Source organism: Cupressus sempervirens, chromosome 6 (genome assembly GCF_028749045.1).
Source record: "Cupressus sempervirens isolate cs-2001-9-10 chromosome 6, ASM2874904v1, whole genome shotgun sequence".
In the NCBI taxonomy this organism is placed as follows: domain Eukaryota; kingdom Viridiplantae; phylum Streptophyta; class Pinopsida; order Cupressales; family Cupressaceae; genus Cupressus; species Cupressus sempervirens.
In genome coordinates this window covers 556715267-556787355 of record NC_143123.1, presented here as the reverse complement: position 1 = coordinate 556787355, position 72089 = coordinate 556715267, and the positions used below count along the sequence as shown (strand labels likewise).

Genomic DNA, 72089 nt, shown 5'->3' with positions numbered 1-72089 from the left:
ATAAAGGATATGGATTTTAATCAGGTTGTAATCATTGGATCATAGTAATATTGGACTTCTTGTTTGGTGGACATAGCCCAAGGTTTGGGTGAACCACATTAAATTTTGGAGTCTTGTGTTGTTTTCTGTGTGATCTATCATTTTTTGATAGTGTTTATATTTGCATGTAAATGTTATTTATGTTTGTGGTTTAAATTCTAACAAGTGGTACCAAAGTGAGGTTGTTTTTTAGTTTTCCTCTATAAGAAAGACTCATAGTTGAGTGGGAGTCTCACAGTTGAGTGAGAGCAATGGCAAATGAGGGTAAGTTGAGGGTTAACATGTTTAATGGGCAAAACCTTTAGTTGTGGAAGATGCAAATGGAGGACTATCTTTATTAGAAGGATTTATGGAACTCGTTGGAAGGCAAAACCAAGAATTAGGGATCTATGCAAAATGATGAATGGGATCTTTGAGAAAAAAAGGTACTTGGAAGCATTTGATTATGCTTGTCACCATCAGTGGCATTTAATATTACAAAAGTGAAGATGACAAAAAAGTTAATGGAAACCCTAGTGAAATTGTATGAAAAGTCCTCTGCTTCAAATAAGGCATTTCTCATGAAGCATTTATTTAATATGAAAATGGCAGAAGGTGGATCTATTGTAGATCATTTAAATGAGTTTAATATTGTTATTATTCATTTATCTTCTGTGGGTATTAATTTTGATGAAGAAATTTGGCCTCTCTTGATTTTGTGTTCTTTTCCTAAAAGCTGGAATGGCTTGGTAATGGTTGTAAATAATTCTATTTCTAGATTTAATACCTTAAAATATGATGATGTGATTGGTATTATTTTGAGTGAGGAAACTTGTAGGAAATCCTAAGGTGAATCTACATTAGGAAGTGCTTTGAACACACAAAGCAGAGGTAGAATGACTAAAAGAAGAAATAATTCCAAAAATCATGGGAAATCAAGAGGAAAGTCAAAGGGGAGGAGGTCTTAATCAAGAGGACCAAATGAATGTTGATACTGTGGTAAAATAGGGCATAAGAAGAAAGACTGGTGGACTCAAAAGAAAAATGAAGGAGAAAAGAAAGATGGATACAAGGAGGCAAATGTGGTAAGTAAAAAATCCAACGAGGATGCTTTGCTTCTATCTTTAGAAAGTGTTGATGATTCATGGGTTTAGATTATGGTGCTTCATTTCATGCTACACCTCATAGAGGTTATTTCATTGATTATGTCCAAGGGGATTTTGGGCTTGTTTATTTCGAGGATAATGAAACTTGCTAGATTGTTGGAAAGGGAAAAGTTAAGATTAAGTTGCAGAATGGGAACCATTGGCTACTACATGGGGTAAGACATGTTCCAAGGCTGAGTAGGAATTTAATTTCAGTAGGGAAACATGGTGATGAGGGTTGTGTAGTTACTTTTAATGATAAAAATTTGAAGGTTTCAAAAGGTTCCCTTGTAGTAGAAAAAGGTGTGAAAGTAGGCACCTTATATCTTTGTTTAGCTCATATTGTTCCTTCGACTTTAATTGTTTCAAAGAAACATGAATATTCAAGAATAGTTGCTACAATTGAGTAGGGAGAACAAATAGTTGTTGGAGATTCTGATACAATGTTGTGGCACAACAAACTTGGACACATGAGTGAGAAAGTTATGAAATTTTTTCATTCAAAGAAAGTTTTACCGAGTCTGCAATGCATTAATATGGATTTTTGTGAAAATTGTGTATATGGAAAACAAAAGAGAGTGAGTTTTGTGAAAACTAGGAAGGAAAATAAAAGGGAGAAATTAGAGCTTGTGAATACAAATGTATGGGGACCAGCTTAGGTATCTTCCCTTGGTGGCTCTCATTATTATGTTATATTTATTGATGATGCAACTAGAAAAGTATGGGTTTATTTCCATAGACAAAGATCTAATGTATTTCAAACTTTTAAGAAATGTAAATGCTTGGTTGAAAATGAGACTGGTAAGAAATTAAAATGACTTAGATCTAATAATGGTGGTGAATATTGTAGTCATGAATTTTAAGATTATTGCTCCACTAATGGTATTCATAGATAGAAAATTATTCGAAGGACTCCATAGAAAAATGGAATGGTTGAACGGATGAATAGGACTATCATGGAGCATGCAAGGAGCATGAGGTTGCATGTCAGATTTCTCTTATACATGTGGGTGGAAGCTATCAATACTACTATATATTTTATTAATAGAGGTTCCTCTACTCCTTTGGCTTGTGGTATTCTAAAGGAAGCATGGACTAGTAAGAAGGTGAGTTATTCTTTTCTCAAAACCTTCAGTTGTGAAGCATTTTCTCATATAGATTTTGAAAATAGAACCAAACTAGAAGCTAAGTCAAAGAAATGTGTATTTTTTGGATATGACATTAATGAATTTGGTTATAGGCTTTGGGATTTTGAAAATCATAAAATTGTAAGAAGCAAGGATGTCATATTCAATGAGAAAGTGTTGTGCAAAGATTTGTTGTAGCAACATGAGAAAAAAGAAGATGATCATGTAGTGTTGGATGATACTCCAAAAGATGATGTTTCAATCATTCCTCATGATGTGTAACAATCACAACAACAAATACCACACACACCAGCGAACATTAGATGGTCAACAAGGCTAATTAGACCTCTAGAAAGATTTTCTCCCTCTTTGTATTCTATTTTACTAATCGATGCTGGTGACCCTGAATGTTATGATGAAGTTGTGCAAGTGGATACTAAGATTCAATAGGAGTTTGCAATGAAAGATGAAATGGACTCTTTGCTAAAAAATAAGACTTGGGATTTATGCAAGTTGCCTGCAGGTAAAAGGGCTTTATGAAATAAATGGTGTTATAGATTGAAAGAAGAGGATGGAGGTAATAAAAAATTTAAAGCCAGGTTAGTGGTAAAAGGATTTTTTTACAAAAAAGGCATTGATTTTGATGAGATATTCTCTCCTGTTGTTAAAATGACTTCTATCTGTACTGTTTCAAGTATTGTGGCTACGGAAGATTTTCATTTGGAGTAGCTTGATGTTAGAACAACCTTCCTTCATGGTGATTTGGATGAAGACATATATATGGCTCAGCCATAAGGATTTGAGGTTAAAGGTAAGGAGAATTTAGTGTCTAGATTAAAGAAAAGTTTATATGGCTTTAATCAAGCACCTTGGTAATGTTATCTAAAATTTGACTATTTTATGCATGAGCATGGATATAGTAGGTGTCATTTAGGTCATTTTGTTTATTTTAAGAGGTTGGATGATGACATCTACATTATTTTATGTTTATATTTTGATGATATGCTTGTAGTTGGGTCTAACATGGATCACGTTAAGGGGGTGAAATGCCAGTTAACACATGCATTTTCTATGAAGGATTTGGGAGAAGAAAAAAATCCTTAGAATGAAGATTTTTTGAGATAGGAAGAACAAGAAATTGATGCTATCTCAGGCTGATTATGTTGAGAAGGTGTTGCAACATTTCTCTTTGGAGAATGCTAAAGTTGTCAGCACACCTTTACCTAGTCATTTGAAGTTGACTAAGGAGATGTGTCCAAAGACACAAGGAGAGGAGGATAAGATGTCTAAGATACCCTATGCTTTAGCTGTAGGAAGCTTGATGTATGTTATGGTATGTACAAGGCCAAATATTGCACATGTAGTGGGAGTCATTAGCAGGTATACAAGTCATCCTAGAATTGAGCATTGGAATGCAGTCAAATGAATTCTCAGATATTTGAGAGGAACATCCAGTAAGTGTTTAAAATTTGGGGGCTCTACTACTAACTTACAGGGCTATGTTGACTCAAATTTTATAGGGGATATTGATACTAGGTAGAGTACTACAAGTTATGTATTTACTGTTGGTGGGGCAGCCGCAAGCTAGGTTTCTAGGTTATAGAAGGTTAATGCTTTATCCACTATAGAGGTAGTGTATATTGCTATTACAGAGGTAGACAAGGAGATGATATGGATTCAGTTCTTCTTGGAAGAATTGGGACACCCTTAGAGGGATAATTATTTGTTTATAGATAGCTAGAGTGTCATTCATCTTGCAAAGAATTCTACTTTGCATTCAAAGTCAAAACACCTATAGTTGTAATACGATTTCATTCAGTCAGTTTTGGAAGATGGAAAGTTAAAGCTGGACAAGATACATACAAATGATAATCCAACAGATATGTTTACAAAGGTAGTGACAAGAGAGAAGCTAAATTTCTCTTCAACTTCAGTTGGTCTTCTAGACTATAAAAAAAAAGAATAGTAGAGTCTAGGGTGGTTTGATCTAGTGGGAGCCCAATGTGGTAGTGGTATTGCTATAGAATCAGTCTTTGAGTGGGAGATTGTTGTCTAGTGTGGAGTCTGATTAGTCCCCAAGTGGGAGATTGTTAGTTTATGATGACTGATCGGGGAAGTACTATACATACTTCATAAATTCTTTGGGGTTCAGGCCATCGCCTCGAAAGTAATTTTTGGGCTACTATTTGCCATTCACCAATGACAAAATTTTGGGCTAGATTTCACCAATTGTTTATTGCTTATATTCATCAATTTATGGCTAACATGTTGTAACTAGTTTTGAAAAATAATTGTATAAAAGGGCTTAGGGTTAGGGATTGTTTGATAAGCCGTGATGCAAAAATTGGTTCTTACAGCAATATTGAGTTGTAAGGGATTACAGATTATAATCAGGTTGTAATCACTAGATCACAATAATATTGGACTTGTTGTTTGGTGGATGTAGCCCAGGGTTTGGGTGAACCACATTAAACCTTATTGTCTTGTGTTCTTTTCTATGTGATCTATTATTTTCTGATATTGTTTATGTTTGCATGTAATTGTTATTTATGTTTGTGGTTTAAATTCTAACACCATGGAATCATAAATTTTTGATGATTTAACTTCAAGATATTTTGGAACTATTGTTCATGTCTCTGTTACAAAGGGTTTGAACCCAATTTTCAAAAAATCCTTTATTTTTCCTTCTAAAATCCATAGCTAAAGTTGTAAATTGGCTAAAAATAAAAGTAACTCACTATACAACATTTCCAAATAGATTTAAAGACAAATTGTATGACAATCTGAGGTTTATAAGTGCTTCTCTTACAAGATCCTCCTCCAAACTTGCCACATGACTCAAAATATCCTATCATGTGAAATCTATAGTTATTTTCCCCTTATAACAAACCCACTACCCCTTAGGATTGACTCACTATTTTTTTGCAACTTTTGAGCTATTGCTACACTTTCACAATTTGCAAGCAAATTTTACACCTTGACAAGAAAGACCTCCAAAATTATCAAGGATGATTGAAACACATTGAAAATAACTAAAAATGATAAATTATAACATTCTTACCCTTCCATGTTTCTTTTAACATATTTTGAACACATTAACTAAATTAGGACCTTAATGGACATCTGGAGCAACTTGACACAAAATTGAATTGTATTTCTTTACACATGGACTCTTTATGCCTTTAATTGCATAATAATGACTTTAAGGATAAACATAGACCTAAAATTAGTAAAATATAACCCCTTTATCCTCCTCAGGTACCTTGGTGTTAGGTACTCCTGCACCACTTTTTCATACCAATCTTTCATTTTTTCTCACCACTTTTCCTTCTTCATTCAATTTTTTTATGAATACTCATATAGTTCTATTAGAATTCATATCTTTAGGCCCTAGAAAAAATTCCACGTATCGTACTTCATAATTTATAGTAGCTTGTCTTCTATTTCTTTAATCCAATGATCATCTTCACAGGCTTCTACATCCATGGGTTGAGTGTATGATATCAATAATATAATTGCACATTCTTTCTTCTTGTCTTGATTTCCTTTCTCCTATCACCAATGATATGTCCTTCATTACATGGTCTAATCTTACATATCTTGGTGTCTTTGTTTTTATCTCTTTAGCTTCTTCACCAATTGTGTAGGCTTCATCTTTTGTATTTTCTACCATTCTCATTCCTTTTATTTTGGTCTTGTTGTAGTTGCCTCAGATTACCACTAAGAATTTGACTTTCACAATTACTTTGATTTCATCTTGTGAACTTCCTAATACTTTCATCTATTTTAACATTTGATTTTTTTATCAATATGTTTTGTCTTTTATTTTAACACTTGTATGTTTTACTTTTGATAGAATAACCAAGGAATATACCTTCATTAATTCTCACACCAATCTTTCATAAATCTCCATCTCTCTTAACGTAACATCTTCTACTATTTTTTTTGAAATACTTGATAGCAGGCACATGTCCATATGAAATCTCATAAGGCGTCTTACCAATATCATCTCTAATTTTTGCATAGTTGAGTGTGTGGAATGCATTTATCAAAACTTCTCTTTAGAATATATAAGGAACCTTTCTCTCAATACATTTTATTTTTTTTGTCTTTAAGATTGATCTTTTCTTGCACTCAGCAACAAATTTGGTTGTGGATCTTGTTTATTTACCTAATTAACATTCTTTGCAAAGACAATTGACAAAATATTTAATCAAAGGGAAATATATCATAGTAGATGTATAACTTATAGAAATAATACTATCGAATTCTACATGACATAAAATCTTTTTCTATAGTCATCTTTCATCTATGTGTGAAATCATACAAAAATTTTGACCTCTTTTTAGAAGTAAAATGTTACCTCCAACCTTGTATCCACTTGAAATCTCTCTTCCATGATCATTTAGAATCTTGCACATATCATCTTTTAAATGTAATCTATATCCTTTCTTCATTGTCTAACCAATATTAAGAAGATTATGCTTTAAACCTTCAACATGTAGTACATTATCATTCTTATTCTTGTATTGATATAAAGTTAGTGAACTTTTATAACCACAAATTTTGTCTTCCATTTCACTTTGCAACCATTATGTTTGTCATAGCTCAAAAAATTTATTATGTCACTAATTATATAATGAAAGCATACCTGTGAATTACCCATTTATCTTTTTTGACAACTTGATCAACTAAAGCATTTTCTTCAACAATTTGATTATCAAACCTTAGAGTTAAAAAGTCTTCATAGTCATTTTCTTTAATGAAAATAAGATAACCAATGGACTTAAAATTAATGCATTTAATTTACCTTTGACCTTATCACCAACAAGTGGTCTAGTGGGAAAAGAATATGTAATCTTAGTAATTATAGTTGTAATAGTCATCATCAACTTCCTTATTGTTAGTGGATCTATTATTTGAAGTTCTAGAGGGGACTTTGGATGTGCTTCCAAAAAGTAGCACTTGCAACTTGTTTATCTCCAACCTTACTTCTTCTTCAAGGTCTTTCAAGGGTTTATTGATGTCTAAACTCTAAGATGCCATTCTCTCTCTCTCTCTCTCTCTCTCTCTCTCTCTCTCTCTCTCTCTCTCTCTCTCTCTCTCTCTCTCTCTCTCTCTCTCTCTCTCTCTCTCTCTCTCTCTCTCTCTCTCTCTCACACACACACACACACACACGCACGCACACACACACATTTCTATCATTTCCATTTGATTCCATCTTTCCTTCAAGGGACTAAGATATGGTGCCAACTCTTGTAAATAAGCAAAAAACATTTGGGGGGGGGGGGGATTAGTTTCTTCTAAAACATAAAAATGTAAGCTATTTAAAATCTCAAATCTTAAAATTTCTTTGATGCTTAAACCCTTAATTTTGATTGTTGATATATAGATCATGTAAGCACAAATAATAAAGCATCAACACACCAAACATAGAAATGTTTACTATGGAAACCCAAATTAGGGTAAAGCCATAATGGGAGCTGATACCCACAATAAATTAGTACCTTATGAGAAGTATAGTTTATTGTAATCTAGGAAATAAAAACATATTCATTCATACTGCCTAAAGCCCATTACTCAAATTTTCCTTGGTTTCCATCCCTAAGGAAGTCACACTAATTTACATATACCTCATTCTACAATACAACAAATTTGGTGAACTATATAGTAGCATATACTCATTCTTTGATTAGTTCCATTACATTACATACAATAAACTATTGTAGCTTTATTCTGCAATCGCCCAAATACAAAATCTCAACAATGCACTTAATCCTATGGTGATCACCTAGTGTCTATAATTATTTCTCCTCCCACACAAGAGTCAACTATAATTATAAGACCTAATTCATCTCTTTTTATTAGCAACTAGGTTGGTGAAAACCTTATTCCAAACCCTAAACTATGCATGTAAAAAGAAACCATCATGATCATAGCATGCAAGCCAAACATGACTAGGATCCATCTCAAATACCTTGAGATCATCACATTAACAATATTTTTTTTACTAATCTTCTTAATTTATCATATCCTAAAACAAAAAAATGTAATGTGTAGTTGGGTCAATCTTCCATCCTTGATCACCTATATGAGTGTAAACCACAAAATCATTTGGAACATAATCCTAGATCATTCTAAGACATCATTAAGATCAATCAAATAGTTAGATACATCACATTTATTATATCTTAGAGCATTGTATGCTTTTCCCCAAAACCATTGTCACCCTCAAATAATATAATTATAACTATTTTATAGATTATCAAAATTACAAACTATTTGAATGGTAGATATGTAACCAACTCCTTAACATATTCAGAGCTATGCTATCAAATATATCATTATCTGTACCTACACAAAACAAATCTTTCCAACCGCATCAACTCTAGTATATTAGCAAAGTAGTAATATAACTAGTCTTGATATGTGGCACTATAACTTGACCAAATCATCATGTCAAAACCTATAACTTGATATGAACAACAAAAATAACTTATATATTATTTATTGAGTTGTGTTGCACTTCAAACATAATATTCTTCCCAGACCAATTATCTAAGTATCTTGTAACACTGACAAGTTACATCTTTGAGATGCAAACTGTATATCAAATATTTCTCAAGTACATCATCCAAACACTAACATATTAGTGAAATGTTGACCATTGAAAACACAAACAACTTGCAAATATATAAGGTCTTCTATTTCATATTGAAATTCTTTAAACAAAAAAAAATGTATATATATGAATATAGTTAACATTAGATGACTCACATTGTCCTTAATTTAAATAATAAGATTTACATTTCTAAGTTTAAAAAAGTTAAGTTGATTTGTAATTTTCTTTAGCCGATAGGCTTACTCCTCACAAGGCTCCAATCAAATTCATCAAACAATCTGGTAGTCTTGCATTGCAAAATACAAAAGTGATGCCAAGAAAAGAATGTATCAAGAAATATTGTGTTTGATGGGAGATGAAACTAGGTGGCCAACCCATGTGGAATGTATGTTTTGTAAAACCCTCTCAACATTGGTCAAATGATCACTATTTAAACAACTTTTAAAAAGATCAATTTGATAGGTTCTTTAGGATGCTTATAAATCCATCAACATCACTATCTCAACAAAATCCAAAACCATAAAATCTTACAAAAAATCATTATTATTCTTTGTCTTATGATGACCATAACCCATCAGTATATAGGACACTTTTTTTTTCATGTATGTCCATTTATCACTATTATTCTTCTATAGATCCACCACCATTCCTCCATCTAGAAAGCCAAAGAAGAGATGTTGCAAAAAAGAGGAACTTGTCATCTAGTTGAGTTACTTTTAATTTGTCCTTTTTCTCTATTTTGGTGGCGAAGGATTTTGTTCTCCCCCCCTGTGTTCATTATGAAGGAGAAGCAGTGCCAATGTAAACTATATTTTTGAAATCATTTGGGCATGCATTAGCAATTGGTGGGAGACTAGTAGCACAATGGAAATGAAATGATTTTTTATTTTTTTTTAATAGTTTAAAATGGGAATGATCTATTTGTAGATCTACAATAAAAATGAATTTTTTTTTTTTTTGGTAATAAATCACAATGGGGGATGATATTTTTTTAGATTTCTAAATCATTATAGGATACAAAATTAACTTTAATTCCAATATCCTAGCGACGAACTTCCTTCTTGGAAAACATGGCAACAAGATCTTGAATTTGGGTAGGAGGTAGCGAAGAGGCCCATGGAAGAGGGTTGGGAAAGTTAAACTTTGCATTGATGTTGGCAGCCTATAAATTATTGCCCATCTTGTATTGTTCCACATTTATCACCAAAATATATCTATTAAATTTTTTGGAAGAAAAAAGTACTCTCTAAAATGAGAGCGCCAACTAATTACTCTATTAAAAGTTGACTTATAAGAATTACAACTCTTTTAGATTTTGTAGTTGGAATAATGAGTTTTAAAGATCTCACCATTGAATTTTTTATTTTGTAGATTTTTGAATAAGTCGGCATGGAAATATAGAAATCCTTATTAGTTTGATGTTTTTAAAATACTATGATTTGAATATTATAATATTTATTTAATATGAAAAATTTAATTTTATCTCACTCCTCATTAGACAATGCACAATTTTTAGGGTTTTTATTTCTAAAATATATGTTCAATAAAAAGTAAACAGTGAACAAATAAATTGAACACAATTTGTTTTTAACATTTTTATATTGCTTTAAAAAATTTAAAGTCTAGCTCCTCCCCTTTGTCTAGCAGCCATAGATCCATGATCTGCTCCATTAAAATAGTATTTGTGACACATTATCTCTATAGTAGAAAATTTTCACTCTGTAGACAAAAATACACAAAGTTAAGGGATTTTTTTAATGAAAACGTACATTCTCTCCAATGTTGTTAAGTTGAAAAAGAGTTGCATGGCAGTCAAGTTCTTTCCAAGAGCTAGAAGAACAATTTTGGATTGGATAAAGCTGCAAAAGACAAATAACTAGTTTTTGTAAAGAGTGGACTTGAGAAAGATTAAGAGATATGAACACAAAAATTCAACATAATTGTAGGCACTCAAACATTGTCCTAAACAAAAGTAGATAGATTGATATTTTGAAAAAGACCATGATTGCCATAAGAAATTATCCTCTTGTAATATCAAGTTTTGATAGGATGAGCTAGAAAAGAAAGATTGTAGGGAAAGATACTAACCATGAATGATTAATGAATCGAGCAAAGCTACCCTTTCTAGTGGCATCAATTGATTCAAACCTATCAAGGGATATGATAGATGCATCTCTTAAACCTAAAAAGAATGTACACATCTTTTAATAAACCTATGTCATCATTAATTTGATTGTAATTTTGATTATTTTATTTTAATCCAAAGTAGAATAACATTAAAGTTTGATTATACGTGTTGCTTAATACATGTGAGATCTCCTCCTTTCCTCTTTGCAAGAAATAACTTCGCTACAATACTTCTAGAAGATACCAATTAAACTTAAAGAATGGTTCCATACATGTCAAAGGTAGGAGTATCATGCAAGGTGAAAAGGATAAATGATGTTCTATATTATAACACAATTCCAAGAAAAATTGTAGATATGAAATTCTTTCAAATCACATGTAAAGAAACTGTTTAATAATAACATGAAATAGGAAATCCAACCTTGGAAAGGGTTGTAGTATAACCTCAGAGAGGACTTAATTTACTCTCACACTTCTCAAGCAATTATAATATCAGTAGGAGGATTACACAAAAAAATGCAAGTGTAAATGGAATTCAATTACATAGAATTTAAATTGGAAATAAAAGGGAATAAACACAAGGTTTAAGACTCTACATGACCCTACATGACCAAGGTACTGAAAACATGGTTACTTCAATTTTATCTCTATTTCCCTTCTATTATACCATGATTAATAGAGACATAAATACATTACATGTAGTCATATTTATTTACTACATAAGACTAAGCCCTGGCATAGACATTGATAGCACCATAGATGAAATTTGTATGGAATAACTTGGAATAGTGAATATTACCTCATGTGATGACAAACATAACTGACAATATACAATAATGAGAATTGTAAAGAAAAAAATAGTTGCAAACAATAGAGGCACTTCAAACAAACAAAAAAATTGGAAAAATTCTCTAGTTATTCCCATAAAATGTTGAGGAAAACCATAGAAGTCAATTGATATTTCCAATTTACTAGATCTTTATCATCTCGCAAGTGATAAAAATAATTTGTGTATGACTTAATGGAGTGAAATGATAAATGATAGTGAACAAACCTTTATGAAAACAAAAACAAAAAATTCACAATGATTATATGGGCCAAGACTGGAATCCTTAAAATTTTACGTATCTAATTTAGTAATAGAATGGTATCTAATAATTTTTCTTTGGTTTTAATTTTCTAACTACAAAGTAGGCTAAAATCAATGCAAATATTCACTACATCAACATAAATCACATGATCTATGTACTAAGAAATATAACCAAATTGACCTAGTTATTGCGGTGATCTCCACAGGGGCAATGCCCAGTAGTACACTTTGTAGATGTTAATACATTTAGGCACCTCTCTCCACACATGCTCTAAAAATAATCATGTATGAATTTGCAATCACACATAGTGATATCCTCCTCCTCCTCCTATTTCTTTTGCGTATATTTAAATTTCAACTAAAATATGTTGGTCAACTAATTAGTATTGACAAATGAGTGTCAACACACAATCATTTTCACTATGTATGTCGTGTTATAATTCTTTAGAATAACTGAGAGAGGAGGGTGGGGGGGGGGGGGGGGGGTGGGAATCAGTTATTCAAGGTCCAATGCAACTTTTTCTACAAATCCTTAATGGCGCATAACTAAAATTATCATGCATGCAATTTGAACATTTAAACAACTATGAAAAGTAAACATGCATCACACCATAATAATAAGAATTTGATAACCCAGAAACCCTCCAGGAATAAGAAGGTAAAACTGGAGTGGGGATGATACCCACAAAATAACTGCGCAATTGATTTTAACCACTTCTGATGGTCTGCCATGTTAAAGGCCTGCCCTGTTAAAGGCTACAACACATTGTTAAATGTGACCTTGTTAGAGGATTTCACCATATTGTTAGGAATGGGCCTAGTTAAAGGACTTTGGAACATTCACTTGGAATGTCACCTTGTTAAAGGATTTACCACATGGCTATTAAACCAACCTAAGTCCATCGGATTTATTTTAACTGTTACAATTGCTAGAGAGTGACAATAATGGCTTTTGATCTGATACAACTTACAACATATCTTGCAGATTACAGATCACACTTTAGTTCAATCCTTTGCTTGGCTTTAATCACTGTAGCTCTGTAAGCTTGTCATCTCAAGCTTTCTCACCTTGAGTCTTCTTACTCATCATATCAATGCAATCATATATATATGGTCACCTATCAAATTAGAGTATCTCTACTCTCTTCCACCTTAGCACCTTATTCAGCACTTAATGCTTTCATGCTCGACCACCTCTCTTTGCTTCGTGACCTTATGACTCCTTAAATAGAAATCTGGAATACCTTTCCTACTCGATTCTCCCTCTCCAACTTTAGGGTTTCAATAGATTAGGTAAGATATAATGTATCTATCCCATATCTTGCTCTTATCTAGAAACTTCGTCTAGAATCCAATTATATTTTTCAAAAATGTTTTACATAGTGTTTTATGTCACCAGCTCATCATTCTTATCTTCTATCTGATTCACAGAATTCTAGATAACTACCATGTAGGCTCAGATCTGGCGAGTCTTCAATTTTCAAAATAATGCAGCAACTCGGCATTATTGATTTACTGATTCTTGATTTCTTCTATGTTACTCATCACTTATATCTTGCTTGGCACCTGTATCTTTACTCGGCACTTATTTCTTGCTCGGCACCTAAAGATTGCTTGGCATTTGAAAACTTACTCAGCACCTATTTCTTTTCTGCTACTCGACACCTGATCTTCACTCGAAACCTGAAGACTGCTTGGCACCTGAAGATCACTCGACACAAACTAAGTTGAACTTTGCTCAGCTTCAACTGAGAATCTATTCAACACTAACTAGCTTGCTCGGCTCTTTCTAATGAACTTAGTTAGGCTTTACAAATGACTTAGCTAGAACTTACTTCTTTGATGTGTTTTAGTGTGCCCATTCTCTGTGTCTAACATCAATGCACTATTTCATCAATTGCTTAGCTAATCCTTATACTTCATTACAACATCATAATTTCAACCTTTCTCTAGGTACTCTAGTTACATCTTATTGATTGCCACATCCTTGTCAATCAACCAACTTATAGTATTTGGATCACTAAAGCAATTGTCATTCATGCAAGTAGCAAGTTTGACATCAATGACAAAATAATGATTGAAAATATTCTTTACCAGTTCCATTACTCTTCATTCATGAGCTTTTCAATCATTTCCAACATGTTGAGTACATAATAGATGTCGAGCCAAAATTTTAATAGGTGATGAGTCACAATTAGTGTTGAGTTGATTATAGTATAGTATGTGCCAAGTGATCCAAGAATTATTCATGTGCCAAGTAATAGAATCATTCAGATGTCGAATGATACAAGTTACAATAGGTGTCGAGAAAACCAAGAAATGTAGTTGATGCTAAGCAATCTAGAAACAGTATGTGTCAAGCATCAATAATACTTCATGTGTTGAGCAATGCAGGATCAACATAAGAGTTTGTACTTGCACAAACTAAAATGTAAACTATTTTTGGAGCTAACTTAGAGAAATTTTGAAGGAGACAAAGGATAAGGATGACTCATTTGTATTCCCTATGAAATCTGCATGCAACCAATCAGAAAAATGGTGAAGGCATGCAAGCAATGAGAAAAATGCAAAATATGAGTGAGAATTTAAGATTCAATTTGGATCGTAGATCCATACCTAGCCCTAAGTCTTCGCATTCTTTATAAGGAGGATGAATGCACCATTGTATGAGAGAAGAAAAAATTTAAAAAGGGGAGATTATAGTGAAACTTCAGTGTGAATAGGAAAAGACTTAGTGGAAGGGATAGCATTTATCCAGTCGATTAGAATAGAATAGAAGACATATTCAAAAGATCAGATCAAGCAAGGATTAGAAGAGAAAGATTAGATCAAGTGCCTAAATCCAGCAATTTGAGATTGCATTAAATTAGGCCAAATGTTCTAATACTCTCTCACAATTGTATTAGAAGTTGAAATCCTATGGTGATAGGTTAGCTTAATAGCTAGGTAGGAGAGCCTTTGGAGAAGGACAAGAAAATCCTATGTATTAGGTAGGTTTTATAGCCTTCATGTAAATCCTTTAATAGGGTGACACTTCATGTAAAGTGTTTTTAAATCCTTTCAACAGGTCACTATTGACATAATGTAAATCCTTTAACAGGGCAAACCATTAGAAGTGGGCGAATTAACTGCTGCAGTAATTTTTGTGGGTGTCATCCCCACCCTAGTTTTACCTTCTTATTCCTGGAGGGTTTCTAGGTCACCAAAATCTCTTGTGTTATGTGTTGATGCATGCTCTCATTTTATGCTTATTTACTTTGATACATGTTAATTTTAGTAATATGTTATTAAGGGTTTGAAAGGATAACAATTGGTACTTTTGATTCATCCCCCCCTCTCAAAAGTACTCTTCCCATTTGAATATTCCAATAATTGGTATCAGAGCCTAGTTCTCGTAAGGAGAAGCCTAATAGCTTGGAGAAAAAAGGTCAAAAGATGGAAGTCTTCAAACTTGAGAAGATCATTGACAATTAGGTGATTGATGTGCAACTAGCTCTACACAAAGTAGAGGAAGCCAAGGAGGAACTGAGGAAATCTTTGAAAAGAAGAAAGGAGATAGCCATAGTTGAAAATGACATACATTACAAAGAGATTGACACCACACACATATTTTCCAAAGAAGACTCCAAGGAATTTGATGTAGCAATAGCAAAATTAATGGAGAAAAATAGAGCACAAGCTGAAGAAATCAGATTACTCAAGCTTGAACAAGAAACACAAGCTATATTGCTTTGTGAAGTAACTAAACAAAAGAAAAGAGTTATTGAAGACAAGGCCATGATAGAAGATGACAATAGAAATCTCACTAATAGATTGGAAGAGAAGACAATTGAATTTGAAAATATTTCAAACATGCAGTCATACACCTTGAGCCAAATGATGAATGTTCATCATGAGCTAAATATGAAGGATATTGAGATCTCCACCTTGAAGATATAGAATGAGCAATTGTAGAATGAATTGAAGAGAGAAAAGAAAATAGCAGAAAATTGCAATAAACCCAATGAGGCCATCAAGTATTTTGAGCAATTGTTGAAATCACCAAGGGCAAGTAATGACACTACAAGACTTGGATATATTAGCACTGAACAAGGAGAATCATCCAAAACTGCAAAACAAAGAAGCAACAAAGGTAAGAACATTAAACCTACTTGTCATTTCTGTGGTAAAAAGGAACATACCTCTAATGTATGCAGAAGCAAGAATAGTCTTCATCATAATAAACCTAAAAATGCAAACTCCTATTTAGCACAAGACTGCAAAACCAAGACCATGAGGACACCAAGATTTGAGGGCCACTACTACAACTGCAAAAAATATGAACATAGAGCATTTGAATGCAAATCAAAGCCTATGTAGACACCTAATCAACCTTCAAGAGGAATTAATCATGTACATCACTACAATTGGGATTACAACATCAGGTATAGCATTCACTATTGCCAAGAGTATGGACACACTCCTAAAAATTGCATAAAGACTCATTTTAAGGGAAATTACAATAGGTGGTTAAATCAAATTACTTGTTTTATTTGCTTGAAGACTGGTCATATTAGTAGGAACTATCCAACAAAGGCCAAGGCATCCAAGACTAAAGTTAATAAGGGCAAAGAAAAAGTTAATGTGGAACACATCAGGGAAGATATGAAGAAAATATGGCAGAAGAAAGATGAATGCAACACATTGAATGAAAATTTCACTTCACCCAAGAGGTCAAGTGATCACACCTCATCAAATTAAGCACTAGAAAGGCATATGGGCCTGATACATATAAAGATGTATCATACATTAGCCCAAAAGAACATAGGAACACTAAAAAGAAGAAATCAGCATAAGTTAAGATGCCAGGATAAAAATTAGAAGATGATGTTGAGCTACCTTTGGTTGCCAAGTAAAACTCCAGCAGATGTCAAGTTGAAAGGTCTAGTGGATGCCGAGTAAAGAGATGATAGTAGTTGTCGAGTGAGTGAAATACCTTTGATGTTGAGCTGGAAAATCCTTTTGAAGCTGAGTGTACAGCTTTAAAGCATGAATGTAATAAATGCTAGGTTACCAATAAAAGTGAAAATCATTCATTTTCATTCATTTGAACAAAGATCAAAGACAAGAAAAGTGATTAAGTGATTTCTTAGTGATCAAAAGGTGATTTGCAGAAATTCAACAGCTACCTAACTTTGTTTCATCGATCTATCAGATATTTCATTCAAATGCTGAGTTACACAATTTGAAAATTTTTGTAAATAGTAAACCCTAGTTCGCTTAAAGATGGCATCTAGTTCTAAATCTATAAAAGAAAAGGAAGGATTGGAAATTCAACTGGTTAGCAATGAAGTTAGACAACTAGAGTTTAGACCCATCCCTAAAGTTGCCTACAAAAATGATCCCATTGGTGCCCTATTCGTAATTCCTGATAAAGTAGTTATGGTTCAGGATGTATGCAAATGCTACAACTAAAAGATAGGAGCCATAGGAGATTTGGAGATTTTTAATGCACTTAATAAGCTCTGTGAAAATGGGAAACTTAAGGATGAATTCTCCATAGCTAAAAAGAAGGGACTGACCAAAACACTAGTTTTCCATATTGTTTTTAAAACATAATGGATACACATTATGTTGAGCAAAATCCATGATGGAGCTTTTTGGCTAGAAACTGGGCTAGTAAATTTCACAAAGAAAATTGTACATAGGTTCATTGGTATCCCAACCCTAGTTTGGCCCAAAATCCTAAGAAGTGATAAGAGGGAGGCAATTAAGAAAAACACTGGTGCCAAGTGGAACAATAGGGGTATGACAATTGACACCATCAAAGACCCCCTACTAGATTTTATTGTCAAGATCATATCTCACAAATTTTATCAATCTAGCAGGTTAAATAGTGTACCCTGCATAGTTGTAGATGTTGCCTACAAGCTAGTGAAAAAGGATCACACTTATGATCTTGTAGATTTGATGATGTAGCAAATCAATGAGAACTTGGGAGCCATAAGGAAATCTAAAGGGGCTCAATGCAAATTTGGTGTAGTATTAATTTGCATGTTCTTCTATATTATGAAAGAATTCCCCTCAATAGGAAAAGTGAGATAGGATCTAGATAAGACTATTGTTGAACAAATAAATGGATTCATTGAGCAGATGGGTGAGAATTTTGATGCTCAAATGATTAGTTATTTTGAAGATTTCAAACAATCCATGAAACAGAGAATGAGAATTCTTGTCTCATTAGTGGAGCAACATGAAAAAGACATTTTCTTTCTAGTGGATATTGATTATACCTACATTCAAGCAGTCATCCCTAGAGTCAGATGGCTTAGACCACTAGGCTATGAACTTGATGTGGATCAGGCTTCAGCAGCTATTACAACATTACTTGTAGAGGAAATTGATAAAACTACAAAGCACTTTGGAACATATGACATTGTCAAATTAAGAGTGGTTACAAACCTCAAGAAAACAACAACAGTCAAGAAAAAGGATAAGCTTGTAAAGAAGATTAAAAGGAAATTGGGTGTTGAAGAGACAAGTACTATAGAAGAAGCAGAAGAAATAAGTGATGATAAAGAAGAAGATGGCAATGAGGATGAGCCAGAGCAAGGGGCACTTCAATTAACACAAGGACTAGGTGAAGATGATGATGAAAGTGATAAGGAAGGTCAAGCCAAGGAATCATCCACTCAAACCAAGGTCATCAAGAGAAAGGCAAAAGCACCACCTGCTCCTCAATCCAAGACAAAGAAAGTGGCAAATCCTGCACCTAAGAAGCCTACTACTAGAGCTACTACAAGGGCTACTGCACAAAAGGCAAAGGAAGAGGTAGCTAAGAGGAAGGAACTCACTAAGAAGATTGAAGAAGAGCCAAAGAAAAGAAGAAAATTTGTGGCTCAACCTAATTCAGATGGAGTTTAAAGTGGTAAGTCATCCACCAAAGTCTTCTATTGATAAATTATGTGCTAAGATTAGGCATGGAGACTTAATGATTTGAAGAAAGTAAATTTTAATAAGCTCACAAAAGATGAGGAAAATAAAATAGTAATATCTATCTATAATATGATGGCAGAATATAAACATACACCTCTTGAACTGGATAGTTCATTACCAAAGGAATTATATAAGATTCTAGAGGAGAAATGGTATTTTTGTCTGCAAATTGATAAAGAAATAAGGGAGTCTACCTTAGCAAGGATGTTGCCTAATTTGACTAAAAGTCAAATAATAAATGCAGTCAAAAGGCACAATAGTAGATTTACTCCCAAATACAGGGCATTTAGTATTCTACAAAATAAAATTGAAGAGGTTGTGGGTAAAACCACAAAAGTATGGAAAATTATTTACAAGAAAATTGATGATGTATTTGATGAAGAATACAAGGCAGAAACAAGTGCCAAAGCAAAGGAAATAAAAGAAGCAAGAAGAAAGAAGGTACAAAAGAAGAAAGTGAAGGAAGAAAAGAACGATGAAGAGGAAAACGAGGAGGAAATTAGTAAAGAAGAAGAAAAGGGGATAGGTGAGCAACAAGAACAAAATGTACAGGACACAGAACTACCACCTCCTAGCCCTCCTCGTTCTACCATCACACCTATAGAGAATCTAGATAAAGGATGTCATTGACACTTATGTTCAAAACATCAATCCATTAACTATAGAGGATCTAGAAAAGATCCTTGACAATTCAACACAAGCAGCTAGGCTATGTTCAAGCCCAATATTGGTCAGTGTTGATGAACTCCAGAAGGCAGTAGCAAAATTAAAGGAAATCAAGGTGCAAACACAAGAACCACTTATGATCACACAATCTACTAGACTTCTACTTCTTCCACCACCATCTCCACCAAAGGTAGTCACAGTTGCACCTCAGGAGCCAAGTGCAGTAGTAGGGAATGATAAAGTCAAATTAGTACAGTCATTAGGTACACCCCCAACCAAAATGATAGAAAAAAAGTAACAAATTGAAGAGAAAGAAGAGACAAAAGATAAGGAGGAATCTACAATACAAACTTTGGTTGAACTACCCAAAATAGGTACTCCTACAAAAAATCTTCAGCAGCTGAGCACTAGAACATTAGAATTGCAAATTAGAACACCAAGCTCAAGCTCCACTAGGGTAGCTAGGACAATTCATTATGGAATTCCTAAGCTTGATGAAGAAATAAAGATACCCTATTATGAATCAAGTACTCTCACTGAGGAGAAGATGAATGAAATTCATAGTGCATTGGATAGAAGAAGGAGACAAGAGGCACTTAGAAAGGACTACAAATACAAGTAAGCATTGAATGAAATCAAGGACATATTCACGGATTCATTTAGCCTACAATCTCCAAATGAATCAAGACCAACAACAGAGCAACTATCAGATATAGTTGATCAGGTAATAAATAAGGACCATGACACTAATGCCAAACTAATGGAATGGTCAAAGAAAAAATTCCAAGGTAAGGTCAATGAGAAGATAGAAAATACTATCATTTTGGGACAAGTTGACCTAGCTACAAAAATAGAGAGAGTCAAAATTGTACTAGGGAATATATTCTCCCTTTACAATAGACTATGATTTTTCAAACTTCACACATGAGACTAGCCAAAAAATAATGAGCTTGGAGAGAAATCTAAATATTTCTAGTATGCAACTCCCAATCAATCCAGCTCAAAGTGAGAAGCATTTTGCTTAGACACTTTAAACTCAAAGAGAACTAGTTGTATTATCAGCAGAGGAGGCTAATATAAAAGCTAAGTTAATGCAAATTCAATCCTCCATCACCCCTCACTTGGAGATACTTCACAAGGAGAAAATGTATGTAGAGATAGTCCTAAAGAAATATCCCAATCTTTCTACACATGAAGGACTTTTAGACCTAGCAATAGAGTTTACAATCCAACACAAGTCATTGGATACTACATTAAACAATTGGGATGCAACTCTGAAGATACTCCTCGAGGTTAATAGCTCATTTTTGGCTAAACCTGGAATTACTCCATAGAACCCTTTGAAATTAGTGTCAAAAAAGGGGGAGATAATATATATTATAGAAGGAGACATGGGTGATTACCAAAATTTTGACAAATTTTGATCATTCATTCATTTTGAAAATAAAGTGGAATGATTGTATATAGCCAAAAAAAGGGGGAGACAAAGAATAAAAAGGTAAAAATTTTGTATTCATATGGAATATAGGGACATCACATAGATAAGATACAACATCCAAGCTCAGAATGCAGAAATAAGTCAAAGGATAGAAAGGATCAGGCATATTGGAACATAATTTCAAATTCAAAGGCACAATCAACTCAGGGGGAGTCATAAATATTGCTACTCACAATTTTTTTTTTTTGAAATTTTGCATGCAAGTTGAGTGAGTAAAGAGTGTACTCAATAAGGTTAAGATCATCAATGCAATTAAGTGTTTTTGAGACTCATGTCAAAGGGGGAGATTGTTGGTCAAATAATTAGTATTGGCAAATGAGTGTCAACACCCTTAACCATTTTCACTATGTATGCCAAGTACACAATAGATGTCAAGCCAGAATTTTAATAGGTGCCGAGTCATAATTAGTGCCCAGCAAATTACAGTATAGTATGTGTTGAGTGATCCAGGAATTATTCATGTGCTAAGTAACAGAATCATTCAGATGCCAAGTGATATAGGTTACAACAGGTGCTGAGAAAACCAAGAAATGTAGTTGATGCCAAGCAATCTAGAAATAGTATGTGTCGAGCATCAGTAATACTTCATGTGTCGAGCAATGCAAGATCAGCATAAGAGTTTGTACTTGAACAAACTACGATGTAAACCATTTTTGGAGCCAACTTAGAGAAATTTTGAAGGAGAAAAAGGATAAGGATGAGTCATTTGTATTCCCTATGAAATCTACATGCAACCAATCAAAAAAATGGTGAAGGCATGCAACCAATGAGAAAAATGCAAAATATGAGCGAGAATTTGAGATTCAATTTGGATCGTAGATCCATACCTAGCCCTAAGTCTTTGCATTTTTTATGAGGACAAAGGCACCATTGTATGAGAGAAGAAAAAATAAAAAGGAGATTATAGTGAAACTTTAGTGTGAACAGGAAAAGACTTAGTGGAAGGGATAGCATTTATCCAGTTGATCAGAACAGAATAGAAGACATATTCAGAAGATCAGATCAAGCAAGGATCAAAAGAGAAAGAGTAGATCAAGTGTCTGAATCCAGCAATTTGAGATTGCATTAAATCAAGTCAAATGTTCTAATACTCTCTCACAATTTTATTAGAAGTTGAAATCCTATGGTGATAGGTTAGCTTAACAGCTAGGTAGGAGAGCCTTTGGAGAAGGACAAGAAAATCCTATGTATTACGTAGGTTTAACAGGGTGACACTTCATGTAAAGTGTTTGTAAATCCTTTCAACAGGTCACTATTGACACAGTGTAAAGCCTTTAATAGAGCAGGCCTTTAATAGGGCAAACCATTAGAAGTGGTTGAATTCATTGCTGCAGTAATTTTTGTGGGTGTCATCCCCACCCTAGTTTTACCTTCTTTTTCCTAGAGGGTTTCTGGGTCACCAAAATCTTGTGTTATGTGTTGATGCATGCTCTCATTTTATGCTTATTAACTTTGATACATGTTAATTTCAGTTATATGTTATTAAGGGTTTGAAAGGATAACAATTGGTACTTCTGATTCACCGCCCCCCCCCCCCCCCCCCCCCACCCCCACACACACACACAAGAAGTACTCTTCCCATTTGAATATTCCAACAAAATAAAGATCAATGAAAAATAATTACTATATAAATATGTTAAATACATTACCTTCAACATTACTATTTCCTTGAAAATCTATATAAGATGAACACTAGAAATTCTCTAAAATAAAAAAAATGTGAAATGTAATCAATGGTTTTCATGTTTCTAAGGGAAACTAATTTTTTAAATTGATACTTAATAAATAATATAATTTTAGTCTCATATTTCCCTAAAATATATGTTAAATGATAAATATTTGTAATACCACTAACATATATATTTTAATGATGTATTATTTTTAATTATATTTGTACAACACATAGCATCTAGAGTGGAGGAAACCAATATGTGATTTGTGTGTGACGAATGGATGGATTAGGAATTGTTAAAAGTTGCAGTAATCCTAGTTCTAAAGAACTCTACAATCTTTAACTGGCCATAAGCATCAGTCATATTTGAAAGATTTGATTAAAAATCACACCATATAATTTCCTTTTTTAGCATTAGCTTAATTAGATTCATTTAGTTGTATTGAATGGCCAAATAAAGAAACTATAAAAGGAATATGATTGGTCATAAACTCAAGTCATTTCTATCTTCACCTACTACAAAACTACACAAATGATTTGACTTACTGAGATTTAACTACACCAATGATTTACATAGGAAATGTCCAATGAAGGAAAATAAAAGTTGTGTGAGGCATTTCTTAGGCATGAAATTCACTGACAAAAACTGGCAATGCAAGACTTCCAAGGAAAAAAATCAAACTAATAACAAATAACTATATTCTGCTCTTAGTGTAGTCCAATGGAGAACATAACTATTTTGTCATATTAAGAAAGACAATTTAATAAAAATGATAGCAGCTTGATGGTCTGCCTCACAATAGCTGTGTGACAACCATGCTCAAGGCCTTACTTATGAATAATATATTCAATCTAAGGATTATTTTCCCTACCATGAGGTGCATTTAATTTATCAACCTAGGGACATATACTTGAAATGATCAACACAGTATGTGCACTAGGTTTCTTAAAGAGTCATTACGCTTATGCTACAGGAGAGTAAAATGCAAGGAAAGAACCTACACTAATGTTGTAGGAAACTAATACATTTAACTCTTCACTAAAATCAATGCTAAAAATGCAATTAAATGCTAACCTATATTCCAATTCAAACCATTCACTATCACTATTCTCACAAATGTTGCAGGAACACTCACAAAGTTTGATGCTATAGGAGGAAACTTACAACTTCTACTTGAAATACTGTAAATGCTGGAAGTAAATCTACACTACTCTATTTTAATCCACCTCCCAAGTGGGCCCCCTTGGTCGGCTTCTACTAATCTACTAACACAAAATGTAAACCAAGAATTATCTCATTATATTTTGAAATTCCTTACATGAGAACTGTTTGAGTAAATAATTAATTAATTAATAATTTATTTATTTTATTTACTTAAGCTTACTTAGGTTAATGCATTTATTTAATGTTTAGTAGTTAATAGTTGTAGTGATGAGTTGTTGACAACATGGGAGTTTGTTCCCTTCTAGCATGTTCCACCTTTTTATGGAAGAGTGCTTAGTTGTCAACCTTATCTTCTACCTCCTTCCAGCTTGTTCTACAAGCTTCCTTGAGGCCTTTATAAGTGGTCTCTCTCTCATTGTAAATCCATCCATTCACATAACAATTTCATTTTCCTATTGTGAAATATTTTCTCTTGCATTGTTTTCTTTAAGCTCTTGCTCCTTCGGTTTCTCTTCAACAAGATATTTGCATGTAGGTGATCTTGGCAACTGCGAAGTTGGATTTCATCAACTCCTACATGGTATCAGAGCCTCCCTATTGCTTCTTGTTCAAAGGATTTTTCTGAAGCTGCGATTTGGAGACACAAACTCTAGTTTGTTTGTGATTTTTTCTTCAGTCGAGAGAAAGAGCATTTTTTCAATATTTGGAGAAAGGGGGGGAAGAGGAGAAAGAGGATTTGACATAACATATCTAATATTTTCTAGGCTTTTTTCTTTATTTTTTGGAGGTGTGACAGCGACGATTCAAAAAAAATAACTATAGCGATGATTTTCAAACAACGATATCTCCCTCATATGGACTCATTTTTTTGAGTAATTTTTTTTGTTTTGAGGTAGCATTTCGTGATCTACACATTGGTGCAGGTGGTTTGAGATCTATGTTCCTAAATGTTTCTGCAACATGTAATTCTCAATTTTTGCCACTTCAAATGCTTAGTATGGGCTCATTTGGACACATAATTAGGTTCTATTTTTTTTGAAAGTGTATTTTTTTTGTCTACTTTTCAAATCTGCAATTAGATTATAGGTTCTATGAACAGAAATATTACTTTAAAAAATAGGCCCTAAATTGGCTATTATAATCACACTAAGTAAAGTGTGCCCAATTTATACATTATGGGGGGGAGCATTTTCTTTTCTATAATTTACTTCAAAATAAGACCCTTCTACTTTTGTCTTCTTCTTTCTCTCAATGGCAGATCCATCTGTGACCCGTCTCACACAACTATCACATTTGGAAGGCACAAATGACATGACTTCTCATGTCAAGGGGCTTATGGTCATGTCTGGATGAGAATCAACATATTCTTCCACGAGATTTTGAGGTTCTATAGCATAGAAACAAAATGGATGAGGCCATGGGATTGATTGCACTGAACATTTCAGACAATCTACTATTTGACTTGGATGGTTTGACTACTCCACGAGCTTATTGGCTCAAATTTCAGACTTTGTTTGGCCAAGTAAATGAGTTCTGGGCACTTTAGCTAGATGCAGAGTTGAATTTTTTGACACCTGACAGCTTTTCCACCATTGAAGACTTCTTGATGAAGTTCAAATCTCTACGTACACTTTTGTAGGGATGTGGGAAAACCAAGACAGATGATGAGTGTATCTTTTTGATACTTTCAAAGTTTAGGGGACAATATCAAATCTTCTCTTCCACTTTCTACTCCACTATGGATGCCTTGGGTGATAGACACAGGATGCCTTCATTTGAGATATTTTGTGATCGATTAACTCATTTATAGTCCAAAATCAATCAGATGGATTCACTTTTAGGTTCACAATCATAGGCATTTCTTGTTAAGGATACACAGGAGTAGAAGTTGAAGTAGATATCAAATTCCCCTTCTATTGGTTCATCATCTTCTTCTAAGAAGGAGGAGAAAAAGAAGACTCAAACTCCTACTTGTTCCTATTGTTAAAAAGGATCTCATGATGAGGCACATTGTTTTCAGAAGATATTTGATGGTTATGAGAAACAAATTGTAGATTTGCAAGCTCTTCTTCAAAAGAGCACTATTTCTTCTCCATCCTCTTCTACCTCACAGGGCTCTGCCTTTAGGTCTGTTAGTGAATAGATTGTCCTTCGAGAAAATGTACGCAAATTTGACTCTGAAGGACCAAATGAAAGGACAAACTAGCACCAACAGTTGGATAGGTTATCATGGATTGATAACCCTCCTTTGAATTTTTATCGAGTACAGCTCCCCGTGCAAGATTTACAATGAATTAATTATAGGTACTTTTGACCAGAAAGCACAAAAGGATAACAAGCATCTATCTGTAAACACAGAATAGACACGAAACCTAAGAACTAAAAAGAAAGGAAACAGAATAAAACAGACTACACAAAGTTAATCTGCCATACACTGCATTACAAAGGACAAAGGTCAAAAGAAAAATTTCCATTCTCCTGAGAAAAGACAAATCAAAGCCTCTAGAAGATCCTGATATCAAATGCATTTAGAAAATAGCACATCTGATGCACTTAAAGAAAACTGAAAGTTACAGCAACATAACCATCAGTGGAAAGAAAACTACATAGACTCAAAGTTCTAATTTGCAGATATCTTTCAAACCTCCCTTCTTTAAGATGTAAAAGACTACATAGATCCTATTACACATGCATCAGAAAATGAAAACCATCTCCTCTACATTACATTTCAAAATTAGATTCCTCTTTAATCACTAACACAAAGTCTAGCAAGTAAAGCTCTGTTCTGCTACAGCTCCAAAGTCTGCATTCTTTTCCCTCAGAATTGAAAAATCTCCCCTTGCTAACAGCACACAGTCTGTAGCTATCGAAAGAAAAAGTGAAACCCCCCCTTTATTTGTTTGATGCTTTCATCATATATAGAATTTGCGGGCAAACTATTCAGCTTCTATAATTGATTCTTGGTCCCCTCATAGCATCATGTGTTAATAGAATTCCCCAGACCCCCCATGACTTCATTCATTTTTCAGTTATTAAAACTGACCCATAATCTTCCATCTTTCAAGTTGGGCTTATAATATTTTATAATTCTTAAAGTCATGAGTGACTTTAGATTAACCTATCATTTTAAAGATGTGCAGATGCTCCTTTACACAAATGACACGTCAAATCTTTAAGATGGGTGATGACTCACCATTCTTAATTTGGTAAATACTTGGAATATATCTTCATCCTCATTATCTCTACTTAATTCACCAGTACAGAGACTTCATTTGGCATAGTTTTTAAGACTTTGAAGCATTATTTTGATGGCATATAATATTTTCATCATACGTTTCCAATAATCTCTTTGAAACCCACGGATAGCATATAAATATATCACCCAATGCTTTTAAATTTGTTAATTTTCACTTCATTGAATGTTTTCCACTTGGGAAATCTTTCTCTATTGCCAAACGTGACCCTGAGCTCTTCTCAAATGATGGGTGTTCAAACTGATTATGAAATCACGAAGGCTAGTTTGGGCATATGATCATGGTGAGCATAATATGCCATCTCTTATTTTGGTAATTCCTTCACACTGCCACAGGACGCTCGGGCTTCCATCTTGAAATGCTTATTAGTTCTTGGCATTGTCTCATTCTAACATCTCTTCGAGCAATTATCATTTGTTCCAAACATGTCTTTCATGTCCACACATACGTTTGTGGAGAAGAAAAAGTATTACAAATTGGAAATAACACCAAGGTTACCAAATTTGATGAAAACCTGAGCCACATAACCTGTATTAACCTCCATCGAAAATGATCTTATGCTGTGAAAGGAGGGGACACCTGCGGCTGCTAATACCTTTGCATTGGGATTAGGCATATTGAGACATCATTGCACAAACTACCAAGATCATGACTCTTCACCCACGAGCATTACAAACCTTCATAATTGTGTTTGTGTTGGGGCTGACGCTAATGTTTTTAATGATGAAAACTAATGTCTTCATCGTGTTTCTGTGAAATGGCCTATGCACGCATTTTGTTACTATCTTTCAAACAACTTGAGTGGCAACACGCTTAAGCATTGTGGAAGCTCGACCATCATGGGTGCGACAAATCACCATCCACACTTCTTTGCAGATGTTGTTATTAACCTCTTTGTAGTCGGCATCTTGCACGATGGACTATGAGTTTGCTGCCGCCAACAAGGAGTCGCAGACTATGCTTTGCTGTAACAAACTCGTGGCTTGCACATGTTGGTTAAATACCCCCAATACACCCACATGATTCCGCTCTTTATATACCTGAGCTCATCCCATCTTCGTCCATGTAACTCCTTCTTAGATTCTATATTTTGTTATTCTTCCATATTGATATGCAATATCTTAATGTGTTTATCATGGGCACCATCCTCTATGTTGAACTTCTTTGGGTTGAATTTGACCTTTGAGCTTGAACACTAAACCTTAGAATAAAGACACTTTGAAGATTTTCCATGGTGGTATTCCGTTCTTTAACTAAGGTGCATCTCCAAATTACAACCTCTAAACTTCTACACTGAATCTGAATCATGAACTGAGGTTGGACTTCAAATTTTCCTGAATTGCCAAAACTGTATTTCAAACCCAAAATTTGAACTTCGCTTGTATTGAACCTGCAGTTGAACTAGTGAACTATCGAACCAGTTTGAACTACTAAAACACTTTGAACCACTACATCTGAACTTCATCTTAATTTGCACCCTTGCATTTTCTTGAAGTCATGGGACTAACAAACTAAACCTGGTGAATGCATTGAGACAGAATTCTAAACTTTTCTAACCATTCTGTATTTTTGAACTGAACTACTTTGAATTGTCAAACTACTTTGAACTACTTCGAACTTCAGTTCGAAGTGGTTCAAAGAGGTTCAACCTCTGAAACTAAAAGTTTTAAAACTGAGACCACCTTGGGTACTAACAAGGGCTCTAACTGTGGGACTAATTTTGATACAAAATTAGAGAACTCCAATAATCTCTGGCCAAAGATGAGTGCCTTATCCATTGGGAAATAGAGTCAGCAATCTCTAGGAAAGAACAGTGCCTTATCCATTGGGCAAATAGAGTTAGCAAGAGAAGATTGGGAGTTGCTTGCAGAGAGGGAAGAGGGAAGCAGGGCAAAGCCAGCAAACCAAAACCAACAACCAACACCTAAACTACCAGCAAGCACGAGGCTTGCACATTATTGCAACTACACTACACACAACAAAAACTTATTTACAAAATATATACAAATGTAGGAAGAGAACCTACCACAAGAATCACAAGAAAGAAGAATTCATGTAAGTCCATTTACCGGTTGGGAGAAGTAGGAGCCTTTTCGAATCAGCAAACCATGTCTTAACAAAGCAGCTCCAAACCACTATCTTCTGGCAACCCTTTCGATTTGAAACTTTGAAATGGCAATGTACATACACATGCTGATCCAACATTCCTTTCTGAACAGCCATAACTCATCATAATACTCTACTTTACATGAGACATGATCCTTCACATTTCCAAGTGTAGATTCTACTCCAGGGTGAAAAGCATAAAGTGTAGGAAGCTCACTAAAAGATGATATGTAACACCTGGAAATGTTGCCATGAAGATTCAGCTCTTGTCCATGGTCATGATCAACTTGCAGCCATAGTGATGCCTCCTTCAACATAGGATCAATGTTCGAATATATATCTTCTTCATTTCTTTCAAGTAACCATCTGTCATCAATCATGCCATAAATTTCATCCCTTTCCCTTCTTAGAGTGTCATCACATATCTCAGCATTACCCAAATCAGCAACATCATGCATAGATGGATAAAAAGGGAAATTGCCAATAAGTGTTTTGTTTTGAAACTGATTTGAAAAAGTACCTGAGGCATCATCAAAGAAATGATCCAGCTTGAACGATGACAAAAATGTACTTGTGATTTCTTCTTCTTCATTGAGAATTGCATTCTTTAACACATCTGTCAAATCACTGCTAGATTGAAGGTTAGCTTCATATTTTTCTATCTCAATAAGAAATTGAGCAAAGGTGTCTCCATCTAGAGGTATCTTTGTCTCATCTCTATGAAAGAATGAGTTGCCATCAAAAGGATTATTTTGAGAGAGGTCTTCCGGCTGAAGACATAACAAGAATTCATCAATGATTTCCTCTTTCAGATCAAGTGATGTCTCTTTCCATGTTTCAGTTGAATATCTTACAAACTGAGTGCTGATTTCAGCATCTTCATCATGAGAAAGAAGCTTTCCTTCGTGCACTTTCACCTTGTCATAGTTACATATTTCATCATCAAACTGAACAAATTTTTGAATGGGCTGATCACTAGTTTTTAGGTGTAATGAATCATCTTCATTTGTCATAAAAATAGAAATTTCATTTTCAGACTGCATGTTGTTCTGAATCCGTTCATCAAGAAATTTTTTTAAAGAAAGACAATCAATCTCAAAGATGAAAGATTGAAGTTCCAGAGGCAAGTTGTCTACCTCTTCACCCATAGAAACTTCTGAAATGAGGTGATTATCAATAGTCTCAAAACTGAAACTTTCAAGACATAGAGAAAAAGATTTAGATGCATCTCCATTAAAATCAACATTACCTATAAGGTCTGTTGTTGCAATATCTTCAGAATGGAAAGATTCATGAATAGGATCTTTTTCAGCATTTACATTCAAAAAAACAATACCCTCACAATCTCTTGTGACATATAAAGATTCATTTTCAGACAAAGCACCCCGAGAAAGCATTTCAACAGAATCTTCAGGAAAAGAACCATCACCATGACTTTCTACTGTACAAATTTCTACATGAGATGAAGAAAGATCTTGAGACAAAATTTCACCATCATTGCTTACCCATCCTCCGTTGTTGGTATGTAGATTCTCAACTGTTGAAACTGGATCAACATGAGGCTGGAGTAACTCTGGCTGGAATTCTTCTTCGCTAAAGACTGAACAATTGCATGATATAAAATGAGATGAAATCACCGGGACTTCCTCATCACCAACATCCAATTCTTGTTCAAGCTGCCAGACTTTTCTCTTGTACATTTCCAAATCTTTTAGTTTATGATACCTAGCACAAAGGCTTTTCCATAACAGCCAAGGTAGGTCATCATCTTTGATGGGTATATTGTTTCGGACACCCCAAGAAATGCTTTCTTTGAAGCTGTCCATGAACTCACGCAATACTTTATCATCCATTTGATAAAGATCTAGGAGAGAAGGATTTGGCCTTTATCTCCTCATGACTTAATGGTCGGTATGGTCTTTGCAATAGAGTTGCCAATCTCTTGCACACAGAGATAATCAAAAAATTGAGGAAACAAATGTTAATACTAATCTTCACTTTCGATCCCCAGCAGAATCGCCAAAAATCTATTAGTGAACAGATTGTCCTTCGAGAAAATGTACACAAATCTGACTCCGAAGGCCCAAATGAAAGGACAAACTAGCACCAACAGTTGGATAGGTTATCATGGATTGATAACCCTCCTCTGAATTTTTATCGGGTACAACTCCCCATGCAAGATTTACAATGAATTAATTATAGGTACTTTTGACCAGAAAGCACAAAAGGATAACAAGCATCTATCTATAAACACAGAATAGATGCGAAACCTAAGAACTAAAAAGAAAGGAAATAGAATAAAATAGACTACACAAAGTTAATTTGTCGTACACTGCATTACAAAGGACAAAGGTCAAAAGAACAATTTCCATTCTCCTGAGAAAAGACAAATCAAAGCCTCTAGAAGATCCTGATATCAAATGCATTTAGAAAATAGCACATCTGATGCACTTAAAGAAAACTAAAAGTTACAGCAACATAACCATCAGTGGAAAGAAAACTACATAGACTCAAAGTTCTAATTTGCAAATATATTTCAAACCTCCCTTCTTTAAGATGTAAAAGACTACATAGATCCTATTACACATGCATCAGAAAATGAAAACCATCTCCTCTACATTACATTTCAAAATCAGATTCCTCTTTAATCACTAACACAAAGTCTAGCAAGTAAAGCTCTGTTCTGCTATAGCTCCAAAGTCTGCATTCTTTTCCCTCAAAATTGAAAAATCTCCCCTTGCTAACAGCACACAGTTTGTAGCTGCCGGAAGAAAAAGTGGAACCCCCCCTTTATTTGTTTGATGCTTTCATCATATATAGAATTTGCGGGCAAACTGTTCAGCTTCTATAACTGATTCTTGGTCCCCTCATAGCATCATGTGTTAATAGAATTCCCCAGACCCCCCATGACTTCGTTCATTTTTTAGTTATTAAAACTAACCCATAATCTTCCATCTTTCAAGTTGGGCTTATAATATTTTATAAGTCTTAAAGTCATGAGTGACTTTAGATTAACCTATCATTTTAAAGATGTGCAGATGCTCCTTTACACAAATGACATGTCAAATCTTTAAGATGGGTGATGACTCACCATTCTTAATTTGAGAAATACGTGGAATATATCTTCATCCTCATTATCTCTGATTAATTCACCAATACAGAGACTTCATTTGGCATAGTTTTTTAAGACTTTGAAGCATTATTTTGATGGCATATAATATTTTCATCATATGTTTCCAATAATCTCGTTGAAACCCACGGATAGCATATAAATATATCACCCAATGCTTTTAAATTTGTTAATTTGCACTTCATTGAATGTTTACCACTTGGGAAATCTTGCTCTATTGCCAAATGTGACCCTGAGCTCTTCTCAAATGATGGGTGTTCAAACTGATTATGAAATCATGAAGGCTAGTTTGGGCATATGATCATGGTGAGCATAATATGCCATCTCTTATTTTGGTAATTCCTTCACACTGCCACAGGACGCGCGGGCTTCCATCCTGAAATGCTTATTAGTTCTTGGCATCGTCTCATTCTAACATCTCTTCGAGCAATTATCATTTGTTCCAAACATGTCTTTCATGTCCGCACATACATTTGTGGAGAAGAAAAAGTATTACAAATTGGAAATAACACCAAGGTTACCAAATTTGATGAAAACTCGAGCCACATAGCATGTATTAACCTCCATCGAAAATGATCTTATGCTGTGAAAGAAGGGGACACCTGCGGCTGCTAATACCTTTGCATTGGGATCAGGCATATTGGGACATCATTTCACAAACCGGCAAGATCATGACTCTTCACCCACGAGCATTACAAACCTTCATAATTGTGTTTGTGTTGGGGCTGACGCTAATGTTTTTAATGATGAAAACTACTATCTTCATCGTGTTTCTGTGAAATGGCCTATGCACGCATTTTGTTACTATCTTTCAAACAGCTTGAGTGGCAACGCGCTTAAGCATTATGGAAGCTCGACCATCATGGGTGCGACAAATCACCATCCACACTTCTTTGCAGATGTTGTTATTAACCTCTTTGTAGTCGGCATCTTGCACGGTGGACTATGAGTTTGTTTCTTCCAACAAGGAGTTGCAGACTATGCTTTGTTGTAACAAACTCGTGGCCTGCACATGTTGGTTAAATACCCCCAATACACCCAGATGATTTCGCTCTTTATATACCTGAGCTCATCCCATCTTCGTCCACGTAACTCCTCAGATTCTATATTCTGTTATTCTTCCATATTGATATGCAATATCTTAATGTGTTTATCATGGGCACCATCCTCTGTGTTGAACTTCTTTGGGTTGAATTTGACCTTTGAGCTTGAACATTGAATCTTAGAATAAAGACACTTTGAAGATTTGCAATGGTGGTATTTTGTTCTTTAACCAAGGTGCATCTCCAAATTACAACCTCTTAACTTCTGCACTAACTCTAAATCATGAACTGAGGTTGGACTTCAAATTTTCCTGAATTGCCAAAACTATATTTCGAACCCAAAATTTGAACTTTGCTTGTATTGAACCTGCAGTTGAACTAGTGAACTATCAAACCAGTTTGAACTACTGAAACACTTTGAACCACTACATCTGAACTTCATCTTAATCTGCACCCTTGCACTTTCTTGAAGTCATGGGACTAACAAATTGAACCTGGCAAATGCATTGAGACAGAATTCTAAAATTTTCTAACCGTTTTGTATTTTTGAACTGAACTGCTTTGAATTGTCGAACTACTTTGAACTACTTCGAACTTCAGTTCGAAGTGGTTCAAAGAGGTTCAACCTCTGAAACTGAAAGTTTTAAAACTGAGACCACCTTGGGTACTAACACAGTCTTCTTCCACATCTTCACCATCTACATCGGATCTTGGAAAGGGTCATGCATTACAAGCTACCATTACATCTCCTTCATAGGTTCCTTGGATACTGGATTCAGGTACTTCTCACCATATGACATCTTCTCATAGTGTCTTCTCTACTCTTGAGGCTTCCCCCATTTCTCATATTTGCATGGGGAATAACACTATCCTACCAGTCTACAAGAAAGGTTCAATTAGCATCCAAGATGGTATATTCAATGATGTATTGTACGTTCCATCTTTGTCTTCCAATATTCTCTCAATTTCTCAGATTATACGTAGTGGATCAGGGAAGGCAGTTGAGTTGACTGTTGATTTAGTCTTCATTTGAGATCATGCAACAAGAGGTCTTATTGCTATAGGGGCCATTGATCCTTCCACTCATCTCTACACCTTCTCATACTTTGGTCCACCGTCTCCATTTTTGGAGCACAATTCTTCTCTTTTGCAGGAACATCATGTGGTGTAGTCAGGATACTTGAACCTTTGTATTGTTCCTGAGATCCCTATTTTGACTTCCACACCACTTGAGGGTTTTTCTCTTCCACGAGATTCTTCTTCTACTCTGCCTGATTCTCCAGCTTCATTCATTGAGACCCCAAGAGCACTTGTTGCAGATACTACAATGGACATTCATGACAGTGCCATCACACTTGCCTTGGGGATTCCCTTTTCGATTCCTCATACTTTCTCCTCTGGGCATCAGCTAGGCTTTCTAGTTTTTCCTCTCATTCAGGGATTCCCTTGTTATGTACCCTTGTTTCTTCCACATTGGAGTTGCATTGGTTCGATCCATCCTTCAGGGGCTCCTTTATTTTGGGGAGGCTTTAGTATCTCTCATGGGGGGGTTGGTTGTACTTATGGTTTTCAATGGGTCTCTTGACTCTTTTTCGATGGAAGTTGTCCTTGGGGGGATTGGTTGACACCTTCCTTCCTTCACTTCATGTTTTTTTTTTTGCATGTTTTTTTTACCTCTTCTTGGGGGAGGGTTTTTCCCACATGGTTTTCTCTCTTTCCCCATTTATAGAGGTTGCTTTTTTTTACATTGTACATGGGTACCTAACATGGCCTCGTTGCCAAGACCCATTCTACATTTTCATCTTAGTTTTGGGAGCTTAAGGCATTCCCCTAAGTTGCACTTAAGGGGGGATGTTAGAGTAAATAATTAATTAATTATTTACTATTTATTTTATTTACTTAAGCTTACTTAGGTTAATGCATTTATTTAATATTTAGTAGTTAATAGTTGTAGTGATGAGTTGTTGACAACATAGGAGTTTGTTCCCTTCTAGCATGTTCCACCTTTTTGTGGAAAAGTGCTTAGTTGTCAACCTTATCTTCTACCTCCTTCCAGCTTGTTCTACAAGCTTCCTTGATGCCTTTATAAGTGGTCTCTCTCTCATTGTAAATCCATCCATTCACATAGCAATTTCATTTTCCTATTGCAAAATATTTTCTCTTGCATTGTTTGCTTTAAGCTCTTGCTCCTTCGATTTCTCTTCACCAAACTATTTGCATGTAGGTGATCTTGGCAACTGTGAAGTTGGATTTCATCAACTCCTACAAGAACAATACATAAAACTATAAAAATAATTCACTACAAGAGTCAATAGTTTATTTTCATAAACTTTCTTCCAACCTCCTAAAACTATCAATCCAATCCCTCTAAATAGAGGATCAACACTTATTCTAAAATAGGAATGAAACAAACTTATTACAAATCTACTAGAGAAAAAGAAGGAAACATAACATTTTGTGATACAAAGAATAAAGTCTGAATAACCAAGTCAACACAATAGTAAATGTAGAGGAAATATAGTAACTTTTCATCTCTGCATTCATGAAATAATGGCTCCTCCTTTGTAGCAGCCATGTCTCCTAATATCATTATGGTTTTTTCATCGTGACTGGACCTTAATGTTCCTCCTTGAATGTTGTTGACCATTGCCAACTTCTTCCCTATCAAGTTAGTTATGATGCAAAAATATTTGCAAACAAGCATAATCAAATTAAATCTAGATATTAGACCACAATTTTTAATGGTTCTATGAAATACTATATTATATTTATAATATTGGAAAAATATGACATACTATCTACCCATAGGTTAATGGTTCTATGTGGACTTAATCATAGGTTCAGTTAAACATAAGATCACAAATGTCTTGGCAATGTTAAAATTGAGTATTTTAAAATTATCATAAAATAGAGGCAATGATTAGCCTCATCATCTGCCCCCTAATAATTTTGATGCTTTTCCTCAAGCATTGCACCTTCTAGTCATTGATCAAAAATCTCCAACTTTAGTCCTCCCTTTATTGCTACTTTTGAAGGTGTAGTAGAATCCTCGTGTTCTCTCCGAAACTTCCCTTCTATGTTTCTCCTACAACCTATCAAGTCATTTAGAATTGACATCATATAGGGGCCACATGAACATTGGTGGCTACATTATTAGTGGACACCACAATTCTGGTCTAGCCTGCCATCCCAACTATATGTATTTTGAAGCTTGATGAAGGGTGGCCTCTAAATTAATAGGATTGTGTGGCTCTGATATTTTGAGTCCTTCAGGTAGTCTTCCACATCTACTTTTAACACCAACCATGGCTCTTTGAAAGTTAAAGTAAGGTAGGCTATCATATTCCACATATACCTTTTCTCTAGCCTCAAAGATTCATTTTCTTATCTCCTCATGTTTACACTCTCAGCTCTTAATGGCAAGAGTTTTGTTCTTTCCTCATCTCTATAATTGTTCAATTATCTATCATAATTAGTTTCATTGTGCATCCAAGACATTAGGGTCCTTAGATGTGTATCTCTTTTATAAGGTAAAGGATTCCATTGAGTTTCTTTAAGGATAATGAAATTGTGCACATACAATTCACAAAGTAAATTTTACTGCCAAGATGGAAGAGTTTGATATAAACCATAGAATTCCTAGGTTGTCTTGAATTCTACATTTATTTCTTTGAGGGTCAACATAAGATGGAACAAAAGGAATTGTTCTTTTAAACAAATAACATAGATTCTAGGTGGTGGTCTGCAAGTAATTATTTGATCAGCCAATTTGAGGGCATGATCCATCCTTTGTTTTTGTTTTTCCAATTACTCTCTTAATTCTACAATTTCTTCACCTTGATATGCTATAACCCTATTCATCTCCTTTTTCTCTTCTTTCCATAGGGTTGTTGTCATCACACGTTTATTATATAACTAGAAAAGAAGCATCTATAGGGTAATTGGACCACTTTCTTCCTCATAATTATTTTTCCTCTATTCCCTCCATGATTGTTCAATGAAATTTGTAAACCATGTTTGGTTGTAGGGAACTAGGCCATTTTTCAAACAAGTTAATTGATGTATTATTGAGGCTTTTTCATCTTTACAGCGTGAAGTACCTTGTTGGCATACTAGGGAATTATTTTGGCTTTTATTTACCTCAACCCTACATTCCTCTTCAGTATTTTGAGGAACATCCAAATCTTCAGGTTGACTGGGGGAATCATCTAAGACAACTTGTGCTAGGGATTCTTCATTAGATGGTTTGGGTAGAGTATATTGAGTTTATGTTTATACTTTAGAAGCTTGTTCTTTCATTCTAGGGCTTCTTCGCATAGGGGTCTCCTCAAGTACCACGGCCTTCTTCCTGCCACCTCTTTTTGATGTCTCTGTTGCAGTTGTCCTCCCATTTATGCCTGTCAATTTTAAACTCTGCTCTTCTTGCATTATTACCTTCTTCCTTTCTATAAATTCAGGCTTTCTTTTGTTTTTGAAAATCATAGACCTTTTCACATTTCACATTCTTTTCTACTAATTTCCATTATGATCAATACATCATGAGTAATAATAATGTTGGTCTAATGAAAAATAAATCATAGATATGTGAAAATCTTCCCAAAATTGAATTTGAGTCACATCAAAATTAAATTTGGGTCATACCATAGCCTGACAGTGAGGAATTATTCAGGAATAAGATTATGTTATGACACATGACACTTGTGTACTATGGCAACTGGGTTTTAAAGAGAATGCACATATTTGAAGATCTGTAATAAATAAATGTCATTTGGAATTAGTAACCTTCCCTGCCCCCTACGAAACATGGACAAGTGTCCTCACTTGTCATAATTGGCATGGAGTATGGAACTGGCATAACACCACAATAATATATATAAGGTAGTAATAGATATAACCAACAAAATCTATGTTCTATAAATGAATAAAATTTTGAAAAGCTTACACTTGCTTAATTGATCACTGCATGTGCGAAGAGGCTGTGAGAGTTGAAGGTCAGCAACGACAACATACATCAGTGAACTCATCATTTTATTGAAAGCATTGCAAAATGATGATGTAGAAGATGGGTGGATAGAAGAAAGAAATGAGATGGGTTGAAAAAGAAGAAATTGGAAGGAAAATAAAGAATTTGAACTTTATGTGCACATAAAGTGTTTATTATGGGCATGCTTGAAGGAGTTGTTATTAAAGAGCTGTAGGCAGGAGGTGAGCACTATTTACTACAAGAAGTGTGTCAATTGGAAAATTGTGTAGTTGGAACGACTGGAGAAACTCCTCTTTGGTCTGTGGCTTCTAATAGAGATGTAACCTATGGCTGTTTACAAGCAATTTGAAGTAGACAGGATCAATAGTTGTCAGTTGGATAGCTCCATTGTCAAAGACACACTAAATTTCATAAGGCCCTAGCCATCCAGTCTGCAACTTTCCCAAATTCTCTTTGAAATGAGAATCATATAGAAGGGCGCAATCTCCCACTTGGAATTTTTTATTACTGATACGCACATCATGCCACTTCTTTTGCTCCTACTGAATGATCTTTATTCTTTCTAATGTTGTCTTTCATATTTCATCCAGTGAGTTCAAGTGGAGAAGTTGCTCTTCTTGTGCTATAGGGAGATTGATTTTTAATTCCAAAGTAGTGCATAGGGTTTTATGTTCAAATTCAATAGGCAACATTGCTTCTTTTCCATACACAAGTTCAAATGGAATAAAGCTAGTGGTTGTCTTCCATGTAGTTTGATATGCCCATACAACTTTAGTTAATCTACTATTCCAATCCTTTTATCTTTGTGAGAAAAGTGTGGGGGCATTCTATTTGTAGCCAAATAGTTTTCTATGTTTGCATACCATGGTGTATGAGTTGTAATGTGGAACAAGTGCTCATCTAGAAAAGTATCTTCAATGGGAGTTGGATCTTCATCAACAATGTGTAGTCTAGACAAATAATCAACAATCATGTTGGACTTGCTTGGATTATCAATAATGGTAATATCAAACTCCTATAACAATGAGAGCCATCTTGTCAATCTACCAGTCACATCAAGTTTTTTCATTAAGTACCTTATAGCTGAGTGGTTAGTATGGGAAAAAAAAGATATCCAATTACATAATGTCTTAATTTTTTCAATGCATAGACTATAGCTAAAAGTTCTTTTTCAGTTACTATGTAATTCAGTTCAGGTCCATGAAGGCTTTTACTAATATAGTAGATGGCATTTCCAAGATTAGCAGGCTTTCGTCCTAATGCAACACCTACAACATAGTCTGATGCATCAGTATGAATATGATATGGAATTGACCAATTAGGTCCCTTTAGAACTGGTGCTGTAGTGAGGAGTTTCTTAAGTTGCAAGAAGGCTTCATTACATTTGGGTGTCCAAATGAATTCAATTTCCTTAGTCAACAATGTATGCAAAGGACTAGCTATTTTATTGAAATCTTTTATGAAACCCCTATAATAGCCAACATGACCTAAAAAGGACCTTACATTCTTTGATTTTGTAGGTATGGGCAATGTTAGAATTACCTCTATCTTAGTCGAATCCACTTGTATTCCTGCAGCTGATATAAAATAACCAAGCACCACTCCTTGCATGAGAATGAAACATTTCTCACTATTGAGTGATAGATTATGTTCTTTGCACTAAACAAGAACCTTTTCAAGATTCATCAAGGCTTCTTCAAAGGTGACTCCATATGTTGTGAAATCATATTGTATATTTTCATGCAATTATGCGATATATCAACAAAAATGCTAATGACAACTCTTTGAAATGTTGTGGGGGAATTGCACAAGCCAAATGACAAGACAAAATATGAAAAAGTACCCCATGGGCATGTAAATATTGTTTTATCTTAATCTTCAGGACCTATACTTATCTGATTATAACCCTTGTACCCATCTAGGAAATAAAAATATTTCTTACCAGCTAGAGTGTCCAGAACTTGATCAATGAAGGGTAAAGGAAAGTGATCCTTCTTGGTTGCCTTATTCAATTCTTTGTAATCTACACAAGTCTACCATTTCCCTCCCTTTTTAGACACTATGATCAGAGGTGAATCCCACTTACTATCAGATATAGGGTATATAAAACTAGCATCAAGCAACTTTTGCAGTTCAATTTTAACTATTTCTCTGAGGGTTGGATTAATCCTTCTTTGTGGTTGACGGAGTTGTAGACACCCTTCATTGGTATATATTTTGTGGGTGCATAATGTAGGACTTAACCCTTTCATATCCCTATAGTCCCATGCAAAAGCCTTTTCATGTTTTTGAAGAAGCACTATTAACTATTTCATCTATGTGGAAGGTAGTTTGGGATTGACATGGAGATCATGACCTTTTGACAACTCAATAATAGTTGTGGGATCAAATATTGCAACTTTAGAGATTGGACTTGTATCTAGTTCACATGGTAAAAGCTTATAGATAATGTTTGGCTCATCAGTAGAAAATAACTCTCATTACATTCCTCATATGTAGTTAATTCTAACATAGAACTGTTAGATACATCTTTTTTTACCACACAAGTATTATTAAGAATAATCTGAATTACAAAATCTTCTTCCTATAGCTTCAGAAAGGACTGTCTATGTAACATCATAAGTTGCACTATAGATTTTAACTCCTCTTCTTCGTCCCCTAAATCTAGCCATACAGATGTATTTAAATCTAGTTGTGGTTGTGCTGGAGGATACAAATCAAATTTCTTTGTTGCTTGTCCATCTGATATGGTCATACTCCCTGACCTACAACTTATATTTGCATTAGTTGTAGCTAGCCATAGTCATCCTAAGATGACAGGGCAACCTGATAAATTGACTTTTGGGGCCAGAATCATGAAATTTAAAAGGTACTCTAGAGAGTCTAGAGTTACTACTATGTCTTCCATCATCCCATTAGAAGTGATAGTAGAACTATTTGTGAGCTGCAGAATTGTTGGGGTAGCTCTTAACCCTTCCATATTCAGCTTTTTCATAGTATCTTTAGTCATAATATTTATAGCAACACCAAGATCAATCAAAGGATTTTTAATAGACTAACCATTTATAATCACATTCATAACTAGACTTCCTAGATCTAAATATTTAGGAATAACCAATTTTCCTAAGATAATATCAACCAATTGTCCTATGACATGGACTATGGTTGGGTCCTTTTTCTTTCTCTCAAGCTTTTTCAAATAGGCTTCTCTAATGGCTTTGCCATAAATATGAACATCTTTAATATCTTGGAACAAAGGAATTTGGACATGCATGTTCTTTAGCTGATCAATGACATCAAAGGATTGTTCCTTTGTTTGTATAGGTTTGTGTGGTATGAGCTTTTCTGGAAAAGGAGGTTCAACTACTATTTAGGTTTGAATTGAGCTAGTTATATTGGTTGGGTCAACCATTTGTGGCTAAGAAGTTACAGGTTTTGATACTACATGAGTATCTAGTATTTTAGTTATGAGAGGCGGTTTAGGCACTAGTAGGGTTATACCAAATCTCAAATGTATATCTACAACATTTAGAGCATAAGTAGGGTATTGTTGAGCATCAACAGAATACATGGTTTGTTGTGGCTATTGGTTATTTGGATTTGGTTGAGGTTGTGCAAGAAACTAAGTCAGCTTTTGAAGTCCAAAACTTGTAGGTGGTGGCATTAGTATAAGTTGTTGGACTGGAGGTGGTAATTGTGGATTACTAGTATTTTGGTTAAGCCATTGCTGAGGTCCTCTCCATTGGTTTGTAGACTGTCAATTCCCTTGAGGTGGTTACCATTAGTTCTGTTGATTTTGACATTGATTATTTTGTTGGTTAGACCACTAATTGTTTTGTTGCTTCAGCCAAGAAGGATGGGAATTTTGAGGCCATTAAGGCTTTTGTGGATTATTTTTCCAAGCATTATTCCAATTAGGTTGACTATATTGTGGAGGACCTTTGGTATTATGGTTTTGTCATTGATTACAATATATATTTGAATTTTTTAAAGGGTCTTGAGGCATACCTTGATGTTAGGCCCATGGCCAACGTTGAGCAATGAAGAATACTTGCTCATCCTCTCCATCTATCTTGATGTACTCAGTTGGAAGATGTTGGTTCCCATGCTAGTGACCAATTTGCATTGGCAATCTTTCTTTTGCTTCGAGCAGTGTGGATAGTACTCAGTTAGTTGCACCTCAACTTTTGCATGTTTCTTCTTTGTAGTCATTATGTCAAGATGTGTAGCAACATCATTTATGATTTCCTGCTTAAAATCTGAGAGTATATTAGATATCTCAAGCTTTGAAATACCCTAATGGATTCCTTTAGTGGTTGTAGTCCAGTGTCCTCTTCCTTTATTCATAGTTGACCTTGAGTAGTTAAGACATATTTTCTTGAGGTCATCCCAAGAACATTGATATACATCACCACCAACCATTAGGTCTAGTGCTTCTAGACAATTACCATTCACCCCTCTCAAGAAGACTAGCTTTTGTGAATCCTCTGCTAGTACACACTGAGGGTTCTTCTGTAGTGTATACAAGAAATGTGAAACATAGTCTTCCAATGTTTCATCCTCCTTTTGTGATATTCTAAAGATATCATCTCCTCTTGAATCATTTACCTTGAAATACTCTTTGTATTTATCTAGAAACAAAGTTTGCATTTCATCCCAGGTATCTATTGCATTGGCTCCTATACCCATGAACCATCATAAAGCTGATTTTTTTAGTATTGTTGGAAATAACTTGAGCTTATGGGTATCAGTGTTATAGTCAAAGCTATGATAGAGTATGTCAAACTCAAACAAGAAAGTATCAAGATCTTCAGTTACAAGGCCATAGAACTTTGGAAGAGTAGCTGTAGGTATAATTTTGAGATTAGCATTGGTTATGAGGCTTGGGAGAGGAAATGGAAAAGTAGGTTGTGTCATTACTAGAGGTATTTAATCATGGGATTGCTACTGAAAGGAAAATTTGGTACTGGATTATTAAAAATAGGTGGATTTGGAGCAGAGTTACTAAGAAAACTGGCCAAAATATCAGCAAAAGGTTGAAGACCACTAGTGTCCAAGGGTGGTTCTCTAGAGGAAGATTTTGTAGGGAAAATAGGCTGTGCATCCTTAAAAGAAAATTCAACTTCTTTTTCAATTTCTTTGTTCAAATTAACAAACTCCTATGGAAGAAATATGCCATATTCATCTCATCATTTTCCTCTTTGATGCATGTAATTGAAATCTTCACACTTGTGAAGAAACTTTTAGGACTACAAAGCTCTAAAAAAAAACTTAACTAGAAAAAAAAGACTATGATCCAAAAATGTTCCTAGCTTGACACCATTCCCAACAATGGCACCAAAAATGATAGTCCACCTCACAATATGTGTGTGATAACCATGCTCAAGGCCTTACTTAGGAATAATATATTCAATCTAAGGATTATTCTCCCTACCATGAGGTGCACTTAATTTCTCAATCCAAGGACATATACTTGAAATGGTTAGCATAGTATGTGCACTAGGTTTCTTAAAGAGTCATTACACTTATACTGCAGGAAAGTGAAATGCAAGGAAAGAACCTACACTAATACTACAGGAAACTAACACATTTAACTCTTCACTGAAATGAATGCTAGAAATGCAATTAAATGCTAACCTATATTCTAACTTAGACCATTCACTATAACTGTTCTCACATATGTTGTAGGAACACTCACAAAGTATGATGTTGTAGGAGGAAACTTACAACTTCTACTTGAAATATTGTAAATGATGGAAGTAAATCTACACTACTCTAGTCTAATTCACCTCCCAAGTGGGCCCCCTTGGTCATCTTTTGCTAATCTACTAACATAGAATGTAAACCAATAATTATATCATTATATTTCAAAATTCCTTACATGAGAACAATACATAAAACTATAAAAACAATTCGCTACAAGAGCCAATAGTTTCTTTTCATAAACTTTCTTCCAACCTCCTAAAACTATCAATCCAATCCCTATAAATAAAGGATCAATACTTGTTCTAAAATAGCAAAGAAAACAAACCGATTACAAATTTGCCAGAGAAAAAGAAGGAAACATAACAGTTCGTAGTACAAACAATAAAATCTGACTAACCAAGTCAACACAATAGTAAATGTAGAGGAAATATGGCAACTTTTCATCCCTGCATTCATGAAATAATGGCCCCTCCTTTGTAGCAGTCGTGTCTCCTGATACCATTATGGTTCTTCCATTGTGAGTGAACTTTAATGTTCCTCCTTGAATGTTGTCGACCATCTCTAGCTTCTTCCCTACCAAGTTAGTTATGATGCAAGAATATTTGCAAACAAGCATAATCAAATTAAATCCAAATATTAGAACACACATTCTGATGGTTATATGAAATACTGCATTATATGTATAATATTGGAAAAATATGACATACTATCTACCCATAGGTCAATGGTTCTATCTGGACTAATCATAGGTTTAGCTAAACATAAGTTCACAAATGTCTTGGCAATGTTGAAACAAAGTATTTTAAAATTATCGTAAAATAGAGGCAATAATTAGCCTCATCACAGCTCAACACCAATTATTGTAGTGTATGCACAACTATAGACCAAAATAGATCACCTGATATCAAAACCATTTTTAACCAACAAAAAAGGAGATGAAAAAGGTTTATGGAAATGTTGATTTCAGTAGCATTATTAGCCTTAAAATGAAATCACACCCAAAAATAGAAGAAAAGATTTATTTTCCTTTTTGTATGTGATTGCATTTAGAAGATGGAAGTTGGATATATATATATATATATATATGGAACAACATATGTATGTAAGGCTAGGGTCCCATGGAAGGGGGCTTCCTATAAAATAGAGCAGAAGCCACTTGCTACTTTTTAGGGAATATTTTAAAGCTAGTGGTCCCATGATTTATGTTGCTCAAAATTTTAGCTCTAAAATTTAAGGAATGTATGCATTAAAAATAAACTAAAAATTTTAATTCCCTCTAAAACTACATTTTAATTTAAAATCTAAAATTTAGATTATTGACAAGTGGAAAGAAGCATTCCTAAGCTGGTGGGGCTATCCTAAGCTGGTGGGGCTATTTCTAGCCCCACCCCTTTTTCACTTGCTTCCTAAAAATTAAGGGCTTCTTCATTTTAGGAGAAGATTCTAAATAATCCCATAACAAATTTATATTTTTCTCATGAGACCACCCACTTCTTTAAAAATAGAGCTTAAGCCCCTCTCATGGGACTGCACCCTAAGTCTACCTCTCTAATGAATCGTATCCAGGGAAATCATTTGTAACACTTCTTGAATACAATGCCTAAATATAATTCATTTAAGGTTCTAGATCAGTTTAGCCTTTAAATTTTCCACCATTTGCAAGATTTTCTTAGGGCTATAGGTTTTTTTCTTGCTTGGACTCCTCTATGACATCTACTAGGTTTTACTTTGAGATGATACACTTGGCCCTGCAACAATGTGATTTTTTTAGTGTGATTTCAATAAAATATATATTCCTCTTCAATCTATTATTTATGCTACTACCATATATCCATGCTTCTTTGGTTTGGCTCTTTGCTTTTTTAGTAATACTTATGTGTGCAAAGAGAAATCAGTGTTTAACTTCCATCAAATTAAACTATTACTATTTGTCATCATCATCCATTAATTGACACTAGTGGCACTCCTAATGGGAACAAAAAAGTCCAACCTTATCCAATATTCTTGCCCTTGTGAAACCAAGGTGTCTACAGGCATTAATTGGAAAAAGAGTTTGACATGAACTCAAAAAGAATAAAATTTCCTTACCCTCTTGGCATTTTTCTCAATAGCTTCCTTTGCAACTCTGGATTTAGCTTGTTCAACAAGTAATCATGCTCATAGAATTCAATAGTCTTGTTTGCAGTATCTTCAGAAAATGCTTGAGACCTACACAATGCCAATGTTTACATTTTAGATCTACCAGTCTCAATAATATCACAATAGGAATATCAATATGATAGGCCTAAGAACTAGTCCTAATGGTGAATAGCAACAACTTCATATTTATTTCTCATCTTGGCTACTGGGCTAACAATACAATAGTTGTGTGCAAAACTTTACACTAAATATAGCCAATTTCTAAATTTAGGGTTCAATAGAGTAGATTATCTTTGATCCAATTGAGCCTTGAGTCTAACATTGAATGAACAACAAACCATATGCTAAACAATTAATGTATACTAACATGAGTAAATTTTGTTACCTACTAAATCCATACCAACTCCACCATGATTATTAACTATGGTAGACATAATCTTGTTGAATAATGCAGGCTATTTTAGGTTATGACAATTGAACCACTCACCTCATTCCTCTCTCATTTAGTTGTAACTTCCCAATCTCTTCTAAGCTATAAGGTTGTATAATAAACATACATGTATAATGTCTATGCATGCCAAAACCAACAAATCTGCTACAAGATAAAGTAAGCAAAATTCTTTGGCATTTATATTTAACCTTCAAAGTTGGAGGATTCTCCAATGGATTCCCATGTTAAGAAAAGAGTTGGGCAGAGCCTACACACAAAACTTGAAAAATGGAGGTCATGCCTTGCATCAAGAAACACTTGCTCCTCTTGTCCATCCACAAACAAAACCACTTTCCCTTCATCTACATTGTGGGTGACATTTAGATGCGGCATAGGAAAACTAGGCCATTGTAATGTGTTAGATATCCATCGTTACTTTGCATCATAAATGCCATGTCCCTATGTGCAACCCCAAAAATCTGCATCACAGAGACTACTATGCTATTTTTCCTAGTATACATCTCTACTTCATTACATCTTCACTCCCACACATGTAATCATAACCTCGCATTCATAGCCATAATTCAACAAAAACTTATTGCAATTAGCACCATAGATTTCTATTCCCATAATGTTGCCAGTTGTTTTCTTGAATGAAGAAAACTAAAATCTCAATTTCCAAATGTTCATTTTAATTATTCTTGATGTAGTCTATGCAAAGTCAATATTAATAATTTGGTATGCCAAGATCCTATTTTTCTATGTGATTCTTAGAGTTGGGAGAAGTGTGTTTTCTTGCATGGGGAACATAAAAAAAGCCTCTCAAACATCTTGCAACTAATAATTCAACAATTAATTGTATGCTAGCAAAATAAAAAATATTATGGACCTTAAAAATATACAACTTCACCATAGGAACAAACTGATGTATAACATATATTGAGAAAAGCTAAAATCTGATTAGTTGTTTGAAAGTGGATTAATCACGATTTAAGAGTAGCCCCTCCATAATAGTTCTCTACCTATGGCAGGAACTAAAAATTTATGTAAGAGTCAACTAAAATTTTGTCATTGAAAATCTCAAATTTATGTTTTGTACTAATTGTATACACGTATACTATGTTCAAATTTGTAATTATTTTCTATGAAAGTTGTGTTGTAGCATTTTAGGATTATATATTTTTATTTTTCTATATTTTCAATTTTGATTTATGTATAAATTTGTATCTTAGTTTCTATCAGAATTGATGATTTTTTTTGTAAAATATATATTATTTTTAAAAATAATTAAAGACTATTAAAACTAAAAATGAAGAATTAAAAGACAATATTGAAATCATTCTAAGAAAACAAAGAAAAGTGAAAAAAAAGTTAGAAAAGGAAAATAATTCATATAAGACTGAAATAGCAAAATTGAATAAACAAAACGATTATTTAATACCATATAATAAACGTCTCAAGTTAAAGTCTTTTGTTTGTGATGTCTTATGTGACATAGAAAATTTGTATTAATATTGTAATTTTCCCTAGGCAATTATTGCAATCACTTCTATTTAAATAGTGATTAATCTTTTTTATTTCAACCAATCATATGTAAGTATTTTTACTTTAGATTTAGACCTTTATGTTTTATAATGTATTATTGATAGACTTTTAATTTACAAAATCCATTAAACTATTTTACTTCAATTTAATTGGCAAATACATTTGGGGCAGATTTCAAGGAAGCATATCCCTATTGTCAGGCAATATTTTTGGAAGCATGAATATATGAAAATTTGATAGAGATCAAGTATATTTTAAAAGATTTTGAATTTAAATAAAATAAATCATTATGCTAAGATTCTAACATTATATTTATATTCTAAATTAGAAATCAATTTTAATGATAATTAAATATATTTTAAATTAGACAAAATAAAACACAATTTCAATAGCTTACTACCATTAAATTTATATTATAAATTAATAATTATTTTTTATGATAAATATTTTTATATTAAAAAAATTAAATATGAAATAATTTTTAAAAATAAAATGATAATTTTTTTAAAATAAAAAATTGAATATTAATTTTTTTTATATCTAAGATACTTTTACAAATATTAAAATTTCAATTCAATTATATTAAATATATAATTACTAACAAATAAATTGGTTCTTTTGTAATTAATACTTATTTTATAATGATTAACTATTAAATTTAATATACTATTCTATCTAATTAAGCCAAATCTTGTAACTGGAACTTATTTAACTTCTATGCACCCAAAACCCATAATGGGCAGCTTTTGGTCTGGGAGGAGGCAACAAAAATAGTTTTTTTCATGAGGTAGGAGAACATTTTATGTATGGGAGACTTTAATACCCCCTGTATCCTTCATACAAGTTGGGTGGGTTGGAAGACTTCTCTGAGAGTATGCATGACTTATTGGGTTTTCTAGGGAGAAATGATTTGATTAATTTTGATCTTCAAGGAACCCTATACACCTAGTTGAATAACAAATTAGAGAACAATCTAATTCAAGTTAAGCTTGATCGCATTCTCATCTTAGCGGGATGGGACATTCTCCTGCACACCTCCTAAAAGGCCTACCCAAGGACCATCTCTGATCACTCCATGTTGTGTTTCTCATGGAAGAAGAACTAGGTAAACATACAAAGACCCTTTAGGTATGAGATAATGTGGCACTCTCACCTGGAGTTTAGAGAACATGTTGCCCAATGGTGGAGCATACCGGTCCAAGGATCTGCTATGATCCACATGGCTAGGAAACTTGAAAGAATTCACAAAGAGGTTTGAGGATGTAGCAAGGCATCGATTTGCAACATCTTCAAGGATAAGATGTTAATTGAAAAGAAATTAGAATCCCTCCAAGCCAGTCTGGCAAGTGGAGAGATCATCACAATTAAGAAAAGGAATACAAGACTAAGTGGCAAGTATTATTAGAATGGAAGGAAATATTCTGGAAGCAACGGTCTAGAGTTCAATGGTTGAAGGAGGGCAATAGGAACACTACCTTCTTCCATAGATCAACATCAAAAAGAAACACTATCAATCTATTGGTAGATAACAATGGGTAGGAAATATTATAGGAGGATGAGATAGAGGATTGGGCTTCTAAATACTTTCAAGAGATCTACAACCCCCACCAAGTCAAATTAGTATTAACACTCAAGAGGATATATTAAGGGTTATGCACCAAGTGGTGAATGATTAGATGAACAATGATTTGACTACCAAAGTTACAGAGGAGGAAGTGAGGAAATTTGTTTTCAGTATGAACCAGTTCAAAGTACCAAGCCCAAATGGATTTCCTCCTACTTTCTTTCAGGAATCTTGGGATATTGTCAAGTATGATGTTACACATGCTACGGGTGATTTTGTGAGAACAAGCAAGCTACTTAAGGAGCTCGCCTAAAATTTCATAGTGTTAATACCTAAGACAGAAGGACTAAGATGTCTTGAGAAATTTAGACCCATAAGCCTTTGCAACACAATTTATAAGATGCTCTCTAAGGTCATGATGAACCATATCAAGCCCCTGCTCGATAAATTTATAGGTCCATACCAAAATGGGTTTGTCCTTGACAGACAAATTTTGGATGCGATCATCACCACCCATGAGGTGTTACATTCTATGGAAAGCTGTGGGAACCCAAATATGGCTCTATAACTTGAATTTCCAAAGCATATGATAAAAGATGAGGGAATCTTTATTTGAGATTCTGATCAAATTAGGATTCAAGGAGAAGTTTATTAGTATTATCTAGGCTATTGTTAATATTGTTTAGTTCTTGGTCCTGGTGAATGGGGCCTCAAGTAATTATTTTGCCTCCTCTAAAGGGATTAGGTAAGGGGACCCCCTCTCTTCTTACTTATTCATCTTTTTAGCAGAGGTGATGGGAAGAAACTTAAAAGCCCTTGTTGGAAATGGCATGATAAAAGGCACCAAATCTGCCACAACTAGCCTCTGCAGGTGATCCAACAATTTGTTGATGACACCTTCCTATTTGGCTATTCTTCTGTTCATGAAGCTAGATCTTGGAAGACCCTTCTTAACCAGTATAAGAGGGTTTTGAGACAATGCATAAACTATCAAAAAAGAAAAGTGTATTTCTTTAATATAGACAAGGAACTAAGGAGGAAAGTTATTAGAATTATGGAATGCCAAGAGGCCTGCTTACTAGATACATATCTTGGTCTCCTTCTCATAGTGAAAGAAGTAACCTCGCAATATTAGAATGAGCTGGTGGAACACTTACAAAGGAAGCTTGCAAGTTGGAAAGGGAAAATTCTAAGCAACACGGGGAAACTTCAACTTCTTGCGACCTCATTAAAATGCATCCTTGTATATTTCCTTTCACTCTTTAAACTCTTCGGAAGATATTAAAGAGATTACTGAAAAAATTCAAAGAAAATTCCTATGGTTCGGAATAGAGGAAAAGCACAAAATGAGTTTAGTCAGCTAGAAGAAAGTTTTCCAACCTAAGTCAATGGGGGAGTGAACATTAGAAGAATTGGGCATTTGAATAATGCCCTCTTGGCTAAAATTGGTTGGAAATTATTATGCTCTTGGAGTATTTGGTGTAGTATTATTAGGGCTAAGTATCTTAGGGGTGAAGTGTTGCAACAACATCTTTGGACTATGACACTCCCCTGGGATCAAAATTTTGGAACAATATTGTGAAAGCACGCAAAATGCTGAAGAAGGGAGCTCATTGGGTGGTGAGGAGTGGGAATAAAGTTTATTTCTAGGAAAATCACTAGCTACATGATGGCCCTCTCATGAATACCAAGTTCCAATCCCTAAGAAAGTCATGTACCAGGCTCCATGGTACTCTGGTTTGCAACTATATTGACCTTGAGTACAAATGGAAAAAACTCTACAATTAGGACAATCTGTGAACGAGGTTTCTTAAAGAACTTTAGGAGATGTTACAAAATTATCATATCCCCTCAGTCCCATTGGAAGATTCTTTGATATGGAAACTTAGTCCCTCTAGAGATTTCACAATGAAATTTGCTTATGCTTGTTATTTCAAGGGTGGTGAAGCCCCAAAGCAATGGAGGAAAGTTTGGCACTCCTAAATCCAACTACAGATAAATTTCTTTTGGTGGATGACTCTACACGGGGCCATCCTCACCATTGATAATCTGCAAAAAAGAGGATTCCAGCTAGGTAAATGCCATGTGTTATGTTATAATGTAGTGGAATCCATATAACATCTCCTCATACATTGTCCCTTTTCTAAGGAGGTTTGAAGAGAGGTTATCTCCTTGTGGGAGAGTTAGTGGTGCTTCAATGAGAAAATTCATTAGTTTGTTTGTTGGGATGGTCCCTCTAATCACCCATACCTCAATTTTTTTTGGAGAGTCATCCCCCCTTATGTGGTGTGGCAAATATGTAAGGAATAGAACAATCACATTTTTAGGGACAAGGTTGCTTCTATCGAGGTGGTGACACAACAAGTGATCGGGATATTGAAAGAATGTAGTGAGATCTCAGAGTAGAAACCCCCTTCAAACCCCCTAAGAGACCAAGACATGAGATGGGCTAATTCTTGGGACCTAGGTCTAAAGGTGACAAGATTTGACAACTCTAAAGCCAATGCTAGACACAAAATGGTTTGGCACCCGCTTTGAAGATTGGTTGAAAATTAACTTTGATGTATTGGCCATTGCAGGGAGGATGACAACTAGAGGTGTTATTCAGGATAATACTAGAAAGGTGATGGTTTCATATGATGGGAAATGTGGGGCAGGGGACAAACAATGAAGCAAAAGCCTTGGACATATTATGGGGAATGAGGATAGCGCGAGTTAGAATTATTAATAAACTGGTCATTGAGGGAGATTTGATGTTGATTATTAACGTTGTTAAGGACAGAGATGGTAGGTATAACTAGAAGATAAAAGTGGCAATTGAGGAAATCTGCAACCTATTGGATGGGCTACTTGAAGTCCATGTGAAGCACATATATCGGGAAGGCAACGGTGTTGTGGATGACCTGGCCAAAGTGGGTCATAATGTCAAAGGAATAAAGGAATAGGATGATGTCAGCCAACCCCACCATCCACACAAATGATGGTGGAAAGAGAACATGTTCTAGTGCAATATAATGAAGTACAACAAATGGTGTATTGATGTGAATCCCGGTGAGTAAGAGAACCCAAGAGTGAAAAATCATAAAGTCAATATTTGGAAGGATTTGGTGTATATGTTAATTTGGGGATCCATCATCGTGAGAATTTATTAGTATGGTGAGAGGACAATCCATGTGGATTTAGTCATAACAAAAAATCTAACAAAGATAGGAGTTGTATACAATAACAATAGAAATTCCCTTATCCTTCAATCAATACATAGCTGGCAATAGTTAACTTCGATGGGAAAGGTACAACTCACACATATTCAAGCTACATAGGGATTGGAAAATGTGAAGCCTTGTGATTTTATGATGAAAATTGATTACTTTTTCAGATTCATTGTTATCATCATACCTTTAAATGGCCCTTGCTTCCAATTCTACAACAAGGGGATGTAAGAGAACATTGAGGATTTAGTGATTGAACTTTGGTGAAGACATGGGTGCCAATGATCACATTGAAGTGGACAAGATTGAAGACTGCATCAGGAAGAGTGAGGCGGCATGGGTTTATCTTCGTGGCTCCTATGGATTGATGTCATTCATGAAGGGCATTGAAGAGTATGATGAAAATGTTTCCCTATAGTTCATCAATACCTAGAATAATATGAAGGTGAACAATATGAAAAAAAAATTGTTCTAAGGAGGAGCCTGTTTGCATGAGGGGTGGCTTTTCTAGGTAGGACCTACCCAAACCCTGGGACATTGTCTGTTATGCCATCATGTGCTATATAACTCTTGAAGATTGACATCAGGTGTTGTATTATTACCATTTTTCTATTCTAAACCATTTTAGGAACTAGGACCTGATTTCCTTCCCACACCTCACTTTGCATTCAATGGAGGATAGCGTGTTTAAGGTTAGGAGAAAGAGAGAAGAAGGTAGATCCTTTTATATCCTACACTAGCCCTTCATGTTCAAACTTTACAAATTTTAGCTTGCCCTCAACCTATCTCTTCTAGTTAACCCTATTGCCACTGTAACTCCCCACGTCTCTATGGACCCTAGCCTTGTTTGGCCTCGAAGAAGGTGGACATAAGCCCCTAGATAATAGGAAAAACATAAGCATTATTGACACTGATATAAATATTAGGTAGAGTAATAAAACTGTGAGGATGTCGAGTAAAAGGCTTAAAATGAAAAAATTTAAGACACCCCCCAGTAAGAGATGAGCTCGAAGTCCACGAAAAGTGAAAGGAGGTCCACCAAAAGAAAGAGGAAGATCATGCAACCTGGTCTGGGGGGAAAAGGAGGTTCCTAACCTGTCTCACATTTTGAATACCTTGGAAGCTAAACCATCCCTGTGTAAAAGTTTGGGGGAATATATTGCTTCCCCAAGAAAGGATGCAACTAAGAATGGGGGGAAGAAGGGGTGTCATAGCCATGGGTAGGATTAGAGAAAAATCTAGTTGGATAGATTGGAGCATTCAATGCATGACTTGTTCGATAACTAGGAAGCATTGTGCCAAAAGGTTCAAACCCTAGTGGAGTTCTCCACTAAAGTCATGCACTTGGTGGCCACCACTCTTTATTTTCCGCAGGTAAGCAAGGACAAGAAGGATGAGGGAAAAGAGAGTGAGATCACTGCTCCCTCTACAACTTCTTGGCTTGCGATTGACTCAAGACTCTATTGAAGAAACCTGTCAAGGAGGAGGCTGAGAAACCGACCATAGAAAAACCTAATGAAAAGAAGGGGTAGGACCTGGACGAGAAGGAGGGGAGTTAGCCCCTGTGCTTTCTTTTTCTTTATTTTGTTTAATGTTATGTTTAACTATGAACTTTGTGCCCTTGGTGGCATTTTTAGTTATTATGGAAAATCGTATTAGTAGCAACTTCTCTAATATTGGTTGTTGGACCATTTTTTGTCATAGTATTAATGTTAAGGGTAGTAAAGTGGATACTAGTGTTTTGAAAGTTAATACTATTGGGCTAGAAATTAAGATGTTTTTGACGTTTTGTATGACTAGAAAAGGGATTGGTTAGATAGGGAGGGGTAACTTCTGGCTGGTCTCAAGCCTGCAGTTTGCTATATCAAAAACTATTATAGCTTACGACAAATACAAGTCACAAGGTGATACTTGTTCATTAATCAATCAATTAGTTTTTGTGAGATGAAATTTATGAAGAATGTAAAGATGAAGACAATAAGATTTGATAGTTGTAATGAGAGTCAATTTTATTTTTTGAAAAGAATGTTGGTTTCAAGGTCATTAGAAAAGAACAACATTGAGAAAATATAGGCAAAACATCAAAGGGCCCTATTGAGTCATCCAAAAGCCAAAATATGGAGACTTGGTAATGATTTAAGGGGGAGTGTTGGAATGGTCAAAAAATTGTTATATTAAAAATGTATTGGAATCGAGTGAAAAACACTAATATATGAAAGGATGCATGAAAATGCATTGTAGATAAAGGTGTAGATAGCATGAGGGGTGTTCATTATGACTATTTCTTTCAAATTTGCAACATTCTTATCCCATGAACCTTCATCTTATTATAATCTATGAATTTTAGAGTAATGTGTTTCTTTATTACCGTAATATTGTTATAACCCTAAACTGAGCAAAATATCAAGATCTATGTATTATCCTCTTTTGAGCACCTAAAGTGAAGTGAACTGATATAAACATTAGTCAACTATTCTTAAAATCCAAGTGGTATTTTAAATAGAAATAATATATTATTTTTCTACATGAATAACACTATTTAACATATATAACTCTGTCAACATGACCTTGCACCCTTCAAAATCAATATAACCTTGCACTGAAGGATGCAGATATGCAAATACTAGCTCGGCTTGGTTAATTGTAGAAACAATTTTCCATTGATTCCTATTTTGAAAGAAAAGAAAAGAGGAAACCAGATCACCCACAAAAATCAAAGCCCAAAAATATTGTTTTATTTGCTGTTAACTTCAGCCAAATAGGTAACTAATAACCCAAATATGTCGTTTTCTCAAATTCCCAAGGTTTACCCCTTCCCATTGTTTGTGCTCGAGGTTGTAAGGCACAATTGTCCACGTCTGCTTTATCCACTTTGAAAGTAGGCACAGGATAAACATGACCCTGTCCTGACAGTACACCACGTCCCCATTTCAAAATTTTAACTATATATATACCAAGATGACATGTCCCGCTTTCAAAATGTTCAATTAATTTCTGATAAGATATTAACATTCATCAGCAATGGAGTATAAAATGAGTTTACAGATAAATGTCCCTCAGAAGGTCTCGTTATCTGGCTTTACGGGCGCCAAGCTTTTTAAAGGTCTCGGGTTCGGATCACCTTGCAGAAATGCGTTTCGCAAATTGAATGTTTCTTTAAAGGCCGATTCGGGTGTGGCGGCAGAATCTTTTACTTCCCAACGGCAAAAGAGGCCGCAGAACAAGGACGGCGAATTTTATATAGGTGTGCCCTTAGCTTGATTGCCATTGTCTGTTTTGACTGGTAAAACACTGAAATTAAAGCTTAGGACCTACTAATTCAGAAAAAAAATTCTGATAATTTACGACCTTATTTTAAACTTAAAAATAATTACCATGATTTTCTAGAGTTCGTGAGTTTGTGGGCATTGATGAGAGTTTTACAGCTTCTTTAGAATAGAAGGGCTGTATGGAAGTTCTATCGGTTGTTATGGACCGTTTCATAATCAATATTCAAAGGATTATGTGTTTGATTTCAGGAAAATACTTCGCTGAGTGTGGGGTATTTTCCCTAATTTATATTTATTTTGGTATTGATACAGTAAAATGTTGCGCATGATTTGCAGACACGAGGTGCATAGACTGCGGTGCGTGCTACTGGATGGCTCAGGTACGATATTTTTCATAATTATCATTGTCAATGTGTCAAGTAATTTTCTTTCTAATAATTCAATGTAAGTGGGTTAACGGTGATGAATTCTTTGGACAGAGCACCTTTAAAAGGATTGATGAACAAGGTGCAGTGTATGATCAGCCTAGCTGTGCAGAACAAAGACTTGAGGCTCTCCAGGTACGGTCAATGAAAATAAGAAGAGTTCCATAATTCTGGCTTTTGTATTTTTTGTGCAGTTTAAGTAGTGACATTGACAGTGGCCACTCTTTGGCATGTGGGAATAGATCTGTTTGCAGGGTGATTTTAGATGCTGAATCCCAAAAATTTAGAAAGCAACCAAATATTTTACCATTATTACATCAATTTCCGACAGTTAACACAAAAGTATACTTAACTGCAACAGATTATTTTGTTTGCTGTCAATGCATTTGAACCCATTATTGTTTCTGGTGTTATACAGACCAACTAGGGTATTTTGGCTTCTGCAATGCATGGTGATATGAATTGAGAAATTACTTAATGCAAGAAAATTTGGTTTTGCATTTGTTTACACTTGCCCCTTTGAGCTTTTTAAGAAACGGGCTTTATCTTCGTCTCCAGAATGCTTGAGATAATGTGACGACTAGAATGTTTGAGCTATAGTGATGATCAGAATGCACTAATGTATAAGGCTTCACGATTTTTTATGCTTGCGTAGTATTCTTGAGATACGAATACAAATGAACTTCTTTTGCAGGCCATGATATCTTGTCCTACAGCATCTATACATACAAAGACTCCTGCTGCTGATATTTTACAAGCTCAAATGTCATTCCCTCTTCCAATTAACGAGCAGACCCTTCCTGTAAGAACTCGTTTCAGTCTCCCTTTGTTTTCCTTATTGTCTTCATTCTAAATATGTTTTACACATTACTTTGTCTGCCTTGCGGGGTTCCCGTATAATTGAGTTTCATATTTAAAATAAATTAAAAAGATCTGCTAAAGGTACGATACAAGCCTTTGGTTCAAGCTCAGTGTGCATTCCATGTTGATTTCTGTAGGTTCACCTGTTTTCAATGTGGACAGGGTGTTTATCATTGTGGATATCATTCCATTGAATCAAATGGTGCAACACCATACCTGATTATCCATCCAAAGGGAAACATTCTTGTTGGCAGGTAACTACTCTGTACTTCGTAATCCTGGAACTGGAAGGGATCCTTTGATGTTTCTTTGTATTTAAGGTGGGGGAAAAATTTATGAAGTTTCTCTCAAACTAATAGCAGCTATCAATTGAAGGATCTATGTCTATGTGGAATACAATTTATATTTCTTTTGAGTATTTTGATTAAAAAAACACACTCTATATGTTGTCTAGATTGGCATTTTAAATTTCCCTAAATGCAAGATCTCTCTGTTACTCACTGGAGTTTAGACTAATATATTATGGCAATAATTTTGCAGCCCTAGATATTCAGAATGCCTTGCATATTATATAGAACATCTTGGAGGGGCTCGCTACATGTTTCTGAATCACAAGTAAGTCTTGAACTGCGGAGGTATTTGTCCCTGTTACCAATTTTTCGTGTTGAAATTCCAGTTCTGGAGCCCATTGTGATTCTTATTTGGTATTTCTTTTGGCATAGTGACGGTGCAGCAGATCATGCTAGATGGGCAAAACGTCTCCGGTGTGATCGTATTATGCACATTTATGAGGTGATATATCATATCTCAACTTTTTGGCTGTTGTGAGGACTATATTATCTTACAACTGCTGTTATTTACTCAGCAGTGCGTTTATCCTTGCCCACTGAATTTGAAATGAGATCAAGATTTCACAAAAGCCTTAAGGCTAAAGCTGAATAAATGGGTAAAAAGAAAGAAAGAAATGCCAGACAAGAACTCCATCAATAAAGCAAAGCAATGAAATGAGAGGGGTTTACCCTAAGGAAAAAATTATCAACATATGGTAATAGAGAACGTAATTAAGAGGTAACTAAGCTAGGGTTTGGTTCAAGAAGATGGGGTTCAGTGAGTCCCAAAAAAAGATACCAAAATGTCATTTTTGTAATTGAAATAAATTTAATATAAAATGTTAAATAAAGGATCAAGCCCTAGTGTTCTTAGAATGTAAGCTAAGCTATCTTTTCCGTTTTCTTTTTTATCTGCAAAGCACAAGAGATATAGGGATTTTCTTTTTCATTCTGCTAAAATTTTCCCTTCTACCAGGAACAATTGTTGAACATATACATGCAGATTCCATATATTTGAAGTTCCGAGTTCACACAACTGTTATGGTATAAAAAGCTACTTGCACACATCCATATAAACATGAGTATGATAGCAGCTGATTGGTGCTGCTTATATAATAGTTTCCACACAGATTTCGAGATCTGTTGCACTACTTCAGTCCCTTACATGGACATTTGGGTTCTAACTTTGGAATCGAAGCTTGAGAACCATAATGCCCCCTTGGTCCTTGTAGCTTTCAGTAGGTAGTAAAGAAATCAGCCTCCTAGCCCCTCCCCTGAATATATATTCATCAATTAGCGAATGAAAAACCTGAAATCTATACCAAATCCAAATTCAAGATGTAGTTTTAACATGGCTTGCACGAGCTATTAGTACCATATTTTCCTCAAAGGAAATTGTACATTTTGTTACAGTTGCTCATACTAGAAAATATGAATGGACTGAAAATGAAGTGATATTCACAGAATTGTGACATGTAGATAGAGGGAGTGAACTTCTAGCAGTATTATCACTTGTGGTCAAATCTCTACAATTAGCGGTAAAATGGATGAAAGCATAGCAGTGTTGTAGTTGATGTCTCCACCATTAACCATCTTTCTTGTTCTTGTATGTGCATATAAATTAAAGAACACAAAGTTCTTTACAAGCTTACTAATATCCTATTTCAGTCACCTTTGACAAGAGCTTTCCTTAAATGCTCCGGAAATACCCCAGCTAAATTGCTGCTCAAGTGGCATGCCAGAAATCTGGTCCTCAGAAAACTCCAATTTGCACTTTGTTAACTTTACTATTGGCGCTTCTATGAATAAGAGAGTCATATTATACTTTCAAACTACAAGGACGACAAAAATGTTTATTTCTGAGAAGCTAATGATTCTAGCACCATTAGCACCATTTACTTGTAAGCACCCATCAAATATCGAATTCTGATTCCCAGTGAAGTTTACCACAAGCTGAATTTTTTCTTGTCCCATAGAAACGGCTTTCTGATTTTTGAAATTAACAGACATTTTGGGATTGGAACTATTGTCAAAAAGATGCGTGCACTCTTTGAAATTATCTGCCAATCCATCATACATTGTGATTTGTTGATTGTGAATCTACGAGAGACTTCTATGGTAGCAGATATTTCAAGATTTGGAAGATTTCTTCAATTTTCAGAAATAATTTTATGTCTGTAAAGTAGACATGACTGTTTATGTGGCAGGTAGGCATGTCTACAGCTGATGTTGAGTTGATGTTAGAAGGGCAAGGTCCATGGAGTATTTTTTCAGACTTCGACGTAATTTTCACACCGGGACATTCAAAGGTGAGGGACCAGCATATGAAAACCCGGGGAAGCCTACGTGTAGAATGGATTAGCCTATTTTGTGCTCACACATAACATTATAACAATATAAGCTATTACATGTAGAAATGAAGATTAATCAAAACTTCCCCAAGTCAATCAATCTGAATTCATGTGAGACTAAGCGTATCTCTTTTGTGTTTGTCTTCAGGGCTCTGTTTCACTGTTTTATAAGCCACTGAAAGCATTATTCACTGGTGATCTTCTGATAGTTTCAACTGACAGAAAATTGGACGTTTCAGAGGAGTATAGCATTCTTGCAGGTGTGAAAAAACATCAGCTTATTTATAATTCTAACATAGACAAAAAGTGCATGTTTAGGAAAAATCACTTATTTTACTTTTCACCTCAATTCCTTCTACTGAGGTTATAACTTTGTGCAGCCAAACGGCATCTCGATTGCATCCAACATCTTCTAGACTTGGACTTTCTATGGATTTTACCAGGTTTGCATTCACTTGATTTGATCTCTTATTCAGAAAGTATGTCATAATCTAGCAGTGCAATTTTGGTGGCAGATTGCTGGAGCGGGTAATATTAATTCAATTAATGATGTTATGCACTTTCTGTCGACAGGACATGGCAAGAGAATTGAATTCAAGGATTCAAAACAAAAAAAATATTCTCTAGAAAAACTTCTTGCAAGAGAGAATGCTACCCATCAAGTAGTCTAGTAACCTTGTCTCTCAGATTTCTTCAGCTTGCCGAGCAAATTTTCCATACAATTGGTAAAGCTGTACAGTAATAAGACGATCCAGCTGACGAATTTCTGATATTAGGTCAAGATTTGTACACCAAGTTGTAAATATCAATGCTAAGTCATTTAGAATATGCACACAATTAACAAGTTTCTGGATCAAAACTTTTATCGACAAATATGGTCTGTCACAATGTAGTACTATTCGTTACTCTGATTACTTACAATATAATGTACTTGTACAGTACCATCCCATCCCATCCCATCGAGCGATGTCATGAATGATATCTGTCCGTTAATTCCCTTATGCTTTGCTAATGGATTTGGTATTCGTATCACCACATAATCACCACATTAACAATGCAGTATAACGCATATACTATTTGATTATGAATGACACATTTTCTTCTCTCTCCAGTTGGCTTTATCCGGGGCTTTCGAGATAGGAGGGTGGGTCAACTCTTGGACGTTAAGTTGCACATTCCACTTACACTACGGATTGCATCAAATAAGACACAAAATGACTGTAAAGCAAGCATAAAAAACCACCCAAGCTCTTCACTAGTGTAAGGATTGCCCCTAAAATCAATGTCACATCAGCACTCCATAAAATGCGGAAAATTCAACAAAAGTTGAGGTCCTTTGAATATTGACTAATCAACATTAATTCTCAATTATCATTAAATTTAAAGAAATACATTTACCAGATACCAAAATACCAAGATAGTTAGACAAGACGACCAAGCTGAAGTAAGCTCAAAAACCTACTCAAGAAACATAAGGGCGAGAATATTGTAGGAGTGTTTTACCACACTACCACAAAGTTGTTAAGCTTCCCCATAATCTTCCCTGACATAAAAGATACCCAGCCCGACATTGAGGAAGTCTAACCCAATAATACCAAGAGAGATAGTGGAATTGAGTGGTTAAAAGAAATCATGCCCATCTCATAAAGAAACTTAAGGAACATTCTTTCATTTTCCTAAGGTACATTGATAATTATAATAATCATCATATTTCACAATGAAGTGCAAGGAACATCCAATCATAAGGAAATCTAAATGCCTCATTTCAAGAAAGAGAATTAAATCAATACAATCATTTCAATGTGTTAACTTCAATGCTTGCACAAAAATAAATAAATGCATGCATTAAATATCATCCATTATAGAATTGATCATATTCAAGAACTAAACTTACTTCCAATGCACTATTTACTTATGGGAATTTCCATGTCTTATTCCAATTAAATACCCATTTCCCTTGGAGAAAAATTGTCATAATGCACCAACTTTTGACATGTAATAATTTCAGAAAGGAACAATCACAATGAATTATTGCATAGGAATACACCATTTTTTTAGAAAAGAGGACATCACTATACACTATTACATAGGCAAGATAAATGTATAAGTAATGTTCAAGGCCATATGCATTTTGTCCTCCCAAGAAAGGCTATACATAAGATCACAGTATAAGTACAAGGAGACAAAATATAAAATGCCTCATATGAATGATCAAGATGGTGAGAATTTATTTCAATGGGAAACAAATGTTCAACATTATCTATGTCATTATTTAAGCACACAATTCATATTTCATTAGCCAAGGCTACTAATGATGAAGTTGACTCAATTAATCAATAGTCATGAGCAACACTATTCTAGAAGCAACATTATTACAAGTTACATTAAATGATCATCACCATAGAAAAAACAATGCATTTTGCACCTGATGCAAGTAAGAGGCAAACACTCAAAGGATATGCTAATATCCCTTCCTAGATACCAACACAAGACTAGGGCAGAGGTGAAATGGTCTTACACACAACCAACTTCATCCTCTCAAACTCACCCTATCTTCTAAGTAGTCTAACACCTTCCCCAAAGCACAAATCTACCCATACACCTCACTTCACATGCATCCTCTAGGATCTTAAACTTCCATGCACCTTAATACATCATTTCCTACTATTCCACCAAGATTCTTGACCAATCGATGGATCTAGGGCTTCTTACTACACCAAACCCACAAGTTACACTAGGAGGCCTAAAAGGGGCTCAATCCTAGTAGCCTTGTTTTACCAAAATTAACTCTAAACTCTCCAAACTTAACAAACAACCTTCCAAAAAAATTGCAGAATCTAATATTACATGAAAAACCATATCTAAATCCCCAAGATGGTTTTTGGGTATCCACTCTAAAGCCCTTCTCTCTCGAGCCCTAGTTTCTAGGATTTATTACTTGAAAATGATGTTTAGCCTTGTAGGCTCACAACCTCGATTCCAAAGGTGGATTTTCTTTCTCCGCTAACATCAACATCACAACTTACCTTCCTTCCACCAAAGCTCCAACCTCCAAGACTCATAAAATGATCACTGTGCTATGTTTTTCAGACCATCATCACGTTAAAGCCAAAGATAGCAATCCCAACATGTGGCTATTGTGTATCAATTTGATAAAGAACACCAAGAGCATCACCATGAATTTATTCTATGAATCAATACATTTCTTTACACCGAATACCAGGAGTTTCCACTATGTATAATGAGATAAATACAATATTTACACACAAACCCTTATCACAATCTAGGGTAACCAACAGGTAAGGAAACATCTAAAACCAACCACTACTTTATCAAATTCAAACAAAAAATAATCATTCTCTTCATTTAAGAACAAGATAAAAACTTTCTAAGAATGGCTTAGTCACTTACTATCACCCTGTAGTTAAATAAGGAAAGACACTTGCTAACTGTACATAAATTCACTCCCAAAAGCTATATATTATCATTCCAAACCCGTACATCTCACATTAACCTCTTCTAGGTGGAAGATAAAAAATATAATTATCCTTATCTATGACCTTACAATTTCACCTATTCATGTTTGATCCAAACAGGGCTTTGACTGTAGGACTTTCAGATTTTTGCAACAAGAGTTGCAAAAAAAAAAAGTTGCATGACAACTTTTTTTGCAATTTTTGCAATTTTACAATTTTTACATGATCTGAACACAAAAACCTCACAATTCCTACCAAACAACATTAAAACATGTAAAATGTTTATGGAACTTGAAAATTTGATTTTTGGTCAACTCCCAATGTTTGACCAATCGTTGACCACCCTTTAACTGTGCTTCTAACCTTATTATAATATGAAATCAACTTGCCTATATGCATAATAAGAAACCTAAACTATCTTGTGTCATCTTTGACACTTATTGACCTTCAGTGTTCTCCTCCTTGGTGTTTGACCACCTTATTTAGGACCTAGGGCCCTTGCACCATACTCCCCTCATTTGAGAAACTCAAGTCCCTTGAGTTGCCAAGTGCTGAGGAGTTGCGCCATGGTTGATAATGTCTTCCTCAGTCATCGATGTTGCGTCCACTTTAGGTAGGCCCTACCATTTCACTAAATATTCGTTGTATGTCTTGTTCCTAGTCTTTTTTACTGTCTTGGTATCTAAGATGCACTCCAACTTTAATGGTTTGTTTGGTGGAAGATCCTTTATCCATTCTACCTCAACATCTGCCTTGCTACTGTTACAAGAATCCATGTTGGTGTTGTCCCCTTTGTATAATTTCAAGTCTACAACATTGAAAATAGATCATATGCCAATCCCTTGTGGTAGTTCTAATTCATAAGCATTGTTCCCATATTTATGTAAAATTGTGTAGGGACTTATCTTTTTCATCTGTAGTTTGCTTCCTAGTCCTTTAGGTAACCTATCCTTGTTTAAGAAAGCTATCACTAGGTCACCAACCTTAAAATGAATCTCCTTCTTCTGATCTTCCTTGTCCTTGTATTTAGTTACTAATTTCTCCAAATGATTCTTGACTTGATCATGTACTATCTTCATTAATTCAACAAGTGTCTCCACTGTGGCACTTCTAAACTTCATGTCTTGCAAATCTCTTAGTTCCAAGGGTCCTCTTGGATGGAAACCAAATACTGCTTCAAAAGGTGTTTTTCCAGTTGATCTATTAACTAGATCATTATCATTATATGCAAATTCAGCTTGATTGAGTTACCTGATCCCAAACCAAACCATGTTGTTTGGAGAGATACCTAAGTAGATTTACCAAGGACCTATTCACCACCTCGGTTTGGCCATCAGTCTGAGGGTGATAAGCTGATGAATACGCTAAATGTGTGCCAAATTTCTTCCACAATGTTATCCAAAAATGCCCAATAAATTTGGTGTCTCTGTTAGCCACTATTGTCGTGGGAAGACCATGAATTCTGACTACTTCTCTGAAAAATGGTTTGCAATCTGAGGTGCATCATGGTTGCTCCTGCAAGGTATAAAATGAGCCATTTTCGTGAACCTATCAACTGCTACAAAGAGCATGTCTACTCCCCTAGCAGTTTTAGGTAACCCAAGGACAAAATCCATGATTATGTTGTCCCAAGGTTTTGTAGGTATTGGCAAGGGCTGATATAAACCTGCATTAGATGATGTACCTTTGGCTCTTTGGTAAATTAGACAACTTTCCACATACCTCCTAACTTCATTTTGCAACCTAGGCCAATAGTAGAAACTTGTAACTTGTTCTAGTGTCTTGTCTACTCCAAAATGTCCTCCAAGAGCCCCATTGTGTTTTCCATTAATGATATTTTCCCTCATTGATGACTTAGGTATACATAACCTGCTGCCCGTAAACAATAAACCGTCCTGCAAAACATAATCAACAAATTCACCATGAAAAGTGTTAGCATACTCCAAACAAGTCTTATAGGCCTATCTAAAATCATAATATTCTTTATACAAATCTTTGATCTGCTCCAACCCCACATTTTGTAGTTTGACTTCTTGGGCTGCTAGTACCGTCCTGCTCAAAGCATCTGCCACTTTTTTGGTTGCTCCCTTTTTATGTTTGATTGAAAATGTAAATGCTTGAATATGCTCCACCCACTTAACATGTCTATGGTTGAGTTTATCTTGCCTATTTAGGAAATTAAGGGCATGGTTATGAGTATACATTATGAATTCCTTGGGCATGAGGTAGTGTTTCCATTTATTTAATGCTTGAACCATGGAGTATAGTTCAAGGTCATAGGTAAATTATTTTTGCTTTTCTTCATTCAGTTTTTTTTGGAAAAAATGCAATGGGATGATTCTCTTGGCTAAGAACTACTCCTATGGCATACTTGCTAGCATCATACTCCACAATAAACACTTTGTCAAAATTAGGTAGCATTAAGGTGTGTAATTTTGCCACTTTCTTCTTCAAAAATTGAAAACTCTTCTCTGCTATTTTAGTCCACCTAAATTGAGATTTGATCCCTCCTATTATGGTATCAAGTATAGGAGTTACTATCCCCCTGAAACCTCTAATGAATTTCATATAGAAGGTAGGTAGGCCATGAAAACTTCTCACATCCCCTACTACCTTAGGACTTGGCCAATTAAGAATAGCTTCTACCTTGCTAGGATCCATTTTTAGGAATCCTTTGGAAATCACAAAATCAAGATAAACTAATTTAGATTTAAAGAACTCATATTTTTCCAAATTGATAAGTAGCTTCTCCTCATGCAACTTTTTCATCACCATTTTAAGATGCTCCAAGTGCGCTTCTCTATTCCTGCTATATATTAGAATATCATCTAAATATACTATAACAAATTTGCCAATGAATTGTACCAAAACTTCATTCATTAATCTCATGAAAGTGCTAGGTGCATTGCTCAAGCCAAATGACATCACTAGCCACTCATATAGTCCCTCATTAGTCTTAAAGGCTTAATTCCACTCATCTCCTTGTCTGATCCTAATTTGGTGATATACTAATTTCAAATCCAAATTAGAATAAACACATGATTCTCCTAGATAATCTATTAGATCTTCAATTCTAGGCATGATGTAATGCCTACCTCTACTTGACTTTTCTGTTGTATTGTCAGATTCTTTTAGGTCAGTTTTATGATTGCTTTTTATGATTATCAGTACTTGTTTACCAGATTTAATTAAATGTCATTTCAGACTTGCTTGAATTATGTGATGAGCTACCTGAGTTATTCAGTTATTTCATATGTTCATGATTGTTTCGATGATGATATATGTTCATTTAATGACTTTCAATTATCTCATGATGATTAGTAGATGGATTATTTATATGCAGTTCTTATGATTACTTACCCCATACTTGCATGTGTATGATGTACCTATATGTTTTACTTTATGATTGATGTTCCTAATGTGGTTGAGGAAGGGAGTCATAGTCACCTGCTAGTAGGGATCTACATGATGTATCACTTCCTGCCATTTCCTATTTAGTTTAGAATATATGTGTTTGTACATGCGTGGATTTTATGTAGATTATAAGTACCGAGTATTGACTTCCCTGAATTGTCAGGATGAGCATAGCCTATTGCAGTATTTCAATGGTATAAGTGGAGAGATAACTCTGAGTCCAAATCCTAACCTAAGCCAATTGTCCTAGAAAATAGGACAAGTATCTAAGTTAGTTTCACCTTTTCAAATTCGTCAAATGACATGAATTTGTGATTTTGACCTTAGAGTTTGTTTTGATATTTTGTACTTTATGTTGAATTTCCGTATTTAGTCTTGTGGTTCTGTGATGATTTGTTGTTTTAATTAAATCAAATTAAAAGATAATTTAATGATTTAATTTAATGGAAATTATATAAAGAAAATTCAATATTTAATTAATTGAAAAATTAATTAAATAAAAGAATTAAATTTGAAAGATTATATTTAAGTTCCATTTTTGACGTATTTATATTTATTTAATTTAATGATAATTATTTAGAAGTTTTATTTTAATAATAAACTCTAAATAATGTTATTAATTAAGTTAATAAATATATTATTAAAACATCTCGAAATTAACCAGAGAGAGAAAGAATAAATTTAATAAAGTTTATTTTAATTAAATTGCATAAAGCTTATGCATGAAATTAAAATATAATAAATTAATTTTAGAGAAAGAAAAATAATTTAATAAATATATTTTAAATTGCAAAAAGTGTGCATGAAAATGTAAAAGGTAATAAAATAATAAAAGAAATTGATCAACGAGTTCCCTCGGGTGATTGCACAATCAAAGCCCCAAATTCAGGGGAGAACTCTTTATCAGAGATCTAGAGCTCATTATGCAATTACACAGGTTTGGAGGAGCTGATTTCCAGGAGGAGGGTTTTCGAAAGGAAGGAAATTGCTTGTGAGTTTTGTGCAGTCGATTGTTTAGCATCAGATCTGGGTAGGATCTTGTTGGTTTGTGCAATAGATGCGCGTTCTTTGGTTTCTTTGTTTTCTCCATGTTTGCAAATCTATTTTTCAGGATTGAATTGAATTTGAAACCCTTGTATGTGATTTATCGTTCTCCATTTGAGAAACCTTTGGTTATGGATTAAATCTAAAACGCTTATTTGATAAAATTAGTTTCCGGTATTGAAATTGTTTGCAGTTTAAATTTAAAAAAAAACCTCGTGTTGGAAGTATTGTTCTTTGTTTCAGAAATATATGTGAATGGATGTAAGTTTTGATATCCCTGTTTGAAGGAGTAGAATCGAGATGTGGATTTTGTAATGAAAACCAAGTTTGTGTTATCGATTTTGACTGTATGATTTTGGTTTCTATACCAGGGTTATATTGAAGAATATATATATATATATATATATATATATATATAATGTAATTACACAATAATTATAAATTACTATGTAATTACATTATACATATTAAAAATTGAATGGGGGGTGTTGTTTATTTTTATCATTTTATATAAACATAATATAAATAAAATACAAATTGAGGGAAGAGGCAATGACCTCCCCCCTACCTTGTGCATGGCTTGTTGTTGGGTAGCAGATCATGCTTCCATTGCAATCATGAGTGTTGTTTGACATTGGTTCACATTGCCATAGCAGCATTGAGCACTGCCACAACAGCCTCACAACATAGTGTGAGAGCCCTTTGGGCTTTAAATGGATTTTGTGAGGTAAGTTTTAATTTTAATTTTTATTTTTATTAATAACTTTAATTATATGTTAATTTAAAATTATTAAATGTTGGTAGTTATTAAATGATTTAAATATTAAATTTTATTAATTATTAATTATTAAATGTTATTTAATAATCAATTATTATTATTAGATTAATAACTATTTTATTAATAAAGTAATATAAGTTATTTTATTGAAAAATAAATAATTATTATTTATTAATAATATTATGGTTATCAATTTAATTTTTAGTAATATTTAATTAAAGGTCTTAATTAATTTATTATTAAAATGTATGTGTGGAAGTTTATTTCAAATTGTAAATTCGGAAAAATATTATATCTAGTAAACTCGGATTTTATCTCATAGTTTAATTTAGATTTGAAAAGTAAATTGATAATTGAAATTTGGGAAATAATTATTTTTAAGTAAACTCGTATTTTACTTGATGATGTCTTTATGGAAATGATTTCTATTCTATTGGGAGTTTGAATATATCTTTTGATTATTCAAAAAATATTAATAAGTGTAATACTTTAGAAAAGACAAAAACTGTTATGTGTATGTTTACTGAACTCTTATGTTGTGATAATGAATTGAACTATGAAACAATGTTTAAATGACTTTATATGAATTGTTGAATTGGATGAGATTCTAGTGAACTCAGAAACCATAGTGAATATGACAACTAGAGAAATGTAAATTGAAACTCTCATTGAGATCGAAAACAATATGAATTGCAATACTTGAAAATGAAAATGAGAACTTGAAAACATATAAGTGAAAATTAAATCTTGGTGTTTTCAAAGCCTTATAAATTATGAAAATGACTTTTGTATGTACTCTTTATAACTTGTGGTTTATTGATTTTGGGTTTTGGAGTTGACTTAGCTTTGACCAGTGAGGATGTTTACTAGAGGCTTGGGGGTTTGTTTTGTGATATCATGATGATATTTTGTATAAAAAATTTTACACCCAACCATGGTGACATGTCATGTGTATTCTATGAGGAATTTATTCAGATGTTTGTTATTGCTTTCTAATATCACTTGTGTAGAACTGAAGTGAATGGTGTGAGTTTTCTGGTATAACCTTTTGAGTTCTCAATCAATTATTTGTGATTGCTTCCCAGTTTCTTGTATAGGACTAAGGTGATTAAATGATTTGTTTCTAGTAATGCTATGTTATGACATGGATTTGATTTATGTGTGCTTGATTTTGGATCAGTCTTGTTAGGATGATCATATTGGTGGAATCTGTGATTATGATTAGTAATATTTTAGTACATTCTAGTTGCTTGTTTAAGAACTAATGTGTGGTTTATAGTCATTTGAGATCTTTTTCTTTTTTTTGAGCTTAGGGTAGGTTATTTGTATGTCATGTTGGGAAGTGGTTTGCAATGGATGTCGAAGCCCTAAAGAGGCTGCTTAGGTAACCCATTGTAGGTTGTTTCAATAAGTGATAACATTTCATTAAATGCGTTTTAAATGAATTAATAATATATAGTACCACATAAAGTCATTAGGGGGTCGGAGTCCTAAAAGACTACCAGGGTAACCTTGGAGTTGACTCGTTAGTATGCCTTGTCTGTACAAAAGGATATTGATGCTGCATAAAGACACTAGGGAGTCAGAGTCTAGAGAGGCTGTCAGGGTAACTTTAGAGTTTGCTCATGTGATGACACTTGCCCACTTACATAGTAGACTTCCTACGTGTCTTTATCGCCTCTAAGATTAGTTGATACTTGTGTCTTGGTACCCTTTGAGATAGTTTATTTTTAGTTGATTCCTTGAACCTAGATGTTGGTTTTGACTTATGTTTTCTTATCATGTTTGGGACTTGAGACTATCTCCTTAGCACAATGGGAGTGGACCTTTTTGGGTTTTATAAGGTTAGGTTGTAGTGCATTTTATTATACCATTGAGATCTGACTGTTAGATGTCATTGCTAGATGTGTTTTGTAGATGTTCTTTCATTTCTAATCTCATATTTCTATTGGATGGTTATACCTAGTGTATTGTATTTGATTTCATAGATCTTATGAGATGATGTAATCTATTTCATGATGTATATTATTTTAGCCTTTATATTATTTCAGCCTTTCATACCCTATGACTTGTATAGTGGATGATTGTGCATTCTATTTATTGCCAAGTGGCATCTTGTATATTTTTAAAATGGGTTCATACTTGTAGTTATTCCATGATGTTGAATTGTTATGTTTTATATTTAATATTAATAAAACTTAAATGTGATTCAACATCATGCGACCCTTAAAAATTGTACTCTGGTTTATGGTGTCTATTTATGTGAATGTTAATGCTTCCACTATATTATATATGTTGTTGTTAAGTTATTATTTTTCAAAAAAAATGTTTGACAAACTTAGTGAAACTTTAGGTTAATTTCTTTTGGGTTCCTTGACAGGGCGTTACACATGGGAAATCTATAATTGATTATGATCTTGTCAGTTTCCCCTGAATCGACACAAAGCATCCATTTGCCATCTTTCTTGGGTGCTAGAACTGATGGACATGCACATGGACTTAAAATTTTCCTCACCAACCCTTTGTTGGAAAAATCAACAAATTGTGTACTTACCTTTCCATTCTCCTTTGGTGTAAGCTTGTAGGTAGGCTTGTTGGGAAAGGTTGCACTAGGCACTAGATCAATCTGATGACTTATTCTTCTGACTGGTGGTAAAGATTCTGGTTTTTCCTTTGCAACTATGGAAGGGTATTGTTTTAATAATTTTGCCACCTCTGCAGGTATTGGTTCTTGACTTTTGACTTTCTCTTTTGGCTTAGCAAACAAAGCATATCCTTGAAAATCATCTTCTTTAGTGAATTATAGAAACTCTTTACCTCTGATTAGCTTAACTGCACTATCCTCCTAGTCTTTCACCATATGATTAGGTAAAGGTTCCATCTTAAGTTGTCTTCCTTTTTTCTCTATTAGATATGTGTATTTTCTC

At 34.4% G+C, this 72089-nt stretch overlaps 1 protein-coding gene across 2 annotated transcripts; it reads left to right on the top strand.

Annotated features, from left to right (window-relative positions):
- The first annotated feature begins 56080 nt into the window (after positions 1-56080).
- On the top strand, positions 56081-61404 carry LOC149553469 (uncharacterized). Of its 2 annotated transcripts, none has more exons than XM_089789904.1 (11): positions 56081-56459; positions 56821-56864; positions 56964-57044; positions 57604-57711; positions 57933-58024; positions 58311-58385; positions 58493-58562; positions 60307-60408; positions 60599-60710; positions 60831-60893; positions 61024-61404. In XM_089789904.1, exons 1-11 carry the CDS (start codon positions 56237-56239, stop codon positions 61119-61121), a joined length of 1068 nt encoding a protein of 355 aa, XP_089646030.1. In that variant the 5' UTR covers positions 56081-56236; the 3' UTR covers positions 61122-61404. The 2 variants fall into 2 exon arrangements, with proteins under 2 accessions (XP_089646030.1, XP_089646031.1); XM_089789905.1 differs by having other exon boundaries at positions 56323-56459; positions 56797-56864; positions 61024-61323.
- Positions 61405-72089: the final 10685 nt, after the last annotated feature.

What these genes read in the sequence shown, in the direction of transcription:
- LOC149553469 (XM_089789904.1), top strand. Translation starts at nt 56,237, where the DNA reads ATGGAGTATAAAATGAGTTTACAGATAAATGTCCCTCAGAAGGTCTCG. An exon ending in GGACGGCGAATTTTATATAG is followed by an intron (nt 56,460 to 56,820) that starts GTGTGCCCTTAG and finishes CATGATTTGCAG; the next exon opens with ACACGAGGTGCATAGACTGC. An exon ending in TACATGTTTCTGAATCACAA is followed by an intron (nt 58,386 to 58,492) that starts GTAAGTCTTGAA and finishes CTTTTGGCATAG; the next exon opens with TGACGGTGCAGCAGATCATG.